This window comes from Bubalus kerabau, chromosome 2, assembly GCF_029407905.1.
Source record: "Bubalus kerabau isolate K-KA32 ecotype Philippines breed swamp buffalo chromosome 2, PCC_UOA_SB_1v2, whole genome shotgun sequence".
Classification (NCBI taxonomy): Eukaryota; Metazoa; Chordata; class Mammalia; order Artiodactyla; family Bovidae; genus Bubalus; species Bubalus kerabau.
Window position 1 is genome coordinate 187,463,008 of NC_073625.1, and position 72,089 is coordinate 187,535,096.

General features: G+C 42.1%; 1 long non-coding RNA gene across 1 annotated transcript; it reads left to right on the plus strand.

Moving 5' to 3' along the window:
* The first annotated feature begins 20,127 nt into the window (after positions 1-20,127).
* Positions 20,128-49,967, plus strand: LOC129645026 (uncharacterized). The gene is made up of 3 exons (XR_008711126.1): positions 20,128-20,248; positions 43,725-43,796; positions 49,766-49,967. It is a non-coding gene; the product is annotated as an uncharacterized LOC129645026 (long non-coding RNA).
* The last annotated feature ends 22,122 nt before the right edge of the window (positions 49,968-72,089 follow it).

Below are 72,089 nucleotides of genomic sequence, written 5' to 3' on the forward strand. Positions count from 1 at the left end.
GAAGCAGATTTTTAATCCACCAGTTTTGAGGGAAAATGCAACAGCTGTGAGGTGAAGGTGGGGACACTTGGCTGGGATGCAGGGCAGACTCTGGGAGGGGACTCTCAGGAAATGCAGGAGCTTCTGGGCAGGGTAGGCTGTGGAGGGGGAACCCAGCACCCACATGAGGAGGGTAAAGAGGAACATAGGTTGGAGGCACAAGAGCCCCGGAGGTGGGAAGCGACATCCCCCCCACAGTCTGCGCTGCCCATGCCTCCTGGGGCTGAGTCTCCAGTCTGCCTCTTCACCTTTAGTCCATTTTTCTGTTGTGCTGCTCCCTTTCTTCTTGTTATTTTTGACATTAAAGGTTTTATTTATCATCCCCATCGCAAATACATTTTCCAAAACTATGAATTTGTCTTTTTGTTTTGTCTATGGCATCTTCCTGGGCTTCCCCAGTGGCTCAATGGTAAAGAATCTGCCTGTAATGCAGTAGACACAAGGGACTTGGGTTCAATCCCTGGATCAGGAAGATCCCCCTGGAGAAGGAAAGGGCAGCCTATTCCAATATTCTTGTCTGGGAAATCCCATGGACAGATGAGACTGGTGGACTACAGTCTATGGGGTTGCAGAGAGTCAGGCACAACTTAGCAGCTGAACAACCACAGCATGACATCTTCCTACCATATGAGTATTTATATACATGTATATGTGTTATGTATTACTTTGTGACTTTTCCATTTTGTTAACAAAATCACCTTACCCTTAGGACCACTTTTACTGCTTCCAGTTTTCAAAAACATAATTCCTTAATCTATCTGCAATTTATTTAGGGATATGGCCTGACATAGGAGTTATTTTTTTCCAGACAGACAACCAGTACATTTGTGCCAGCATCACTTTTCAAGTAAGTTGACTTTTTCAAATAAATGTCAACCTTTACCATAAATTAAATTTTCCTATATAGTATTAGAATTGACTTTCAGATTCTCTAGTCTATTACATTAATTCATCTGTTGGTATGTTAAAACAATATTGATTTGATGACTCTAAAATGTAAATTTCTCTCACTAGCGTTCTAATTCTTTTCAGGCTATTTTTTCCCCTATATGATTATTTAATTCTAATCCCCCCAACTCCTCTTGAGATTCTCATTTGAAATAATCAGTATTTTTATAAGATTATGTCTTTCTATCCAAGAACACGATCTAACTTTCCATTTACTCAGGGCTTACTCAAAAAAATCATGGCAGACCCTGAGGCCTGTATCCCAGTGCCCTAAGGGCCCTTGGTTGAGTCTGGGAGATGGAGGTGAGTTACAGGTGGGGGTAAGAAAGAGCCTTTGCCCCTACCTTCTTCCAGAACACCTGCCACCCAGGCTTGCTCTTCCAGGGGGATATTGGGTACGTTTTGGAACCACCCACGAGGTCCATAAACCAGTTCCCGTGGTGAATCCAGGGAAAAGCCACCATGCACATCAGAGGCTAAGGAAAGGCCTGGTCTGCCACACCATTACCACCAAACACACACACACACACCCACGCATACCACACACACATACACAGAAGCTCCCAGATACCAAGCACACAGAAACATATACATACACACACACCACATACCCATACACATACTATTTGCACATACACAGAAACACATCACACATATACACACATACCACACACACACCACACACTCCAAACACACATACACCACATACCCACACACAGAAATACACATACACACACCACACGCACAGAAACAGACATACACACACACCATACACATACTACACACACACACTTAGAAACCACACACACCCTACATACACACCACATACACACACACAAAGAGACCACACACAACCACACCACACACTTATACACACACACACACACACACACAGAGGCTGAATCTAGGTATTAAAAATCAAATACCATTTCCTTTGTCTTAAAGTCATTATTCCCTATAAAGATGAAAAATTATCTGAATGAGTAACATTTCCTAGGGAGCTTTTTAATGTGAACTAACTCATGGACCCCTTCAGGGAGAGGAGCATCCAGAGAGGTAGAGAGAGAGACAGGATTACGGGTTCTACAGGAAGTTCTAGCAGAGTTTGTCTAAGGCACAAGTTGCCAGGACACGCAGGCCTACAGTGTCTGGGACAAGTCACGGTTGGATGGGCCTCATGTTATCTGCTGGGTACTTCCGCTCATTTATTGCAATGGTCCTTTTAGAAAAAGGGGTCTACGAACTTTTTCTTAAAAGTCGGATAGTAAATATTTGAGGCTTTGAGCATCGTGAGGCAAAATGGAGGATATTACGTAGGAACTTAGGCAACAATTTCAAATTTAATTATTTAAAATATAAAAACTGCTCTTAGATTGTGGGCCATGAAGAAACAGGAAGTTGTATGCATTCAGTCCACAGGCTGTGGTTTGATGAGCCTTGTTCTACAATCTTCCCCAAACTTGGTTGCAGAATTCCAGAATCCATTCTACTGTACAATAAAATGCTGAGAGTTAATTATGCACATAAAAATATGTCTGCAAAACAATTACATTCACACACTACACATGGAAGCTACAGATTGAAAAAGACACCATGTATTTGACAATACTGACCCAGAATGACCAAGATACACCCTAGTAAGACTACTGAACTTAAAGGAAATGAACAGGTATCTGGGCAAAAGAGCAAGATCACTGTAAAGGGGGAAGTAGAATCGATAACAGGAGATTTGGCAGGAATGGTTTATACCAAAAGAAATAGACTAACATTTAAAGAAAGAAGTAAGCCAGACAAAGATAAGTGTCTTATGATATGTCTTGTATGTGGAATCTAAAAAAAAAAGAAAAAAATAGGAACATATTTATGAAACAGAAATAGACTCACAGACATAGAAAAATCTATAGTTACCCAAGGGGAAGAGGCGGGTATATTAAGAGGTTGGAATTAACATATAGGCACAACTACATATAAAATGAGCTTTGCTGGTGGCTCAGAAGGTAAAGAGTCCACCTGAACTGCAAGAGACCCTAGATAACCAACAAGAATCTATTGTATAGCACAGGGAACTATATTTAATATCTTATAGTAATCTATAAGAGAAAATAACTCAAAAATAACTACAGTACAAAAATATGCAAGAAAATGTGAATCAAAGTTTAATAGTCAAACAAACTGACTTTCAAATATAAAAAAGCACAGAGAAACTGGTATCATCACTCATGAGCCCTCTTTTGGTACTTTCTAAGGAAATGACTTCAAAAAACCAAAAACGACTCTAAGATGCTGATATAAGCACTGTGGTGATCATATAGTTACTTCTATGATTAAGTCTCAATGTGAATGAAAAGCAAGAAGGTGGTATGAAGAGGCTACATGTTCTGACAACGGAGATCTAGTATCATAGAAAAATGGGGGCAGCCATGAAAACAAGATGTTTACAACATCCAGTAATCATATTGGTGATGATAGTATTAGTATTGCTCTTCTGAGAACTCTGTGTGTGAAAAGTGGGATGAATAAACATGCAATTATGGGCATTCTATGTCTGTCATTCTCTTTGTCATTGAGAGCCAGGATTCTTAGTTTGTGAGAAAGGAGAGACAGATGTAGTATAGGAGAGGTTAGGGCCTCTCCCTGTAGTTTGCTTATAATTTGTTGTTCTGTCAGTAAGTCATGTCCAGCTGTTTGTGACAACATGGACTGCAGCACACCAAGCTTCCCTGTCCTTCACTGTCTCTCAGAGTTTGCTCAAACTCATGACCACTGAGTTGGTGATACCATCCAACCATCTCATTCTGTCATCCCCTTCTCCTCCTGCTCTCAATCTTTCCCAGCATTAGAGTCTTTTCCAATGAGTTGACTCTTCACATCAAATGGCCAAAGTATTGGAGCTTCAGCTTCATCATCAGTCCTTCCAATGAATATTCAGGGTAGACTTCCTTTAGGATTGACTTGTTTGATCTCCTTGTAGACTCTCAAGAGTCTTCTCCAGCACCACAGTTCGAAAGCATTAATTCTTTGGTGCGCAACCTTCTTTCTGGTCCAACTCTCGCATCCATACATGACTACTGGAGAAACCATGCTGCTGCTGCTGCTAAGTAAGTCGCTTCAGTCATGTCCGACTCTGCGACCCCATAGACTGCAGCCTACCAGGCTCTGCTGTCTCTGGGATTCTCCAGGCAAGAATGCTGGAGTGGGTTGCCATTTCCTTCTCCAATGCATGAAAGGGAAAAGTGAAAGTGAAGTCACTTAGTCGTGTCTGACTCTTAGCGACCCCACGGACTATAGCCTACCACGCTCCTCCGTCCATGGGAGTTTCCAGGCAAGAGTACCAGAATGGGTTGTCATTGCCTTCTCTGGGAGAAACCATAGCTTTGACTATTTGGACCTTTGTGGACAAAGTGATGTTTCTGCTTTTTAATACGCTGTCTAGGTTTGTCATAGCTAGCCTTTCGAGGAGCAAGCATCTTTATGATTTGTTCATATTTTTATTAAGGTTTTGTTTTTAGAGCAGTTTTAGGTTCACAGAAAAAATGAGCGGAAAGTACAGAGATGCCCCCCAACATGCCCAGCCTCTCCCATCATCAGCATCCCCCACTATCAAGGTATGTTTTTTTACAATTGATAGGTCCACACTGACACATCATTATCTCCCAGAGTCCATAGTTTATAGTATGGCCCACTCTTGGTGTATGTTCTATAGATTTTGACAAATATATAATGACATGCATCTATCACTGTAGTATCATACAGAGTATTTCCCTGCCCAAAAAGTCCTCTGTGCTCTAGCTTTTCATCCCTCTTACTTCAGCCCCTAGCAACTATTAATCTTTTTACTGTCTCCATAGTTTTCCTTTTCTAGAGTGTCTCATTTAGTTGTAATCATACAGGATGTAGCCTTTTCAGATTGGCTTTGGTTACTTAGTAATATATGTTTAAGTTTTCTCCATGTCTTTTCATGACTTGATAGCACGTTTCTTTTTAGTGTATCCCTTAGTCCATTTCATAGTCTTATGTACTATTCACTGGTTGAAAGACATCTTGATTGATTCCAAGTTTTGGCAATTATGAACTGCTGCTGCTGCTGTGAAGACACTTTAGTCGTGTCTGACTCTATGCGACCCCATAAACGGCAGCCCACCAGGCTCCCCCGTCCGTGGGATTCTCCAGGCAAGAACACTGGAGTGGATTGCCATTTCCTTCTCCAATGCATGAAAGTGAAAAGTGAAAGTGAAGTAGCTCAGTCGTGTCTGACTCTTAGTGACCCCATGGACTATAGCCTACCAGGCTCCTCTGTCCATAGAATTTTCCAAGCAAGAGTACTGGAGTGGGGTGACATTGCCTTCTCCAAATTATGAACTAAGTTGCAATAAATGCCCAGTTGCAGGTTTTTGTGTGGGCATAAGTTCTCAACTCCTTTGGGTAAATACCAAAGAGGGAATTGCCAGATCATATGGTAAGAAAATAGGCTTGCCAGTTAGCACCAATGGCAAAGAACTCGCCTGCCAATGAAGGAGACAAATGAGACCTGGGTTTGATTCCTGGGTCAGGAAGATCCCCTGGAGAAGGAAATGGCAACCCTTTTCAGTATTCTTGCCTGAAGAATCCCAGGGACAGATGAGCCTGGTGGGCTATAGTAAACAGGGTCTCAAAGAGTCAGATGACTGAAACAACTTAGCAGGCAGAAGGCATGGGAAGAATATGCTGTAGTTTTATTTTTAATTGGAAGTATCAGTATGCACTCATAAAGACTGGACTTCTCTGGTGGTGCAGTGGATAAGAATCTGCCTGCCAATGCAGGGGACATGGGTTGGATCCCTGTCCTGGGAAGAGTCCACATACTTCGGAGCAACTAAGACTGTGCACCACAACTACTGAGCCTATGTGCTACAACTACTGAAACCCACATGCTCTAGAGCCAAACACTGCAACTACTGAGCCCGAGTGCTGCAACCCGCCCATCTAGAGCCTGTGCTCTGCAACAAGAGAAGCCACCACAATGAGAAGCCTGTGTACCAGAGCAAATATTAGCCCCTACTTGCCACAGCTAGATAAAGCTCACACAGCAATGAAGACCCAGTGCAAAAAACAATACGTAAATAAATTTTAAAAAAGAATATATGTGTGTGTGTCTATATGCACATTGCACATATGCTTTTATTAAAAACACTGAGAGTCTTTGAAAGAATGGCTGACTCCAATAGCATCAGCATGCCTCAAACCAGATTATTGCTTTGTTATTGGAAATAACATTATCCATTAAAATAAAATATTTCTTATAGAAATGGATGATTTCAAGTTTGGGAAAAGGAAATGCACTAGAAAAAGCTTAAAATATTTCTCACATCGTAAAGTTTGAGGGCTATAAAAATTACTAGAATGATATCAAATGAAAGACAAGTTGCAGAAGCTCCCATTAGCCAAAAACATGAAGCAATTTGAGCTTCAATAGCAGTACCATGGATTAAAACCTATCAAATATATTTATATCCCTTCTTTCATATAATTACATATTATTTTAAAAACTACTGATCACCTTTGGAAAATGATAGAAAATCAATTAATTATTTTAAAAACTGGAAAATAATGAGGAAAGGTAAAGCAAATATTGAAAGCTGTTTAAAAAGAACACACAATATTTATTGCTGTTTCTATATGAACAAAGCTACTGAGCATCAAGATAGTAGACATGAAGTCTCCCTTATAAAGATACTCTTTTTAACAAATGTAAAGGAAATCACCAACATACAAAATCACTCCCATCACAAAACAAACGTGAATTAACAGATTGAGGCAATGAGCATCAATGAGCATACATATATATGTATAAAGATAACCAGATATCATATACCTTCTGATGAAAGTGATAGAGATAAGATAGAATGTCAAATAGTTAGCTTAGATACCCCATTAGGGAATTGTAGATAGAGAGGGAACTTTAGGGGGATTTGGGAGACCACAGTAAGACTAATGATCACTCAAGAAAGTAATGGGAAAATTCTGCAACAATGTGGGCCTGCTTGACTCATAAAGCAATATAAGTCACTTAGCATCAAAGTCAGATTGGTTGCTTAACAATAAAATCAAGCTAATTTGCTTAGCAACAAAACCATGTAACAGAAGCAGGAGACATGCCCCCAAACAATAAAACAATGGTGGCAATGAGACCTGTGCCCTGCCCAGTGAGTTCAGTGAGTTAATAACCCCCAAAATATGTTATTTGGCTTTAAAGACATGTTGTTTGCACCATGCCCCAATAAAACAATAGTAGAAAATAAGGCCTACAACCTGCCCAGTGCAGTCTTCAAGTTAATAACCCTCAAAACAAACTCTGTGCACACAAAATCTTCCTCCAGTGCTCAAATCCAAGGATGCTCAAGTCCCCTACAGTTGGCCCTCAGGTTGATTCCACATTCTCAGAGGCAGAGGGCTGGCTATATTTCCATCAGGTGTGTGCTCAGTTGTTTAGTCATGTCCTACTCTTTTGCAACCCCATTGACTGTAGCCCAACAGGCTCTTCTGTCCGAGGAATTTTCCAAGAAAATTGGAGTGGGTTGCCATTTTCTCCTCCAAGGGATCTTCCCAACCCAGGGGTCAAACCCATGTCACTGTATCTTCTGTATTGGCAGTCAGATTCATTAGGAAGGTTGTAAATTAAAAGATATTTAAGAAACTATCAAATTAGGGGGAAAAATAGATGAAACTAAACAATTCTATTTAGGGAGCCAAAGTTGGAGATTAAACTTTAAAAAATTGGGAGGAAGTTGTCATAAAAGTCAGAATAGTGGACTACTTTTGGGGGGTTTGCTGCAATGGAAAAAGTACACATGGAGAAGAATCTGTGTGGATGAATGGTGCTACTTTTGATCTGGATATCAGCTACCAGTGTGTCCCATTGTTGAAAAATCTTTGGATAACATGAGAATTGGGAGTTAAGTTTTGCTTAGGGCAAAATGAGGACAGCAGCCCAGGAGGGAGTGTTTCAGATAGCTCTGAGGAAGTACTCCAAGGAAGTGAGGGAAAGATTCAAATTATATAGAAGTTTTGCAACAAAGGGTAGGTACTCAAAACATCAAAAGATTATTTTTAATTAAAGAAAACCAGATAACTCAAGTTAAGGAAGTGAGCTCTTTTCTGTGTTTGGGAAGATGCAAGAGTGTGGGCCCATTGAAATCCTTCCTTTGACATGCACCTCAGCTATCTGGGGCCAGAATTCTGTGTTTTCACAGCCTGAGTTCCTCGGGGCTCACTGCAGGGATTGGCTGCCGTCTGATGGCTACCAGATGGCAGGTGTTCTTCTTCCTGATTGTCTTCAGGCTCACCAGCTCACCAACCGTGGTAGCTGCATTTGCTGATGGCTGTGACATCTTTGTTTACTGAGATTGTTACTGAGTCCATGCTTGCCCAGCTTGCCACATGACAGGCCAATGAATTTGAGAGACAGACAAGGTGTTGAGGCAAGGGATGTGACTTTATCCAGAAAATGGGATGACCTAGAAGACGGCAGACTACTGTCTTAAAATAACCATCTTGTCGGGGTCTGAATGCCAGGTTCTTTTATGGATCAGAGATGGAGGGGAATGAGGAAGCAAAGTAAAAAGGCCATTTAATCTTGCAAATATCTCCTAGAATGGCAAGCTTAGGGCAGGGGGATGTGTTAACTTCTTCCTTGCTGCCATCTGCAGGTGGACAGGGTTCTGAACAAAGCTACTTTAGTTTAATAGACAGAGAGGCAGGATTCTCAGCCATTAGGTGTGATTATAATAACAAAATCAGCCAAAGAAACGTATCTAGCAAGGAAGAGTCAAAATTGACTCTTCTCTGTTATTCCCTGTTACAGTATGGCAGGAAATATTCTATTTCTCATTATTATGGTGACTAATTAAGCAATGTATGTGTTTTGTGTGGCTTTCTGGATTTCCTTTAAAGAAAGCTGAGTGCCAAAGAACTGATGCTTTTGAACTGTGCTGTTGGAGAAAACTCTTGAGAGTCCCTTGGACTGCAAGATCAAACCAGTCAATCCTAAAGGAAATCAGTCCTGAATATTCATTGGAAGGACTGATGCTGAAGCTGAAACTCTAATATTTTGACCACCTGACAGTTCTTTGCCAAGAACTGACTCATTGGAAAAGATCTTGATGCTGAGAAAGATTGAAGGCAGGAGGAGAAGGGGATGACAGAGGATGAGATAGCTGGAAGGCATCACCGACTCAATAGACATGAGTTTGAGCAAGCTCTGGGAGTTGGTGATGGACAGGGAATCCTGGTGTGCTGCAGTCCATGGGGTTGTAAAGAGTTGGACACGACTGAGCAACTGAACTGAACTGAACTGGATTTCCTATGTTTTACAATAGGATTTTAAAGTGAAAAAAAATTTAAAAACAATCATCTGGACGATCTTCTAAGTTGTCTTTCCCCTCAAAAAACCAATCTGTTTTCTTGTACAGGGCTAAGTCTCTAGAGAAAGAAAGAAAAGATAGGAGATCAGAATGTGGCTTGAGGTGAAGAATGTAAAGCAAAAATAATTAGTACTGTTCATGCAAGACCATGTTAAGAGAATTTCTTACAGAATCAATTACTTGATTTTGAGGACTACAATGTATGTATGGCTAATGAGAGGTGCAAACAGCCAAAGTAGTTAAATTAAGCAGAAAAAATAATAATGGGGAGACTAACTTTCTAACTATACAAAGGTCATGCATTCCAAGTATCAGAACACAGTACCACATTTTTTATCATACTAAGTAATTTTATTGTGCATTAATTAGATGAATGTTAAGAATGTGTATTGACCAAAACAGTTGAGTAACAAGACCATAGAGGGTAGCTTAGTCTTCTTGAATATAATTGCTGCATAACACCTTTTAAGGTCACAATTCTGGACTTTCTACCAGGATTGCTGATCGATTTGAAAATCCTTCACTGGAGACTTGAAAATTGGGCCTAGAGACTAGTCCAGCTAGACAACTGAATTAAGTTTGACCATTAGGTGCGGCAGAGACACAACTGTGTTTCAGTCTTAGCAATCAATATTTTTGTCTCCTATATTTAATTTTAAATATTTGCATGAAAAGTAATCTATAATAGTATTTTATTCTGAAGGCTCATACCCACAAACCTTTAAAATATATTTTTCTGTTAGCTGAGTAGGTGGTCTATTTATGGGTAAAGCCAAGGGTCTTGCATCATCTGCTGTGCTCTGAGGGAGGAGGCCAGCATAGCAGGAAGTGAGTTTAGCTCCTGGCAATCCAATTTACCCCATTGTCTCCTTGGATTAGGCATCGGCTCAGCTGGCCCAGGCACATCGCTGAATTGAATTAACAAGGTTATTCAAAGCCTGAAATCTCTGTCATAAAGGAATGTTATTCACAGGATAATTTTATTCCTGATTTTCAATTAGATTTTTTTTGTTATTTTCTCCAAAGTAAATTAAAATGCTTTATTAAAATTAATGCAACTCTCATAAGAAACTTCTCAGGTAGCAAACACAGCACCTATACAGTAGACCCATATTTCCTGACTATGTGTCCAAGGCCCAAATAGAAATATTCATGCATCCATGCAAAGTCCCTTCAGTTGTCTGACTCTTTGTGACACTATGGACCACTGCCCTCCAGGCACCTCTGTCCATAGGACTTTCCAGGCAAGAATACTGGAGTGGGTTGCCATGCCCTCCTGTAGGGAATCTTCCTGACCCAGAAATGGAATCACAGCTCTTAAATCTTCTGTATTGGCTGCTGCTGCTACTGCTGCTAAGTCACTTCAGTCGTGTCCAACTCTGTGCGACCCCATAGATGGCAGCCCACCAGGCTCCCCCGTCCCTGGGATTCTCCAGGCAAGAACACTGGAGTGGGTTGCCATTTCCTTGGCAGGCAGGTTCTTTACCACTAGCGATGCCTGAGAAAAATGGAAACATGGAGGCATGGATTTCTAGGGACTTCGCTGCTGAGAACAGTCTTGTTGCTCTGAGATTCCAGATCAACTGCATACAGTAGAATTTAAGAGTGGAAGCAAAGATTCAGAAATCTGAGAAGAAAAATGTAGAATCAGATCAGATGCAATTGAATCATACATTGCAAAGACCCTTCATAAATAAACCTTTCATAAATTCTAGCAAGAAAACAAAAAACAAAATGTGTTGGATGATGTAGTTTCAGGGATTAGCCTTTTATACTTGGATGGATCTGGCTGTAACAAAGCTTCTGAAGAGAAGTGGAAAAAGAAAACTCCAGCTGAAGTAACCCAGAAGTCAGAAGAATCTCAGAGGTCACCCTGCCAGGCACCAACTCACTACTCACTCAGCATATGTGAATTCTTTGCACAGCTTCTCTGACAAGCTGTCATCTAGCTGCTGAGCAAGGACACAGAGAGAGGGACTCGGAAGACTTGAGGATAAAGAACCCTTGAGCCCTGGGAAAAAATGATAAATGAAGTCTACCTTTGTGGCTTCCAAGATCCCTATTCCCTTTCTACTCTGCAGAAAAATCTCTATACTTTTTCATCCACCTAGTACCCATTTAATTTCCTGGCTGGGGACTTTGCAGTTAACTAGAGTCCAAAATGGGATGTAAAAATGCTTTCTGTGATAACAAGGTCCCTGTCATGGGAAGTAACCAAGTCAAAGCCACACAACCATGAGCCAGGAACCCTCTAGAAGTACACAGAGCAGGGAAGGAGGCTGATGGCCCCCATCAACACATAAACAATGACCTTTATGACATCAATTGCATATAGATATCAATTAAACAAATCTTTGACAATATACCGAACAGTCTATTGCATATTACCATGAAATTGCACATTGAATAGTAAGTACAGGGACTCCATGTTCACTTCAATGGTTAAGACTCTGCACTTACAGTGCAAGTGGTACAGAGTCCATCCCTGGTTAGAGAAGTAAGACCCCACATGCTGGATGACACATCCATAATTTTTTATAAAAAGAAAGGGAATAAAACACACACACACAAAGAATAAGCACAAGGACCATGTGTGCTTTCTTGCTTGGAGCAAAGTGATCAGTGTTTGCTGAATTAATGAATGAATCACTTACAAAGCTAAGTGATGGTTAGCTAAGTGATATCATCAATCAGGTCCATACAAACAAAGCTATGGTTTGGTATGCCCATCTCTTGAAGAATTTTCCACAGTTTGCTGTGGTCCACAGTCAGAGGCTTTAACATACTGAATGAAGCAGAAGTAGATGTTTTTCTGGAATTCTCTTGCTGTTTCTATGATCCAATGGAAGTTGGCCATTTGATCTCTGGTTCCTCTGCCCAAGTTCATGTCCATTGCATCAGTGATGCCATCTAGCCTGCTCATCCTATGACTCTCTCTTCGCCTTCTGCCCTCAATCTTTTCCAGCATCAGGGACTTTTCCAATGAGTTGGCTGTTCACATCAGATGACCAAAATACTAGAACTTCAGCTTCAGCATCAGTTTTTCCAACAAATATTCAGGGTGGATTTCCCTTAAGATTGGCTGGTTTGATCTCCTTGTTGTCCAAGGGACTTTCAGGAATCTTTTCCAGCATCACAATTCAAAGGTGTCAATTCATTGGTGCTCTGCCTTCTTTAGAATCCAGCTCTCGCAACTGTATATGACCACTGGGAAGACCATAGCCTTGACTGTATGGACCTTTGTTGGCAGAATAATGTCTCTGCTTTTCAACACACTGTCTAGATTTGTTGTAGCTTTCCTGTCAAGAAGCAATCGCCTTCTGATTTCATGGCTGCAGTCACCATCCAGTGATTTTAGAGCCCAAGAAGAGGAAATATGTCACTACTTCTGCATTTTCCCTTCCTATTTGTTGTGAAGTAATTGGGCCAGATGACATGATCTTAGTTTTTTTAATATTTACTTTTAAGTTGCCTCTTTCACTCTCCTCCTTCACCCTCATCAATAGCCTCTTTATTTCCTCTTTGCTTTCTGCCATTAGAGTGATATCCTCATATCTGAGGTTGTTGATGTTTCTCTCGCCTGTCTTGATTCCAGCTTGTAACTCATTCAGCCCATTTCTCATGATGTTCTCAGCATATGGGTTAAACAAAAAGGGTGACAACAGATAGCCCTGTGGTACTCCTTCCTCAGTCTTGAACCAATCAGTTTTCAGGGTTCCTACTGTTGCTTCTTGATCTGCATACAGGTTTCTCAGGAGACAGTTAAGATGGTCTGGTATTCCCATCCCTTTAAGAGCTTTCTACAGTTTGTTATGATCTACACAGTCAAAGGCTTTAGCTAAGTCGATGAAACAGTTCAGTTCAGTGCAGTCACTCAGTCGTGTCCGACTCTTTGCGACCCCATGAATCGCAGCATGCCAGGCCTCCCTGTCCATCACTAACTCCCGGAGTCCACCCAAACTCGTGTCCATTGAGTCAGTGATGCCATCCAGCCATCTCATCCTCTGTCGTCCCCTTCTCCTCCTGCCCCCAATCCCTCCCAGCATCAGAGTCTTTTCCAATGAGTCAACTCTTCGCATCAGGTGGCCAAAGTATTGGAGTTTCAGCTTCAGCATCAGTCCTTCCAATGAACACCCAGGACTGATCTCCTTTAGGATGGACTGGTTGGATCTCCTTGCAGTCCAAGGGACTCTCAAGAGTCTTCTCCAACACCACAATTCAAAAGCACCAATTCTTTGCTGCTCAGGTTTCTTTATTGTCTAACTCTCATATCCATACATGACTACTGGAAAAACCATAGCCTTGACTAGATGGACCTTTGTTGGCAAAGTAATGTCTCTTCTTTTTAATATGCTGTCTAGGTTGGTCACAACTTTCCTTCCAAGGAGCAAGCGCCTTTTAATTTCATGGCTGCAATCACCATCTGCAGTGATTTTGGAGCCCCCAAAAATAACGTCTGACACTGTTTCCACTGTTTCCCCATCTATTTCCCATGAAGTGATGTTTCATGAAACACAGGTAGATGTTTTTCTGGAATTCCTTTCCTTTCTTAATGGTGCAGTTTGATCTCTGGTTCTGCTGCCTTTTCTAATCCAGCTTGGACATCTGTAAGTTCTTGGTTTGTGTAATACTGAAGCCAGCATACAAGATTTTAAGCATGAACTTACTAGCATGGGAAATGAGTGCAATTGTCCTGATGGTTTGAAACATTCTTTAGTGCTACCCTTCTTCAGAATTGAGATGTGGATTTTTGGTAACCATAGGCTCAAAAATTTCCAGAGCTCACTCATGACTGGGAATTATTCAGGTATCCACCAGGCAATAGCTGCTCATTGCATACATAGGGCATTCCTTACAGACATCAGAAGGGCTTCATCTTAGTAGGGGGGATAAACCAGCTCTAAAAATGGGCTACTTTAACCCATGACATAATCTTTTTTAAAAGAACTTGAAAAGATCAAGCAGATTTACATGTAACTTAGCTGTTTACTAGAATAAATTTCAATATTCTCTTTTAAAAAACTCAGTGCTCAATAGCATAAAACACAACAATTAAAAGATTACTAACACATAGAAGAGCTGAAAAATGCAATCAAGAACCAAAATAAAGAATCTATCAATAGAAACAGATCAAGAAATAACAACATGAGCAGAAAATTCATTAAAAAGCTACTATAAATACTATAAATATGTTCAAGGATTTAAAGTAAAACATGAATATTGTGAGTAAAATAAAAATATAAATAAAAGACCAAGTGGAACTTTTAGAGATTTAAAAAATATAGTATCTGAAATTAAAATTTCACTAAATAAATAAAATAGTAAGATACTTCAGAACACAAGAAGCAAGGTCAATAAGCTTGAAGACAGCAATACAATCTACTCAAACTCTAGATGGGAAAAAAATCAGAAAAAAGCTTTAGTAGAGTGTGAGATTATATCAAGATATCATCAATAATCATATCATTCTAACATAAAGACCATTGGAGTTCTAGGAAAAATAAGAGAGGCCAGAAATATAATGAGGAAAAAATATTTTTAAAAATAATGGCTATATTTTTTTCAATATTTGAAGAAAATAAGAAAGTTATACATACACTTATCATGCAACCCACACTTTCAGTCCTAAGTGTTTATCGCAATGAAAATAGACATCCACATAAAAACTTGTACATGGATGCTCATACCAGCTTTATTATAGATAAAGCAGCCCAAGACAGGAAACAGCCCAACTGTTGAAAACAGGTGAACAGGTAAATCAACTATAACATATCCACAAAATAGATACAGCTCAGTAAAAAAAAAAGAAGAAGAAGAAGAAGAAAAAGAGGGAAGGAATGAATTATTGATACATGCAACTGCATGGATGACTCTCAAAAATATGCTAAGGAAAAGAATCAAACCCCCAAAGAATGCATAATGATGATTCCAGACCCATGATGTTCTAGAAAAGCAAAACTAACTTATGGTAACAGAAAGCAGATCATTGGCTGACTGTATTGCAAATAGATAAAAGAGGAATTTTTAGAGTGATGAAAATGTTCTATGACATGACTGTGGTTGTTATATAACTATAAATTCATAAAACCTCTTGTATTTCAAAAGGTTTTACTTTTACTGCATGTAAATTATACCTCAACAAAGTTAATTTTATTTTTTATTTCTATGTCATAGGGCATGTGGGATCTTACCTCCCAGATCAGGGGTTGAACTTACACCCCCTTCAATGGAAGCTCAGCATCTTAAGCACCAGAGCACCGGGGAAATTCCTTAACTTTTAAAATACATAAAGCACTAAGCCCTGCACCTGCCATGTAGCTAATGCTTAAGAAATGTTAGGAATGAGGAGGAGGGTCAGGTGAGAAAGGAGGAGGGCTGAGGAGGAAAATGGGGGGAAAAGAAAGGGAAGCTATTATTATTCCTAACTTCATTTAATAAAAATATTTAAGAAAAACTTATTCAATAGCAACTTGTTTGCTTTCAAAGAGTTCACAAACAACCAAGGGAAGGACATGTCTGATATTATGACACGGATAACAGTGCTACAAGCCAGGGATTCTTTCCTGGGCTTTCTTTGGTAATTTAAATTTCCATAAATCTTCAAGTGTGAGAAATGAATAGCCAAGAAGTCAGGTGGGAAAAGAGAGAACACTGCCAGAATTTTCCTTGGAAAATAGCTTAGCCATTAGCAGAAAGATGTGACTGTTTTGAGGAATCCTTTGACCTCACGTTGAAGGTGGGAATGGGAAGCCCTGCCACTGGAATGACAGGCTGAGGTGGACATTTCCTGGTACTGGGGCAGGAGAATTTAGGAAATAAATGGTCAAGTCCTGATCAATCCCTCTGGCCTGCACCTCTCACCATGTTTATAGCAGTGTGTTGTTCTGGTGGATAACAGCAAGGCATTCTTGAAAATAAAATCATTATGAATAAGTTAATCACACATTTACTTTACATAAATCTTATGAGTGATGTTCCAAAAATAATAAATTCTGAAAGCAAAGTAAAACCTTGCATGTGTGCTAAGTCTCTTCAGTCATGTCCAACACTGTGTGACCCTGTGGACTGCAGGTGCCAGGCTTCTCTGTCCACAGGATTCTACAGGCAAGAATACTGGAGTGGGTTGCCCTTCTCTTCTCCATGGGATCTTCCCAATCCAGAGATCGAACTTGCATCTCATGTCTCCTGCACTGGCAGGCAGGTTCTTTACTACTAGCGACACCTGGGAAGCCCAAAAGAAAAAAATTCACCCTTAAGCCGGCAATTTTGCATAGTGCTATCAACCCAGAGAGGAGATCCAAATTTTAATTTTCTCCAATCTTCACCAGCATTTCCCAGTGTTTGAATATCTACTATGGGTCAGACTCAGGGCTTCCTAGGTAATGTAGAGGTAAAGAATTCACCTGCTAATGGAGGGAATACAGGAGATGCAAATTCAATCCCTGGGTCAGGAAGATTCCCTGGAGTAGGGAATGACAACCCACTCCAGTATTCTTGCCTGGGAAATCCCATGGACAGAGGAGCCTGGTGTGCTACAGTCCACGGGGTTGCAAAAGAGTTGGACATGACTGAGCCTGCCCACACTAGCCTGGGTCAAACTCAGGCTTTAGCCTTTCCTTCCAGTTAAACACTGATTACATACCTGAGCCCTCTGTTTCCAGAGGTAATCAAACCTCTCTCACTGTTTGTTGAAAGCGACTTAAGCTCTGAGAAAGGAAAAAGCATACCAGAGCACAAAATCAATAGCCCTGCCCTCTGCTGGGACCAGTTCATGGAACTTTCAGATTCGATTTAGTTCAGATCAGTCGCTCAGTCATGTCCGACTCTTTGCGACCTCTCCATATCAGAAGTGGAATTCTGAAAGAAAAAAAAAAAAAGGCTGGGGAACCACCATCAGCTCCTTTTGAAGCAAGACAGCTAGCAGGTCATGCAAATATTTCCAAGAGCTGTAATTGGAAAAAACACACCTGTGAGAATCAGAGGTCTCGGGAGTGCTGGTTTTATTCATAAAGGTCTAGTTGCCTTTACCCATGAAAAGCCAGTGAAACAGAGCAGAACTCTCTGGTCCTTCCCCACCATGGCCTCCACTTGCCTTTCATCTGTAGAAAAATTTTTGCCAACAAGTTTAATCAGAGAAATGAGAAGATATAGAGTAAAAAGAAAGCAGTCAAACCAGACAAAATAATAATGATAATAGTTTCATCAGTAAGCATAGTCAATATGCCAGCAAATTTGGAAAACAGGACTGGAAAAGGTCAGTTTTCATTCCACAAAGAAAGGCAATGCCAAAGAATGCTCAAACTACTGCACAATTGCACTCATCTCACACGCTAGTAAAATAATGCTCAAAATTCTCCAAGCCAGGCTTCAGCAATACGTGAACCGTGAACTTCCATATATTCAAGCTGGTTTTAGAAAAGGCAGAGGAACCAGAGATCAAATTGCCAACATCCCCTGGATCATTGAAAAAGCAAGAGAGTTCCAGAAAAACATCTATTTCTGCTTTATTGACTATGCCAAAGCCTTTGACTGTGTGGATCACAATAAACTGTGGAAAATGCTCAAAGAGATGGGAATACCAGACCACCTGACCAGCCTCTTGAGAAACCTATATACAGGTCAGGAAGCAACAGTTAGAACTGGACATGGAACAACAGACTGGTTCCAAATAGGAAAAGGAGTACGTCAAGGCTGTATATTGTCACCCTGATTATTTAACTTATATGCAGAGTACATCATGAGAAACGCTTGACTGGAAGAAGCACAAACTGGAATCAAGATTGCTGGGAGAAATATCAATAACCTCAGACATGCAGATGACACCACCCTTATGGCAGAAAGTGAAGAGGAACTAAAAAGCCTCTTGATGAGAGTGAAAGAGGAGAGTGAAAAAGTTGGCTTAAAGCTCAACATTCAGAAAATGAAGATCATGGCATCTGGTCCCATCACTTCATGGCAAATAGATGGGGAAACAGTGGAAACAGTGTCAGACTTCATATTTGGGGCCTTCAAAATCACTGCAGATTGTGACTGCAGCCATGAAATTAAAAGATGCTTACTCCTTGGAAGGAAAGTTATGACCAACCTAGATAGCATATTCAAAAGCAGAGACATTACTTTGCCAACAAAGGTCCGTCTAGTCAAGGCTATGGTTTTTCCAGTGGTCATGTATGGATGTGAGAGTTGGACTGTGAAGAGAGCTGAGAGCCAAAGAATTGATGCTTTTGAATTGTGGTGTTGGAGAAGACTCTTGAGAGTCCCTTGGACTGCAAGGAGATCCAACCAGTCCATTCTGAAGGAGATCAGCCCTGGGATTTCTTTGGAAGGAATGATGCTAAAGCTGAAACTCCAGTACTTTGGCCATCTGATGCGAAGAGTTGACTCATTGGAAAAGACTCTGATGCTGGGAGGGATTGGGGGCAGGAGGAGAAGGGGACGACAGAGGATGAGATGGCTGGATGGTATCACTGACTCGATGGACGTGAGTCTGAGTGAACTCCGGGAGTTAGTGATGGACAGGGAGGCCTGGGGTGCTGCGATTCATGGGGTTGCAAAGAGTTGGACACGACTGAGCGACTGAACCGAACCGAACCGAAGCATAGTCAAGGACCTTTAGTTCCTCCTCAAGAGCTGTAGATAACATTCAGAGCCATCTCTGTGAGCTGTCTTAGAGATGCTGAAACCCCCACCAGGTACAAACAGTTAACTACATGATGACCAGGCTGTAGCCATGATATAAGCTGCCACAGTTCTGAGATTTGGCCTCAAAGAAATGGGAACAAACAGACCCTGGAACTGAAGACTACCTGTACTTAAAACAATCAAGATACTCTGCTCACACCACCAATGACCAATTTCCAGATGACGGTCAGAGCTGACTGTGAGGTTTCTGCATGGAGCCCCTCCCTCTGCCTGTACACCCTGAAATGCCCTCTTAAAAGCACCTGCCCACTGATTGACAGAGAGGAGTCAACTTACAGACACGAGTCTGCCCTCCTCTTGGGTTGCTTCCCTCTGTAATAATGCAAACATTCCTTTCCACCAACTTTGCCTCTCGAATACTGGCTTTTGAGCAGCAAACAGCTGGATCCCACGTTCTGTAACATTAGTACTTAGGATAGAGATTATTTACATTTTAATTGCAGAATCTATGCTCTTTACTCTCTTTGAAATATTGAAGGGTTTTACTATTGTTATATTTAAGGTGAAAATAGGTAAGCAGGGCAGGATTCAGACAGTAGCTCAATCCTAATGACACAGGACAAATCATCTCAGCCAGGTTCCCCAACCCTGCAGAGAGTTGGCTGCAGGGGCAGCTCCAGGCCCTCCATGTGGTACAGGGTAATGGCCCCTAAAGATGCTCATGTCCTACTTCTTGTGACTTGTTAATATGTTACCTCTCGGTTCAAAAAAAAGTTTGCAGATGTGTTAAGGTTCCTGAGATGGGGACTCTTTTCTGGGTTATCTGTGTGCCACGCTAAGTCACTTCAGTTTTGTGACTGGAGTTTGCGACCCCATGTACTGTAGTCCCCAGGCTCCTCTGTCCATGGGATTCTCCAGGCAAGAATCCTGGAGTGGGTTGCCATGCCCTCCTCCAGGGGATCTTCATGACCCAGGAATTGAACTCGAGTATCTTACATCTCCTGCGTTGGCAGGTGGATTCTTTACTGCTAGTGCCACCTGGGAAGCCAGGTTATCTGAGTTGGGCTCAATATAATCACGATGATACTTATAAGGAGGAGGCAGGAGGATCAGAGATCCAGAGAGATGTGCTGGTGGAAGCAGAGGTCCACGTCAGCGATGGGAGAGAGCCTGGATGATGCTATGCTGTTGTCCTTAAGGATGGAGGAAAGGCCCGTGAGGTAAGAAATGCAGAAGGCTTCTGGAAGCTGGAAAAGGCAAAGTCTGCCTTTGAGACTTTGGAAGGAATCAGACCTAGATTTTAACCATATTTACAGGGTTCCTAAGTCAGAATTGCTTGTTTGATTGTTTGCTTCAGCTGTCTGCTTCTCATCTCTGCTCCTAGAGAAGATGGGGACTGGTATGGAGGCAAAACACTCCTCATTTTGTACCCTGGTGTCTATTCTCTGAGTGTGAAATATTCCCTTCCTTTGTCAACATCCCTGAGGAGTTATTGTTTTCTTTTAGAATAAAAACAAACCCTACCTTTGTCCCTAAAAATACCACTTAATTTCAGGACTTCTGACCTCCAAAACTGTAAATATTGTGTTATTTCAAGCAACTAGGAGTTGTCATAACAGCAATAAGGACCTAATGTCCCAGGTAATCCAGGGGAAAAGTGTACAAAGGACCCTCCTTTGCTCTCTGCATTGGAGCCTCATTCATGGGAGCTCACTGTCACCCCATTTAGACACACAAGAAATGTCCGTTCCTCCATCCACCTTCAGGGTTGATTATACCTCTCTACACTCTCAATTTTTCATCCCAAACCAGATACTTTTGAATTGCAGTTAGTATTCATTAGGTCCATGCTCCATTTTTGGCAGAAGTATAACTAAATAGAAATGAAATTTGAGGATAGTTTTAAGCTTCTAACAGACTGTATCCTAGAAGTCACATGTAAGTCTGGGTAGGTGTCTGGCCCTGTCTTCCAGGCCCTGTCTTTCCCTGACTGTGAAAATGGGAAGCAGACTTTTAAAAAATATTTATTTATTTATTTGACTATGTTGGGTCTTAGTTGTGGCACACAGAATGTTGTTGAGTCATGGGGGATCTTTTGCTCTGGTGCTGAGGTTCAGTAGATAAGGCATGTGGCATCTTAGTTCCCTCACCAGGGATTGAACCCATGTTCCTTGCACTGGCAGGTGGATTCTTAACTGCTGGAAGTCCTGAGTAGTAAACTTTGAAGAGGACAGAGGCCATTATCATGAAGCCATTCATTCCTCCAAAGCAAGAGGACACTACTTTTCAAGTTGTAGAAGGTGCTTTCTTGAGACTTCAGGGGATAATCGAGATGATCAGAAATAAGAAAAAGCCATCTTTTTCAGACCCACATATCCATGTAGATGTGAGTCATGGAGACAACTGCAACTTGGAGAGTCATAGAGTCCTGGAGACAACTATGAACAAAAAAGTTTGTTCTTTTTTCTTCACCATCTGATTCATCAATTTTCCCCAGGGTGAGCTTCTCCACTGACTCAACCGTAAGACTCCACCTGCAATGTAGGAAACACAGCATGTGTAGGTTAGATCCCTGGGTCAGGAAGATCCCCTGGGGGAGGGCATGGTAACCCACTCCAGTATTCTTACTTAGGAAATTCCGGGACAGAGGCGCCTAGTAGACTACAGTCCATGAGGTCACCAAGAGTCAAACATGACTAAGGGACTGAGCACTCATGCGAGAGAAGAGTTTTTAAACTGGTGTGCAAACAAGGATGCTTACATGCAGAGAGCTCACAGAGCCCCTCAACTGTTGTTGATTTCTGTTTGTGTGTTGTTGCTACTCCACAGCCTCCCTGCTATCTGATATTTGCAGTTGGATGAAAGGCAGGTCAGCATGTGCTGGGCTTGCCCATCACCAGCTCCCTTCCCACCCACCGGGCAGGCACCACTGGTTGGTCACAGTGCCATCCGTCTCAGCTCATCATTCTCAACCTAGTCTCTAACCATCAAGGCTAGATGGGAACTCCCAAGGAATTACAGTTATTGGCCAATTCTGGATAACACAGCCTGTCTATGGAAATCACCTAGTTATGCAAAATATTGTCAAGAATATCTCATCAGTGGATAATTGCCCTCCACCGCCCTCAGTGTAGTAGTACTTCCAGGTCAGCCTCAGTCCTTACTGGAGGAGTAGAGAAATAACCTGCACCATTGAAAGTGGAATGGACGGGGTTTGTCCATGGGATGCTTCCTAGCTGAGGACACCAGGTGGAATTCATGAGAAGCCCCAACAGCATGGGGGTGAGAAATAAAGTGAGGAGAAAGGGAGTCAGGAAGGTGCTAATGCTAGCCCACCTGTAGTATGGGGAAAGGCAGGAAAAGTGGTCTCCTGGGGGGTCTCCCACCCATTTTCCCGATCACATCCATTATTCTCTCCGGTTCATGGGTCTGTGCATGACACTTCGTTCTGAGGAACTGCTTATCACTTCAGTTGCCTTGGAAACCTCTGGCTTCATCTAGAGATATCATTAGGGTGTTAGTGAGCTCCACCGTACAACTGCGGTCCATCGGTTGTGAAGGTTAGGGGACCAGTGCTGAGAGTCTCCACTGAGGTTGTGGTTTTTCATGAAGGCATGCCTGCTTCATTCTAGGTTGGAAAGCACTGGGATTTCAGCTGAAGGGCAAAGAGTGTATTCAACTGCATCATGTAGAGAAAAACCTGACCATAGGTTTCTAGAATATGAACATCACAATACAGTCCGAAAGGCACCTCCCTGTGGCACCCCCTCCAACTCCCAGAGAACACAAGGCTGCCAGGTAACTGGTAATTAGACCTGGTGAAAATGGAAAGTAAATAAGGATGCAGACTTCCCCCCGGGCACATGCATGCATGCTGCACCAACTATCTTATTTTTCTCTCACTCATTATTTTGATATTTAAAGTCAAAGCAGAATTTACAGCTGGATGATTCATAGTTTTACTGCAGTGTACAGTAATACTTATTAATTCATTTCTCACATTGACAAACTAAATATCAAACTAGAGACCTTCGATTCTGCTATCAAAAGAAATTTACAGAATACTCCTAAGATGAGTGCAGATACCAACAATTCAGGGACATCAGTGTTCCAAATTTAAGTGAAAAAGCAGTTGAAAAAGTTCTACAATATGATGCGATTCTTAGTGATTTCTGTGTATGTAAAAGGACTTCCCGATGGCTCAGCAGTAGAGAATCTGCCTGCAATTCAGGAGCCGCAGGAGCCTCAGGTTTTCTCCCTGGGTTGGGAAGGTTCACTGGAGGAGAGCAAGGCAACCCATTCCAGTATACTTGCCTTGAGAATTTCATGGCCAGAGGAGCCTGGTTGGGCTACAGTTCTAAGAGGTCACAAAGAGTCGGACACAACTGAAGTGACTAAGTATGCACACACGTGTGTGCATAAAAGCTGAAAATTACATAAACTAGAGGGGCTGAGAACGGGGGGGGGGTAATGAGTGTTCTTTTACTTTGTCTTCACTTTTCTGATTTTTTTCACTTAAAAAGCATTGCTTTTATAAAAAGGAAAAATTTAAACTCTTTAATGTTCAAAAAAATTAGTGGCTCTAATGAGCCTTTTTACAATAACAAGCCTTTAAACTATAATAATAGGTAAGAGAAAAGAGACATGTTTTTGGCTTCCCTTTATTACACTGATGGGCACTGCCAGAAGCAGGAGAGAAACCTGTTCCTAACAAATTCAGAAAGGCTGCGTCCTTAACTCCGTTCTTAGACACCAGCTGGGTCACCGTCATCATCACCATCATCACCATCTGACCTCCAACCACAATGATTAATTCTTTTAATAACAGGACTCACCAAGCATCAGCCCTCCAACTAAAATCTCATGTAGTCAATCTCATCAGTTGGAGAAAGCAATTTTTTTCTTCCTTCTTTACCAAAAGCTGGTAAAGATCCTATTGTTTGGCCCAGATCTGCTGTACCCCCAAGTAGAAGACAAACAGTTCTATAGCCTCCCTATTTCTCCCGCCATGTACTGTTGGTACAAAGAGGAGACGATATAAAAATAAGAACTGCGGCTCCACGTAAATGATCGTGCTCTGACAGTGAGGTAGAGACAGACAGCCTCAGCCCTGTGACTAGAAAAGATTCAGACACTGTAGGGAAGAGAAATAACATGTAGGGATTCTAGGAAGGATCAGTGTATTTTGGAAATCAGCTGAGCATTTTGCTTGAGTGTAATGTATTCTGTTTGCACCCTGCCTTGTCTGAGATCTGGGTATTTAGGGAGCTGAAGTCTTTTCTGGGGAGCTTGTGTGATGCTTCTTTGTGTGTGTGTGTGTGTGTGTGTGTGTGTGTGAGATTCTATTTTAAATGTTTCCAAACTCATTATAAGCACATACATGCAGTCACACACCCACAGGTGGCTTCCATTAAGAAAGCTGAGTCAAGGAATGACTCAGTGTGGTTTGGCTTCTGGGCAGCGGGACAGTGAGGCACCCACAGAGAGGTAAGCAAATATCCTCTCTGGGCATAGCCCTGCATGCTGCTGACCTTGGAGAATGGTCAGGATCCCAGCCAGAGCCCCAGAGCTTCAGAAATGAGAGCTGAGATGCCAAGCAGGTTGCTGGCAGAGGTGGCTGAGAAGAGAGAAGTTTTATAGGCAAGCATGGGGGAGAATGCAGGGAGCAGCCCGCCTTAGAGTCAGACGTGCTGCCATGGCAGAAATGCTTCTGAAGGTGGGGGTAGGAAATTTCAGAACAAGAGGAGAAAAACGCCCAGGGGATACATACCCGACACAGAGGAGAGCTGCTTTTCCTGCAGGGCAACTGGCTGTACTTCTGAAGTGTTTTTCTTTCTGCAATGAACATGCATATTTTGCAAATTAAATGTAAAAAACAAAAGCAAAAACATGCAGTAGAATTGTGTGCACCCATCTTCATTTCTTTTCTCAAACCTGCTCTGTTGCTCTTTCCATTTATGTCAGGGCCCCTGCTACATGTTTAAGTCACCTGCTTCCCTTTCCCTTACTCCCAATGTCCAGACCCCATCCAAGTCCCCTGGGTGCCGCCTCAACAGCCCCTCACACCTCTTCCTTCCTCACCTGCCTGATGTCAATGGCCACTCAGCTTCCTCCATCTCTTCCTAAGTCCAGCGGACTTCATCGACCATGTTAGACTCATCTTAGGGAAGCCCAGCTCTGACCATGTACTCCCTGCATGCACCATATCTCCTCTGCTAGACTGTCACCTCCTCTGGGGCAAGACCTGTGTCCGAGTCGTCTTTGTACCTCTCATAGCACTGATCAATAAATATATCTTTAAAGAATGTCAACAATGACAATAGTGTAATGCATGCATCTCAGGGGGCACAGGCCACACCCTGCCCACCCTCCCCCCCACCCAGTCTTTACCTCCTCTTCTCAACATCCTCATCCCTTGTTCACCCCATGCTGGTGCCTGTGCCCAGATGCCAGGGAGACACAGGGGAGTGCTACTCCAGGTTCTGAGCCCTCCCAGCTTTGTGGAGCACTAACCAGGCTGACCCAGCCTTTCCTGTTGGAGGAAGGGGAGATACCTGCATCACTGAGAGGAGATAGCCCTTTCTCCCCAGGGTCAAAGTGTCCCTTGGTTCTCATCAGGTTTTTGACGCCACAACTTCCCCCACACTGTTACCATCATCATGTCCTGTTGCAGGAGGTTGAACAAGCCAAGACAGGTCCCCTCTAGGGGATCTGCATGGAGGAATTTAGAGAGGCCCATTTTTACTCCCTTTAAAAAATAGACACTACGGGCTTTGTGCTATAGGCATTTATAGCTGTTTAATCAAAGCAAAAACTAGTCTCAGATATCAAGAAAGGGCACTTAATAAGGCAGACAAATAAAATATGGAGGCAGGCAAATTCAGGGACCTCTACCCACTTCCAATATCCAACTGCAGGAATACAACAGTTCAGTTCAGTTGCTCAGTCGTGTCTGACTCTTTGCGACCCTATGAATATCAGCATGCCAGGCCTCCCTGTCCATCACCAACTCCCGGAGTTCACTCAGACTCACGTCCATCGAGTCAGTGATGCCATCCAGCCATCTCATCCTCTGTTGTCCCCTTCTTCTCATGCCCCTTATCCCTCCCAGCATCAGAGTCTTTTCCAATGAGGCAACTCTTCACATGAGGTGGCCAAAGTACTGGAGTTTCAGCTTTAGCATCATTCCTTCCAAAGAAATCCCAGGGCTGATCTCCTTCAGAATGGACTGGTTGGATCTCCTTGCAGTCCAAGGGACTCTCAAGAGTCTTCTCCAACACCACAGTTCAAAAGCATCAATTCTTTGGCACTCAGCTCTCTTCACAGTCCAACTCTCACATCCATACATGACCACTGGGAAAACCATAGCCTTGACTAGACAAACCTTTGTTGGCAAAGTAATGTCTCTGCTTTTGAATATGCTATTGTATCCATCAGCAAAGACAGCTGGATCATCATCTCCATTGGTTTCCATTCTGAATGTAACAGTCTCCCAAAAGAAAGTCAGGCCAGCATGAATAAATACAGCACAGCATCAGTGACACTCTAAGGCTAAAGCCAAATGTAGGGGCTGAGTGCTTCCTAGGGCCCGTGTCTTTCCACTAAGTTTGGGGCCAGTTCTGTACCGTGGATATGAAGCCATCACCACACAGGTGCACAGGGAATGCAGCACTCAGCAGAAGTAGAGCCACAGGCAAGAAAGGCTGCATGGGTAGAAAACAGTTAAGATGAAAAGGAAACAGACAAGCCAGACTGATCCCTGAAGATAGTCACCTTGGACATGATCTGAGGGTGGCAGGGCAGGACATGTGCCAAATGGAAGCCTGTTCATTATTTCCCAACTAGAACTGAAGCTCTTGGGAAGTGGGAAAGTTCTGGACATGTGTCCTTGATACTGGTATGCCGTGGAAGCATCCAAGAAAATGCAGTGGACAGAATACACTGAGCTCCTTACTCAAGATTATTAAGGAGGAAAGCCAAGAAATAGGAGATTAATTTTAAATCCAGGTTTAAACCCTTTCCAGACTGCTAAAAACTTTTGTTTTTTCAATGTCGGTGTTAATAATACATGTGTTTTGTTCAGTAACTACTATTGTGATTAGTCTCCAGTTCTAAAAGGTAACAGTCAATAATCTCTCTCTAGTTTTGTTGCAGAACTGCCATCTTGGTAAAAATCTATTCTTCCTGGACCCTAAATCTTCCTCTTCTGGTTTACTTCCTTCTTTTGCTGCAACATATCCTTGAGTAGCCTTGTCACAAAGGTTGTCTTGGAAATAAAATTTCTAGATTCTTTCATAATCTGCCTTCATACTTAGTTGGTAATTTTACTACACATAGAATTCTAGGATGTATATCACTTATCTCCGAACTTAGAAGACATTCCTCCTTGTCTTGTGACATTAAGCTTGTAAGAATTCCACAGGGAGACTGACTTGAATCTTTGTAAGTGAACAGTTCCTACTCTCTGGAGGATTTCAGAATCTTCTATTAATTGGCATATTTTGACCCTTCATAAAAATGCATTTCAATGTCATTTTTCTCCTGTTTTATGGTAGGATCAGAGGATCATTTCATTCCAAGGACCTACCTTCTTCAGCTCTAGGAAATTATCTTCTAATATTCCTTCAACACCTGATTCCCTTGTTCTTTCTTTAGTTTCTCTCATCTGTTGGCCTTTTGTCTTTGTTGGTCTCTTGTCACTTAGGTGCTTATACATATTTCTTTGTTTTTAATTTTAATTTTTTAACACCTAAAACATGTTGCATTGGGGTATGGCCAATTAACAAGATTGTGATATTTTCAAGTGAAAAGTGAAGGGACTCAGTCATACATATACATGTATCAATTCTCCCCCAAACCCCCTTCCCATCCAGGCTACCCCATAACATTGAGCAGAGTTCCCTGTGCTATACATTAGGTCCTTGCTGGTTATCCATTTTAAATACAGCGGTGTGTACATGTCCATCCCACAGTCCGTAAGTATCTCTTCTCCTTGGCAACCATAAGTTCATTTTCTCCTGTCACTTAGGTGCTTGCACACATTTCTGTATCTGCTTCATTCTGTTTTTGTTCCACTTTATAAACTTTATAACCTCTCTTGTAAGAGAGTTCCTTGATTTCATTGTTAAACCTTCTGTTGAATGTTGCAGTTTGAAGACTTTTTTTTTTTTTGCTCAACAAGGGACCATTCTTGTTCTCTAGACATCTTTTTAAAATCCTGTTTATGTATTATGGATTTCATACCGTCTCAAATCTCTCTGAGGACGCCCATTAGGATTTTTCAAAGTACACTTTTATTTCTTGAATTATTTGCTTTCTTTTGGGTCATTTTCTTTTGCTTGCTTCTCTTTGCCTTTCTTAGTTAATCCTCTCAAGTGCCCTTGAGCCCCTGTTGTCCACTCATATTTTAAAACACTGCAATGGCAGTTATCTCCGGGTCTGTAAACGAGGCCCCTCCTCTGGGAGGTTCCGCTCCAGGTAGAGTAAGATGGAAACAAGCCAGACCGGGATGCATTGCTTTGGGGCAGCAGCCCTCACTGGCAGCTCTGCTTTTTCACAGACAATTTGTTCAACTGCTTTAGGGAAGAATCCTTTGCTTTTTTGCCTGAGGGGTAAACATCTGCCTATTGGCTGTTCTCTCCTCAAAGTCTAGGAAGGGGCTTGCCTGCGCGCAAGTCCTGATTGATCCTCCCAGGTCTCACTCCCACCCTCAAAAGCATCTGGGAGTTCAAAAGCTCCGTGGATCCCACTAGGCATGTGAACAGATGGGCCTTTGGGGTCTCTCCCAGTTACAGTCCCCTCTGGACCTTCCTCCCCTGACTTCTCCATCACTATTACTTCACCTGCCTTTGTCTTCGGAAAACTTATGGAAAGCTGTCCGTCAATGACAGTTTCCCTCCCATCTTCTTTATGGTTATAAGCTAAATCATTTATCATTCCCCAATTATCATTTAAATAGGATTTTGAGAAGAGAAAAGAAACACAGGTGCTCAGCCTCTCATTCTGGAGTGGAAGCCACTTTTTGAAGTCACTAACTCCCCCAAAATGAATGTGATTTATGTAATTATTCAAAAACTCAAATACAATCAGAAGATTCCACTCAGCAACATTTTCTTGGGTTACCACTTGGGTCAAGCATGGTGTTGGACTACGGGGTGGGGGTGATGGGGTGGCAGGTAGCTTACAAAATAGTAAGACTGGGGATTTTGTCCTTGTTCAAGGGAATTCACCTTCTGCTGCTAGTGAGAGAGAGTCATCAACATGCTCTAACCATATATTTGACTGTATGCTGCTTTTAGGAAATGACTAAACATACCTGAATGCACCTAGGTATGATTTCTAATGTAATATTCTAAATTGGCTACAAATGTGAGTTGCTGGGGGGAAAAAAAGAATAGAAAAGGGCAGAGAAGGAAGAGAAGGTGGGATTCCAGAGGTAGAGACCTTGAATCACACGCTGGGTAAACATGGCTTTTACATTAGTCAAAGGCAATCTGATGGAGGCGGTGTGTCTACCATTAGCTGTGATTTCGGCAGCCATGTGGTACTGAGACTTCCCTGGTGGTCCAGTGGCTAAGGCTTCACCTTCCAGTGAAGGAGGTGTGGGTTCAATCCCTGGTCAGGGAGCTAAGATTCCACACTACTTGCAGCCAAAAAACAAAACATAAAATGGAAGTTATATTGTAACAAATTCAATAAAGACTTAAAAAAATTAAAAATATATATACTTTTAAAAAACTATTTTTTAATAAAGAATATATCTAAAACCATACCTAGGTGCATCAGGATCTATGTAGTCATTTAAAAAAAAATCAATATACAGTCAAATGTACTTTGTAATCCTCTTTTGTGAATAGTATAATTGTATTTATAAAGGTCAAAATCAAAAAAAAAAAAAAAGAACCATCATCTACAGTATTATTTAGGGGCAGTAATGATTCAGTTCAGTTCAGTCACTCAGTCATGTCCGACTCTTTGCAACCCCACGAACCCCTGCACGCCAGGCCTCCCTGTCTATCACCAACTCCCAGAGTTTACCCAAACTCATGTCCATTGAGTCAGTGATGCCATCCAACCATCTCATCCTCTGTCGTCCCCGTCTCCTCCCACCCTCAATCTTTCCCAGCATCTGGGTCTTTTCAAATGAGTCAGATCTTTGCATCAGTTGGCCAAAGTAATGTTTGGGAGTAATGATTGGGGTGGGGGCAAAAATAAGGGTTTTGGGGTGGATGACATGCTTCACTTCTTGATCTGGGTGTTGTTTTCAGGAGTGGGTTTAATTCAGGAAATTTCCTCCAGCCATATTCACAGGGTTTCTAATATGCATTTCAATATGCGTTTCTTTTAAAAAGAAGAAATAAAAATTAAAGTGGGGCCAAATAGTTCAGGTAACCCTCTATTTAGAATTTATTCCAAGGGGAAAGTCTAGAGCACAGGCCATGAGTTACTAAGAAACGGGCTGTTAACATCGTGTTGCTGGCACCTAGCAGGATGTCTGCCCTATGGTGAGTGCTTCATATGTGTTTGTACAAAAAGAAAAAAAGAGAGAAAGAGAGAGTGAGGGAAGAAAGAGTGAGGGAGAGAAGGGAGAGGGAGGGAGGGAGGGAGGAAGGAGAGAAACCCTGATGTGTCAGCCGCTGAGATGCAGATGTTTTTTATTGTGTTTTTTTAATTTTTTTTGTTAGTCTTTCCTGGTGGTTCAGATGGTAAAGAGTCCGCCTGCAATGTGGGAGACCCGGGTTCAATCCCTGGGTCGGGAAGATCCCCTGGAGAAGGGAATGGCTATCCACTCCAGTATTCTTGCCTAAAGAATCCCATAATCATTTGTGGGGCCATGTGCCCACATCCACTGACAGAATACATCCCTCCTTCCCCCAGAATATTCACTTCTTGAGATTGGGGCTGTTTCTTTACACTTTGAACAGTTCTTGACCTATGGTGGTGGTTTAGTCACCAAGTCGTGTCCGACTCTTGGCAACCCCATGGACTGTAAGCCCACCAGACTCCTCTGTCCATGGGATTTCCCAGGCAAGAATACTGGAGTGGGTTGTCGTTTCCTTCTCCAGGGGATCTTTCCGACCCCGGGTCTGAACCCAGGTCTCCTGCACTGCAGGCAGTCTCCTGCATTACAGGTGAATTCTTTAGTGACTGAGCCACCACAGAAGCGCTGCTTGGCCCGGGTTTGTGCATGCTATGTCGCTTCAGTCGTGTCCAACTCTTTGCAGCCCTACAGACTGTAGCCTGCCAGTCTCCTCTGTCCATGGGATTCTTCAGGCAAGAATACTGGAGTGGGTTACCATGCCCTCCTCTAGGGGATCTTCCTGATGCAGGGATCGAATCCCTGTCTCTTATGTCTCCTGCATTGGCAGGCGGGGTCTTTACCACTAGCGCCACCGTGACAGGTGTTTTATGAGAAGTTTGTTGAATGAAATCATCATTCACCCTCAAGAGCCAGTCACAGTGGTTTGTGTGTGACTGGCCCCAAACCAACATAATGATTGACTGGAGGCTACATGAAGTGATTTCCAAGAGATTGTAAACAGGGAAGACAAATATCAGTGGATGTTCTTAGAAATTAGCTGAAATCTCACTAAAAACATCAGCTCATCTGCTGCCCTTGCCCTCTGCGTCTGGGTGAATGCTCCCAGAATCCCCTTTAATATTTGGTCTGCTTTTTCCTCTTCCAGCCCTCCCTGTAGTACAGGTTACCCTGCAGAAATGCAATCTGAGGTGGGGGCAAGGCACTAGGAATGACTTATCATTTCAGTATAATGATGACTTTCCTCAAGGCTTCCTGAAAGGAATACAAATTCCATTCCTCCTGGGCTGGCCAAACCATAGTGACCTCTCCAGCCTGCCACAGCCTCTGCTTCAAAGAGCTGACCAGCCTGGAGCCCGCCCTCCTGCCCGTTCACAGGGAAACCATGAAGGTTACTCAGAGAATGAGCAGCTGTAATGGTCTCCCTGAGGGGGTAGCATTCTTGGGCCTGTGGAGAATTTTGCAGCTTTTCTTTATGCATTTTTAATCAATTCTAAGCTACTAACAAATATGTGCAATTACTTTCTGCACTTGGCTTTGTAATAAGATTTAATGACTCTGCTTCAATCCTCTGGGTGAACATTGATAATCTGACTCTGATTTAAAATTTAACTTTGTGGGTGTAAACTGAGATGAAGGCTTTTTAAGTTTTAGTTTTGCTTTTTTTTTTTTTTAAAGGAAATAAGAAGTTGAAGTGATTTTAGCTTTCCAAGTATCGCCAGTACAAGAGAATAGAACATCTCATGTATTTGCCACATAGCATCTGATTAAAATGCAGTCAGGTGCTCAGTCATATCTGACTCTTTGTGACCCCATGGACTCCAGCCTGCCAAGCTCCACTGTCCATGTGATTCTCCAGGCAAAAGTACTGGAGTGGGTTGCCATTTCCTTCTCCAGGAATCTTCCTGACCCAGGGATGAAACCTGTGTCTCTTAATGTCTCCTGCATTGTCAGGTGGCTTTTTTCCACTAGAGCTACCTGGGAAGCCCATATGATAAAAAAATATGGGGGGAGGGGAAGCTCTGAACATAATCCTTCTTTCTATAAAAGGGTTTACAGATTATTATTTTTAATTGGAGCATAATTGCTTTATAATATTGTGTTGGCTTCTGCCATACAACAATGTGAATCAGCCATAAGTATACATATGTCCCCTGCCTGTTGAACCTCCTGCCCCACACCTCACCCCATCCCACAGCTCTGGGTAGTCACAGAGCACATGGTTGACCTTCCTGTGTTATACAGCAACTTCTGATTAGCTATCTCTTCTACATATGGTAGTGTATATGTTTGAATGCTACTCTCTCAATTTGCCCCCATTCCTTCCCCCCCCACGCCTCCAAAATCTGTTCTCGATGTCTTTGTATCTCTTCAGTTTAGTTCAGTTCAGTCGCTCAATCGTGTCCGACTTTTTGCAACCCCATGAATCGCAGCATGCCAGGCCTCCCTGTCCATCACCAGCTCCCGGAGCCCACCCAAAACCATGTCCATCGACTCGGTGATGCCATCCAGCCATCTCATCCTCTGTCGTCCCCTTCTCCTCCTGCCCCCAATCCCTCCCAGCATCAGAATCTTTTCCAATGAGTCAACTCTTCGCATGAGGTGGCCAAAGTACCGGAGTTTCAGCTTTAGCATCGGTCCTTCCAATGAACACCCAGGACTGATCTCCTTTAGGATGGACTGGTTGGATCTCCTTACAGTCCAAGGGACTCTCAAGAGTCTTCTCCAACACCACAGTTCAAAAGCATCAATACTTCGGCACTCAGCTTTCTTTATAGTCCAACTCTCACATCCATACGTGACTACTGGAAAAACTATAGCCTTGACCAGATGGAGCTTTGTCGGCAAAGTAATGTCTCTGCTTTTCAATATGCTATCTAGGTTGATCATAACTTTCCTTCCAAGGAGTAAGCGTCTTTTAATTTCATGGCTGCAGTCACCATCTGCAGTGATGTTGGGGCCCCCAAAAATAAAGTCTGACACTGTTTCCACTGTTTCCCCATCTATTTGCCATGAAGTGATGGGACCAGATGCCATGATCTTCGTTTTCTGAATGTTGAGCTTTAAGCCAACTTTTTCACTCTCCTCTTTCACTTTCATCAAGAGGCTTTTGAGTTCCTCTTCACTTTCTGCCATAAGGATGGTGTTATCTGCATATCTGAGGCTATTGACATTTACCTGGCAATCTTGATTCCAGCTTGTGCATCATCCAGCCCAGCGTTTCTCATGATGTACTCTGCATATAAGTTAAATAAGCAGAGTGACAATATACAGCCTTGACGTACTCCTTTTCCTATTTGGAACCAGTCTGTTGTGCCATGTCCAGTTCTAACTATTGCTTCCTGACCTGCATATAGGTTTCTCAAAAGGCAGGTCAGGTGGTCTGGTATTCCCATTTCTTTCAGAATTTTCCACAGTTTATTGTGATCCACACAGTCAAAGGCTTTGGCATAGTCAATAAAGCAGAAATAGATGTTTTTCTGGAACTCTCTTGCTTTTTCCATGATCCAGCGTAGGTCTTCATAGAACCGTTCAATTTCAGCTTCTTCAGCATTACTGGTAGGTGCATAGAGGTGGATTACTGTGATATCAAATTATTTGCCTTGGAAATATATAGAGATCATTCTGTCATTTTTTACCAAGTAATTCATTTTGGACTCTTTTGTTGACTATGATGGCTACTCCATTTATTCTAAGAGATTTTTGCCCACAATCGTAGATATAATGGTTCTGAGTTAAATTCACCCATTCCAGTCCATTTTAGTTCATTGATTCCTAAAATGTCAATGTTCACTCTTGTCATCTCCTGTTTGACCACTTCCAATTTGCCTTGATTCATCGACCTAACATTCCAGGTTCCTATGCAATATTGCTCTTTACAGCATCGGACCTTGTTTCCATTACCAGTCACATCCACAACTGGGTGTTCTTTTTTGCTTTGGCTCTGTCTCTTCATTCTTCTGGAGTTATTTCTCCACTGATCTCCAGCAGCGTATTGGGCACCTACTGACCTAGGGAGTTCCTCTTTCAATGTCTTATACTTTTACCTTTTTATACTGTTCATGGGGTTCTCAAGGCAAGAATACTGAAGTGGTTTGCCATTCCCTTCTCTGGTGGACCACATTTTGTCAGAACTCTCCACCATGACCTGTCCATCTTGAGTGGCACTACACGGCATGGCTCATAGTTTCATTGAGTTAGACAAGTCTGTGGTCCCTGTGGTTAGATTGGTTAGTTTTCTGTGATTGTGGTTTTCAGTCTGTCTGCCCTCTGATGGAGAAGGATAAGAGGCTTATGGAAGCCTCCTGATGGGAGAGACTGACTGAGGGGGAAAGTGGGTCTTATTCTGATGGGTGGGGCCGTGCTCACTAAATCTTTAATCCAATTTTCTGTTGATGGTTAGAGCTGTGTTCCCTCCCTGCTACTTACCTGGGGCCAAACTATGGTGGAGGTAGTGAAGATAATGGTGACCTCTTTCAAAAGATCCCATGAATGTACTGTTACACTCAGGGCCTCCAACCCTGCAGCAGGCCACCACCAACCTACACCTCTTCTGGAGACTCCTGGACACTCACAGACAAGTCTGGGTCAGTTTCTTCAGTTCAGTTCAGTTCAGTTCAGTCGCTCAGTTGTGTCTGACTCTTTGCGACCCCATGAATCGCAGCATGCCAGGCCTCCCTGTCCATCACCAACTCCCAGAGTTCACTCAAACTCACGTCCATCGAGTCGGTGATGCCATCCAGCCATCTCATCCTCTGTCATCCCCTTTTTCTCCTGCCCCCAATCTCTCCCAGCATCAGAGTCTTTTCCAATGAGTCAACTCTTCGCATGAGGTGGCCAAAGTACTGGAGTTTCAGCTTTAGAATCATTCCTTCCAAAGAATACCCAGGGCTGATCTCCTTTAGAATGGATTGGTTGGATCTCCTTACAGTCCAAGGGACTCTCAAGAGTCTTCTCCAACGCCACAGTTCAAAATATACGGTATTTGATTTTCTCTTTCTGACTTACTTCACTCTATATAATGGACTCTAAGTTCATTCGCCTCACTAGAACTGAAATGTGTTCCTTTTTATGAGCTTCCCTTGTGACTCAGCTGGTAAGGAATCCACCTGGAATGTGGGAGACCTGGGTTCCATCTTTGGGTTGGGAAGATCTCCTGGAGAAGGGAAAGGCTACCCACTCCAGTATTCTGACCTGGAGAATTCCATGGACTGTATAGTGCATGGAGTTGCAAAGAGTCAGACACAACAGAGTGTCTTTCACTTTCACTTTCAAGTTCATCCTCCTCACTAGAAATGACTGAAATGTGTTCCTTTTTATGGCTGAGTAATATTCCATTGTATATATGTACCACAATTTCTTCCTCCATTCATCTGTCGATAGGCATCTAGGTTGCCTCCATGTCCTATCTATTATAAATAGTGTGGCAGTGAGCATTGGGATGCATGTGTCTTTTTCAATTAAGGTTTTCTCAGGGTATATGCCCAGTAGTGGGATTGCTGGTCATATGGTAAACAGAGAGGGCCAAACATACCCAAAGAGGTTACATTTGTAAGCATTTCGATATGGCAATCTGTCGTTTTTGAGATTGTATCCAACTACTGCATTTCAGAACATTCTGTTAACAATAAGGACTACTCCATTTCTTCTAAGGAATTCTTGCCCACAGTAGTAGACATAATGGTCATCTGAATTAAATTTGTTCATTCCTGTCCATTTTAGTTCACTGATTTCTAAAATCTCGATGTTTGCTCTTGCTATCTCCTGCTTGACCATGTCCAGTTTACCTTGATTCATGCACCTAGCATTCCAGCTTCCTATGCAATGTTGTTCTTTCAAGCTGGGATTCAACAGTACATGAACCAAGAACTTTCAGATGTACATGCTGGATTTAGAAAAGGCAAAGGAACTAGAGATCAAATTACCAATATCAGTTGGATCATAGAAAAAGCAGGGAATTCCAGAAAAACATCTACTTCTGCTTCATTGGTTGTGCTAAAGCCTTTGACTGGTGGATCATAACAAACTCTGGAAAATTCTTCAATAGATAGGAATACCAGACCACCTTCCCTGTGTTCTGAGAAACCAATATGCAGGTCAAGAAGCAACAGATAGAACTGGACATGGAGCAATGATCTGTTTCAAAATTGAGAAAGGAGTACACCAAGGCTGTATATTGTCACATTGCTTATCTAACTTATATGCAGAGTACATCATGTGAAATGCCAGGCTGGATGAATCACAAGCTGAAATCAAGACTACCAGGAGAAATAGCAACAACCTCAGATATGAAGAAGATACGACTCTATTCACAGAAACCAAAGAGAAACTAAAGAACCGCTTGATGAAAGTGAAAGAGGAGAGTGACAAAGCTGGCTTAAAACTCAACATTCAAAAAATTAAGATCATGGCATCCAGTCCCATGACTTCATGGCAAATAGATGGGGGGAAAGTGGAAGTAGTTACAGATTTTCTTTTTTTGAGCTCCAAAATTACTGAAGATGGTGACTGCAGCCATGAAATTAAAAAACACTTTCTCCTTGGAAGAAAAGCTATGACAAACCTAGAGAGTATATTAAAAAGCAGAGACATTTTTTTGCCAACAGAGGTCCATTTAGTCAAAGCTATGGTTTTTCAAGCAGTCAATTACAGATATGAGTTGGACCATGAAGAAGGTGGAGCACTGAAAAATTGTTGCTTTCAAACATTGGTGCTGGAGAAGACTCTTGAGAGTCTCTTGGACTGCAAGGAGATCAAACCAGTCAATCCTAAAGAAAATCAACCTTGGTTATTCATTGGAAGGACTGATGCTGAAGCTGAAGCTCCAATACTTCAGCCACCTGATACAAAGAGCCCACTCATTAGAAAAACCTAATGCTGGGAAAGACTGAAGGCAGGAGGAGAAGGGAACAACAGAGGAGAAGATGGTTAGATGGCATCACTGACTCAATGGACATGACTTTGAGCGAACTCCAGGAGACAGTGAAGGACAGGGAAGCCTGGTGTGCTGCAGTCCATGGGGTTGCAAAGATTGGGACACAACTGAACAACAACGAAAGATATAGAATGTCCTCCAAGTATCCTTGACAAAGAGCTTCTCCCAACTCTCTGATCATCTGGAGGATGACTGTTTCCACTATCATGGTATATGCTGACCAAGTTGATCTGCAATGAACAATAATAAACATGGCTAATACCTTCTGATCATGTGCTCTGTGCCAGCCATGGATGACAATGCAAACATGTTTATGAAATCCAATGAGTGAGATGTTATGATCACTCCCCTACATCACAGAGGAAGAAATGGAGGCTCACATAAGATGAAGAAACATTCTTCAGAGCACTGCAGCACTCACATTGATTGAGAAAGGACTAAGAATACTCAGGATCCTGTGGATGTTGCTATAAACCATTTGGCTCTAACTCTGCAGACAGCAGAGTCCCCCCAACACAGATCTGGTGCAGGCAGGCCCTCCTCATGCTCTTCATGGAAAGCAAGTGTGCACAGAAGTCACCCAAGACATGAGACTCACCCTGAGCCACCCCATCAAGTGGATTACATGTGGCCTAACTGGGAAGGGAAAACCCAGCAGAATACCAGGGACTCATTGCTATCATCCGGTTGCTAGGCAATCAGGTAACCAATCTGGTACTCATGTTCTTTATGAACTAAGAGGGGTGACATAGATCTCTTCAAAGGCCCCTATCAGCTCCACTATACATGAATTTATTTCACAGTCTTTTACTGAGAGTCAACTACATGATGGTAATTAAAGATAAATAAGGTTTTTCTATGCCTGAGAAGGCTAAGTTTCTATGTGCACTGGTAACCATGTGACCAAGGATCAGGCCTAGATTTCTATTTCAGGGTTCCCTGAAAGAAGGCAGGTTTCTTACTTCCCTGTTATACAGCAGAGCACCCTATGGCCAGAGGCACCTTCCTCCTCTTCCCACAAAGTGTTCCTACTCTGGGAGAAAAATGGGAGCTACGGTACTTTTCACTAAAGGCCAGATAAGCCATGGAATCCAAAGCAAGTGAAATCTGCCTGGGGTTTGTGAGCCACTGGCGTGTACAACTTCCCCGACCTTGTTCTTTGGTTTCACCCATTGAGTCCCTGTATGTGACTTTACAACCTACTTGTCACCATTGCTCTTTTAAAGAAGGACTCACAAAAAATTGCTTCCCTGGTAGCTCAGCTGGTAAAGAATCCACCTGCAATGCAGGACACCCCCGTTCGATTCCTGTATCAGGAAGATTCTCTGGAGAAGGGATAGGCTACCCACTCCAGTATTCTTGGGCTTCCATGGTGGCTCAGCTGGTTAAGAATCCACCTGCAATGCAGGAGACCTGGGTTCAATCTCTGGGTTGGGAAGATCCCCTGGAGAAGGGAAAGGCTATCCACTCCAGTGATCTAGCCTGGAGAATTCCATGGACTGTATAGCCCATGGGGTTGCAAAGAGTTGGACACAACTGAGTGACTTTCACTTTAACTTTCTTTTGCTAAACATTATGAGAACTGCCTTTAGGTTCCAAACTGGAAATGCCAAGGAAATTTGCCTTACTCCCAAGCAGCCCCAAACATCTCCAAGCACCCTGTGTGAAAGTGTTAGTCTCTCAGTTGTGTCCAACTCTTTGCAACCCCATGGACTGTAGCCCACCAGGCTCCTCTGTCTATGAGATTTCCCAGGCAAGAATACTGGAGTGAGTAGCCATTCCCTTCTCCAGGGGATCTTTCTGAACATCTGTAAAAAGAAGCCCAATTTGAATTTTTTTTTTAATAATCAGGAATATTTTCTAAATATTTTTTTCCTATAAGGACAATTTAATGTAATTAATTTTGTTTCTATTTAGACATGGAACACTGGTATTTATATCCAGAATGTACTTTTAATTTACTTTATTGAAGTATAGCTGATTTACAATATTGCATTAATTTCCACTGTAGAGCAAACTGACTCAGCCATATATTCAGTTCAGTTCTATTCAGTCACTCAGTCACGTCCAACTCGTTGCGACCCCATGGACTGCAGCATGCCAGGCTTCCCTGTCCATCACCAACTCTCGGAGCTTGCTCAGACTCATGTCTGTTGAGTTGATAATGCCATCCAGCCATTTCATCCTCTGTCTCCCCTTCTCCTCCTGCCTTCAATCTTTTCCAGCATCAGAGTCTTTTCCAATGGGTCAGTCCTTCACATCAGGTGGCCAAAGTATTGGAGCTTCAGCTTCAGCAGCAGTCCTTCCAATGAATATTCACACTGATTTCCTTTAGGATTGACTGGTTGGATCTCCTTGCAGTCCAAGGGACTCTCAAGAGTCTTCTCCAACACCACAGTTCAAAAGCATCAAATACACACATACACACGTGCATGCATGTGCACGCGCGCACACACACACACACACACACACACACACACACACAGAGCTTCCCAGGTGGTGCAGTTGTAAAGAATACACCTACCAAAGCAGGAGACACAGGAGACAAGGGTTTCATCCCTGGATGGGGATGATCCCCTGGAGAAGGAAATGGCAACTCACTCCAGTATTCTTGCCTGGAAAAGTGCATGGGCAGAGGAACCCGGTGGGCTACAGTCATGGGGTTGCAAAAGAGTTGGACATGACTAAGCATGTATGCCATATATATATGTTCTTTTTCATATTCTTTTCCATTATGGTTTATTGCAGGATATTGAATATAGTTCCCTATACAATAGGACCTAGCTGTTTATCCATTGTATATGTAATAGTGTACATCTGCTAGTCCCAAACTCCCAATCCCTCTCTCACCTCCCTCCCACTTGGTCACCCCACGTCTGTTCTCTATGTCTGTGAGTCTGTTTCTGTTTTGTAAATAGATTCATTTGTGTCATATTTTAGATTCCACATGTAAGTTATATCACAGGCTATTTGCCTTTCTCTTTCTGACTTACTTCACTTAGTATTGATATGATGATGTCTAGATCTAGAATGGTTTTAATAAAAGGTGTATGTATATGTATGGATGAAATGGGAAGATTCTGATTCTTAATCTCATAACAGGAGGGGCAGTAAGTAAGGCAGAGAGGCACTGCAGGCCAAAAGGGGAGAAGAGAACATGAAAACAGGAAGAGGAGATGCCAAGTGCAGGTGTCCCTCATCTGGCAGTGCCCACCCTGATTGGCACAGGCTGTCTTCCCCAGCCGTGAGGATGGGTACTTTCGTGGGAATGCAGGTGTGCATGTGAACAGGGAAAGGACACTTCTGGGAGATGGAAAGGTAGATTTTAGTCCACCATCCCCTCAATGGACTGACTCCCCCAAATGATCCACACAAGTGAAAGCCTAAAAGACGTTTAAAGATGGGGGATGGGGAAGCAAGGACCTCCATCAGACTTAAAAATATGGGAAATGGGCCATCAAAGTGGCCAGCTAAGCACTGAGCAGATGCATGTGTTTGCAGGAAGCTGATTTTCCATAATCAAAGACTTACCAGAAAGAACAGCCTCTCAGACAATTTCCCTGGCTCTGTGGGTCACTGTCGACCAAACTCACATGTTCTAGTCCCCTTCAGGGGGTTGGAGTTTCAATTACTATGATGAAAAGGAAACAATGTACTTAGAAAATAACACATGCAGAACACTGGCCTGGTACATTTGGGGACTAAGTGGTCCTAAATGGTGGTCATGAGGCAGAAGGCTTCTGCAAAAGGCCTCCGTTGAGCTCTCACAATGGTGTCCTCACTAGGAATTGCAAAAATACAAAATGGAAAAGCGCTTGCCCCCTCCAAATTGTGAACACTTTGACAACAGTATAGATCCACTCATCTTGCAGGAATTCTCCCACTTTAAAGATCTGATGGTTTGTTTCTCTTGCAGAAATTAAAAAAAAAAACAAAAAAACAAAAAAACTGGCTTTACAAGAGAATATGTGGAAAGAGGGCTTCACAGACGGCACTAGTGGTAAAGAACCCACCTGCCAGTACAGGAGACATAAGAAACGAGAGGTTCAACACCTGGATCAGGAAGATCCCCTGGAGGAGGGCATGGCAACTCACTCCAGTATTCTTGCCTGGAGATTCCCATGGATAGAGGAGCCTGACGGACTATACTCCATGAGGTCACAAAGAGTAGGACATGACTGAAGTGGCTTGCATGAATGCACATCTAGAAAGACGCTAATACTTACTGAATTTTCCCAAAACTTTGAACCCCTAAAAGGCCTACAACCAACTTACCCAAGGTAGTACATCTTCCAGGCAGCGCTGGAGAATATCTTAGTCTGGCACTCCCTTGTAGGTGATTTGCTCAATAATATGGTAATGGAGGAACTGTTACAACTCCAGTTATAGATGAGGAAACTGAGGCAGGTAAGGGCAAGTGTCCCCAGACACACAGCTCGTAAATGGGAGAGTCTGAACTCAAGCTGAGGCTTCTAAAGTAAAAGTGTTAGTCCTTCAGTTGTGTCCAACTCTTTGTAACCCCATAAACTGTAGTCTGCCAGGCTCCCCTTTCCATGGAATTCTCCAGGGAGGAATACTGGAGTGGGTTGCCATTCCCTGCTCCAGGGGATCTTCTTGACACAGGGATCGAACTCAGGTCTCCTGGATTGCAAGCAGATTCTTTACCATCTAAGCCATCAGGGAAGCCACCAGAGAGGCTTATAAAGTGACACATAATCTTAAAATAAATTTAAAAAATACTTTTTACAATAGCATCCAAAAAATAAATACCTAGGAATAATTCTAGCAAAGTGTGTGCGTGATCACCATCATGAAAGTAAAAATATATTACTAAGAAATGAAAGAAGACAACTTAATGGAAAAATAGATTGTGATCACAAATAGGGAAGCTTATTATATGACAGCTCTTCTCTACCCCCTAAGCTGATCTATGAAGTCAACATAATACCAACCAAAATTCCAACAGCTTTTTTGGTGGAATTTAACAATGTGATTCTAAAACAAACATAGGAGTGTGTAGGACCTAGAAGAGTCAAGACCATATGGAAACATGAATTGGGAGGACTTACGCACTACATTTCAAGGTTTACTATAGAAGTGCATTAATTGGGACACTTCAGTAATGGCTCAAATACAAATAGACCAGAAGTATAGGCTTGATGCTTTCAAATTGTGGTACTGGAGAAGACTCTTGAGAATCCCTTGGACAGCAAGGAGATCAAATCAGTCAATCCTAAAGGAAATCAACCCTGAATATTCATTGGGAAGGCTGTGGCTGAAGCTCCAATACTTCGGCCACCTGATGTGAAGAGTCAACTCTTTGGAGAAAACCCTGATGCTGGGAAAGATTGAAGGCAAAAGGAGAAGGAGGAGGCAGAGGATGAAATGGTTAGATGGCATCACCAACTCAATGGACATGAATCTTAGCACACTCTTAGAGATAGTGGAGGACAGAGGAGCCTGGCATGCTAGAGTCTACAGGGTCGCAGACAGTTGGACATGACTTATCAACTGAACAACAGCAGAACAGTCTCACATATATACACATAAAATGTGACTTATGATGTTTTCACCTCCTTTTCCCAGGGGTGGCTGAGGACTGCCAGCTGAAATGTAGTTTCCACATCTCACAAAGCTCACCTCTCTCCCAATTTGCCCAGCACAAAGCTCTGAAAACAGTAGCTGCCTCATAAATACATGTGAAATTACATATCTTGTTTTCTTTCCTACTTCAGCAGTGAACTTTGAACCTAGAAATACCCTCCTCCACCTCTGGTCTCTGAACTCCTCCCTGTAACCCTTCATTTATTCATTTTGAATAAATACCACAGTCTTTTTAAAAAGTATCCATTACATACCAGGAACTTTGTTAGATGCACATGATGTGATTGGACATTCCTGGTGGTTCAGATGATGAAGAATCCACCTGCAATGTGGGACACCTGGGTTCGATCCTTGGGTCTGAAAGATGCCCTGGAGAAGGAAATGGCAACCCACTCCAGTATTCTTGCATGGAGAATCCCATGGACAGAGGAGCCTGGAGGGCTACAGTCCGGGGGATCACAGAGAGTCGGACATGACATGCAGACTAAACCACTGCCATGATGTGATTGTGACTTCTCATGGGTTGATACCCTGTTCAGTTCCTCTGCTTCCCATCCTCCACTTGATACTATGATAACCCTGTTGGGTGAGGTGTCTTCTCCCATTATTTATTTTGCAGATGAGGGAGCTGAACCCCAGAGAGAAGATGTGCTTCATCCATCATCACACGGCCGCTACTTCTCAGAGCAGAGTGAGAAAAGATCATTATCCCCCGAGACCCCTGCCCATGCCCCTGAAGCTCCACCAGGCATCTAAGGGGACAGCCCTTGTCACACCTTCTCCTCCCTATGAAACATCTGCACACCTGTGGCTGACCACCCCCACATTGTCACATCACTTCATTTATGCTTCTGGCTGTGTGTGTGTGTGTCCTAAGTCACTTTGGTTGTGTCTGGCTCCTTGTGACCCCATGAACTGTAGACTACCAGCTCCTCTGTTCATGGCCAGAATTCTGCAGTGGGTTGCCATTTCCCTCTTCAGGGTATCTTCCCAACCCAGGGACTGAACCCACTTTTCTCTTGTCTCCTGCATTGGCAGGAGGGTTCTTTACCACTAGCCTGGGAAGCCCTGGATGCTTTTGGCTGGTCATGTCTAAGTTTTACACCTGGTGATAAAACTTGGGGGAAAAAGAAAAATCAGAAAGGGAAGTGTTCACGCTCCAGCTTGGATATGGCATGTTGTGAGCAGATGTGGGTCTATGTGAGTGCCTTGGATTCCAGCCCTGAAAAGTCTCAGGACTTGGGTTGAAGGAAGGAGCTGCAAGCTCTAGCATTTCTCTTTCCACACCACCTCCAGTCCTAGGTAGGAATGAACGTTTCTAAGCACACAGCACCATGGGTTCCAAGGTGATCCTTGTGCTAAGAAGGATCTGTAAGGAGACACTTGAAATGTCCTTATTTTGTTTACAGAGCTACCAATAACCAACCCAAATCCCCAACATGGGTTGACGTTCCATAAATTGTAGCAAGCAGTACAGTAGGTCCCCTACATACAAACCTGAAATTATAAACTGTTAAAGATCTGAACGTGTGTTCCATCAATGTCAGGCATGAGTAAAACGGCAGTTTGCCCTCTGTCTCCTATTGCTGATGACCCTTCAGCTCTATCATCTCCCACTTTCTCTCCCTCCTCCAGTCAGTAATTCTTCTTGTCTGTTCATTTGATGCAGCCTCTGTATTTCTGTACTGTACTTTTGATGGTACTGTGCTATAAGATTGAAAATGTTTTCTTTATTTTTTTGTGTTCATTTACTTTTTATGTATTATTTGTGTGCTGAGTATTATAAACCTATTATTACAGTATAGTACTATATAGCTGATTGTGTTAGTTGGGTACCCCGGCTAACTTTCTTGGATTTATGAACAAATTGGACTCTTGGAATGGAACTCGTTTGTATATAGGGTACTGCTGCTGCTTCTGCTGCTAAGTCACTTCAGTTGTGTCCAACTCTGTGTGACCCCATAGATGGCAGCCCACCAGGCTCCCCCGTCCCTGGGATTCTCCAGGCAACAACATTGGAGTGGGTTTCCATTTCCTTCTCCAATGCATGAAAGTGAAAAGTGAAAGAGAAGTCATTCAGTTGTGTCCGACTCTTCATGACCCCATGGACTGCAGCCTACCAGGCTCCTCCGTCCATGGGATTTTCCAGGCAAGAGTACTGGAGTAGGGTGCCATTTCCTTCTCCAATATAGGGTACTACTGTAGTCTAAACATCTGATAGCTACCTATTTGTATAAACATCCCTTTGTATCCACAGGGAACTGGATCCAGGATTGGCACCCTTGGGGTGCCAAAATTCATAGATGCTCAAGTTCCTTATGTAAATGCTATTATGTTTGCACATAACCTATGCACATCCTCCCACATAGTCATGTATGGATGTGAGACTTGGACCATAAAGGTTGAGCACCAAAGAATTGATACCTTTGAAATGTGGTGTAGGAAAAGACTCTTGAGAGTCCCTTGGATTGCTAGGAGATCAAACCAGTCATTCCTAAGGGAAATCAGTCCTGAATATTCTTTGGAAAGACTGATGCTGAAACTGAAGCTCCAATACTTTCACCCCCTGATTCAAAGAGTCAACTCATTAGAAAATGCCCTGATGCTGGGAAAGATTGAAGGTGGGAGGAGAAGGGGACGACAGAGGATGAGATGGTGGATGGCATCAACATCTCAATGAACCTGAGTTTGAGCAGCTCTGGGAGATGATGAAGGACAGGGAAACCTGATATGCTGCAGTCCATGGGGTTGCAAAGAGTTCGACAGGACTAAGTGACTGAACAACAACAACAACAGATTGCTTATAATACTTAATTCAATGTAAATGCTAAGTAAATAGTTGTAAATACAATGTAAATGCCATGTAAATAGTTCCCAAGGAGGAGCCAATTCAAGTTTTGCTTTCTGGAACTTGATTTTTCTCGGTAGTTTTCAATCTGAGCTTGGTTGAAACTGAAGTCTGCTCCCATGAATACAGAAGGTTTACTGTCTACTTTACTGAAAATTTCCAATGAATTGATAAAAATGAGGAGTGGTCTTGACAAGTTTAATAATGAGCAAAAGCTGTGAAAGAGAAAATATCTTATTTATGATACCATGGAAACTCAGTTAATACAATAGACCTGTTTTCATATTTTGGTAAAATGAGGAAAAGCAAAATCATAGTCCTAGAAACTACCCTTTATTCAAAATAATAATACCTTACAGGGTCATCCTGTCTGTATACCCCTTAGGATGCATCAGAGATGAACTACTTCATTCTTATCTTCCATCTAAAGCACCAAGAAGCTTGGTAACCCCATTTATTTTTATCCTTGACCCTTGCAATCAGCACAGCAGAACTCTGCAGATGCTGCCAAATGAAGGATGTGCAGTTTTCAAACCTGATTCCATCATACACCTGTATTTTGAATTATTGAAAACTTTCCAACACTTACCTTTAGGCAATACATTTTTAAGATCTGGTACTTATCCTAAAGGAAATGTTTCCAAAGAAAATTTAGACAAGAAAAAAAGAAAACTTAATAAAGTTGATCTAACCACATCTTATTCTTAAGTTAATCACCCAGATTTTGTATAGATCTGAGTATATTTGTACCAAAAGAGGTGAACTCTGTATTCATTGCTCATAGCTTTTCATAATTTCTCCAGGATGTGTTTGTTCATTCCAGCTATTAAGGGACAGGAGATATCTTAAAAACAGTGTGAACAGGGTCTATGAGACGTAGTACCTCTTGTCAGGATGGGTTGACACAGAAGGATGGAGTTCAAATTAAAACAGATCTGACAAGCTTCATTCCTTGGTTCACAATTAGGAAAATTATGGCTTCCTAGTTTGGAGAATTCTTACTCCACTCCCTAAATTTTCCTCTTAGGACAGCTCCAACTCTTAAATATTTTTTTTTTAAGTTTTCCTAAATTGGATTATTAATTTTTAAGATAATTTAAATTTTTTATTTTATATTGTAGCATGGTTGATTAGTAATGTTACTTTAGTTTTAGGTGTACAGCAAAGTGTACAGCTATATATATATATACATATATATATAATATTATTTTTCAAATTCTTTTCCCATTTAGGGGCTTCCCTGGTGGCTCAGAGGTTAAAGCCTTTGCTTGCAATGTGGGAGACCTGGGTTCGATCCCTGGGTCGGGAAGCAGAGTTCCCTGTGCTATACAGGAAATTCTTTTTGGTTATCTATTTTAAATACAGCAGTGTATACATGTCAATCCCAAGCTAAACAGTTTTTAAAATAGTAAGTGTACAGGGAAGAATTTCGATGTCACACATGTGGGGCTTTTTTGTTGAGGGCTGTATCTGGGGGAAACTGTGAAACAGACGAAGATAAAATGACAGGCAAGGTGTTGGTGGTCATCACTTGTACTATGTGTACAAGTAATCCCAGGAGTGTCCCAGGAAACCAAAAAGGAACCTACAACTCCCATGCCTTTTCCCAGAAATCTGGCTCCATGACCCTTGGCACTGTGGCTTCAAACCACACAGCCGTCAGTGCCTTCTGCGACATCCTTCTGTCCAGTCTCCTCCAACAGGAAATCCTAACTCAAGGAGAAAGTGCCCATTAGTGTGTACAGTGGGCAGAATTGCATCATCCCAAAGACTTGAAGTCCTAACCCCCTGGTCCTTGTGAATGTGACCTTACTTGGAAATAGGCTCTTTGCAGATGTAATCAAGTCAAGACAAGATCATTCTGGTTTGGGGTGAGCCCTAAATTCAGTGACTGGTGTCCTTATAAGAAGATGCAGATTTGAGCCCAGATACAGAGGGAGAATAAGGTGCAGACACACAGGGAGACCACCACATGGTTAAGGTGATGCACCTACACGCCAGGGAATGCCGGCACACTGGCCACAACGTAGGAAGAAGCAGAAACGGCCCTTTCCCTGGAGCCTTCAGAGAGAATGTGGCCCTGCTGACACCTTCATTTTGGAGCTCTGGCCTGAACTGTAAGAGAATACCCGTTGTCTTAAAAAATCCAATTAATGGTAATTTGTTATGCCAGCCCTAGGAAACTAAAACAATATGTGGATCATAATATAGCTGCAAGTGAACTTTGCTTTATAAAGACAATAAGTCCTTCTTCCAAAATTCTTAGTTTCTAATGGCAAATTAGAAAGCTGAAACTCCAGTACTTTGGCCACCTCATGCGAAGAGTTGACTCATTGGAAAAGACTCTGATGCTGGGAGGGATTGGGGGCAGGAGGAGAAGGGGACAACAGAGGATGAGATGGCTGGATGGCATCACTGACTCGATGGACGTGAGTCTGAGTGAACTCCAGGAGCTGGTGATGTACAGGGAGGCCTGGCGTGCTGCAATTCATGGGGTTGCGAAGAGTCGGACACGACTGAGCGACTGAACTGAACTGAATGGTAAATTTCCAGATGCCATCTGCCTCATCCTGTCCTCTTCACAGATCACTGTTCATGTGGGCTTGGGTGAGTTCCTTCACCTCTCTGAGCATCAGCTTCCTCCTTGATATACTGGAAATAATATTTCTCACCGCACAAGTTGATTGGCAGCATTCAGTAAGCAAACACAAGAAAGTTCTAAATATAGTCGAATGTCTCTCCTCCTACTGTCTCCAAACTCTCATAGAAGTTTGATCAAGATTTTAAACATTTGTCAATGATTCTGAAACCTGCTGGGGGTTTTTTTTCTTAATTTGGTAGCTGCAATGGTTAATTTTCTGTGTCAGTATGACTGGATTGTGGTATGCCCAGTTGTCTGCTCAAACAATATTCTGGATGTGTCTGTAAGTGTTTCTGGATGAGATCAACATTTGAATCAGCAGATGGAGTAAAGCAGATTGCCCTCCCCAGGGTGGGTGGGCCTTGTTCAATCTGTTGGAAGCCAAAATAGAACAAAAGCTAACCTTTCCCTGAGAAAGCAGATTCTCCTGCCTCACTGTTTCCAGGCTCTTCCTGGTTCTACAGCAGCTCCCAGCCTTCACTCACACTGGGATATTGGGCCTACAGATTTTGGACTTGCCAGCCTCCATAATCACATGAACAGAGCCCTTGTAATAACTCTGTGATAGAAGGAGAAAGATACGTAGATAGATAGATGGATAGACCTAGAGCTACAAATACATACATAGATTCATAGATACATAGATAGAAAGTAGATACATAGGTAGATAGATACATATATAGGTAGATAAATAGATACATCAGTAGACAGATAGATACACAGGTACGTGCATGCTCGGTCACTTCAGTCGTGTCTGACTCTTTGCGACCCTACGGACAGTAGCCTGCCAGGCTCCTCTGTTCATGGGATTATCCTGGCAAGAACACTGGAGTGGGTTGCCATTTCCTCCTTCAGGGGATCTTCCCAGCCCAGGGGTCAAACCCATGTCCTACATTGCAAGCGGATTCTTTCCTGCTGAGCCACAGGGGAAGCCCAGATACATATGTAGATAGATGTATAGGTAGACAGGTAGATACACAGGTAGGTAGATACATAGAAACATACAGAAATACATAGGTAGATACACTGATACATACATAGAGGGATACAGCTATGTATCTCCTGGAGAACACTGACTAGTGCCGTACTGACCACACAGCTAACCTCTAAAGTCTGAGCACACATTTGTACTTTCCACTAACATCACTGATGAAACGTCTCCTTGTCACAGGTGCCCAGGAGGCAAGACCAAGGCCCCACCTTCACAATGCTCTCACCTCCTCCTGTGCTTGGAGCCCCTCTATAGCCCTGAGCACTCACCTTGACAACAGTGGGTTAAAACTGGATAAAGCTCAAAACCGCAGGTGCCTCCAACCCACTATTCTAAAGTGAGGGGCTAGTACCTATGGGGCCTTGAAAAAGACGCTGCAAAATAAATGCATTTTGCACACAAAACCAGAAGCTCTGCTCTGAAGAGATTTATTCAGGAGAGATTTTGCAATGCTGTGGTTTTTTTCTATCTCACCCTGTATGAGGAAGGGGTGGGAGACTGTGCCATCATATGATTCAGCGTCCTGTGAAGGGTCCCAGGGCACCTCTCAGAGATCTTATCAGGAGTCCTTTGGAACTGAAGGATCCAGAAGACCCAGTGGCTGGGAAGAGTGGGAATGAGAGGCTATGGCTGGGCTTGGCAGCTAAACAAACAGCAGTGGCCATGGTGGGGGCCAATTACACATCCATCAAAGGGGGTGTAGCTGTGCTTCCTCTCAGGTATCCTCCTGGTGACCTCCCCCTGGACACAGATCTGAGAGCAGGTGTCTACACAGGAGGTGACTGCAGAGGGTCCTTATAAGAAAGTGAGGAAGTTATCCAGGAAAGGGAAGGCAGCCAAAGAGCCGGAAGTAGTGAACAGCTTACTTTTGTAAGCATCTGTGGCTCACACCTGCTAAGGAGCCACAGAGACACTGCCCACCTGAGGCACAATGAAGCTGGGACATGTATCATCTGGCCCCGGTGGGACAGTCACAGGTAGTACCAAGTTGCTGAGGGTCCAAGAGTAGAGTCAGGGCACTGAGTAGCATCTTTTAAAGTGACTGAAATTGATTAGCACTGAAGAATTGATGCCTTCAAACTGGTGCTGGAGAACTCTTGAGAGCCCTTGGACTACAAGGAGATCAAACCAGTCAATCCTAAAGGAAATCAACCCTGAATATTCATTGGAAGGACTGATGCTGAAGCTGAACCTCCAATACTTTGGCCACCTAATGCAAAGAGCCTACTCACTGGAAAAGACTCCGAGGCTGGGAAAGATTGAGGGCAGGAGAAAGGACTGATAGAGGGTGAGATGGTTGGATGGCATCACCAACTCAATGGACATGAGTTTAAGCAAACTCTGGGAGATAGTGAAAGATAAGGAGACCTGACATGCTGCAGTCCATGGGGCTACAAAGAGTTGGACATGATTGAGGGACTAAACAACAACACCCAGAAGTGCCTCTGGTCAGGGGTGAGACAAGCTCAGCAGAAGGAGGGTGGGGGGACTCCATGGGGTGCAGAAGCTGAGGGGAAGCTCCTGAGTGACAGCCAGTGCCCACAATATAGGATCCACACGTGGATATTTCCAGTGGAAAGGAACACCTTCAGGGGGAAGCATCAGCAGTCACCATACGTGAAGCCAAGAAACACCCAAACCACATCACAACCACTGTGGTCATTTTTTAATATTAATTAATTGGTGAATAATTACAATATTGTGATGGTTTTTACCGATTCAACAAAATCGGCCACAGGTATACATACGTCTCCCCCATCCCAAACCTCCTCCCACCTCCCTCCCCACCCCATTCCCCTGGGTTGTCCCAGAGCACTTCCTTTGGGCGCCCTGCTTCATGAATCTAACTTGCACTGGTCATCTGTTTTACATATGGTAATGTACATGTTTCAGTGCTATTCTCTCAAATTATCCCACCCTCACCTTCTCCCACTGAGTTCAAAAGTCTGTTCTTTACATCTGTGTCTCCTTTGCTAACCTGCATCATCAGTACCATCTTGCTAAATTCCATTATATGCATTAATATACAGTATGTATCTTTCTCTTTCTGACTTACTTCACTCTGTATAATAGGCTCCAGGTTCATCCAGAACTGACTCAAATATGCTCCTTTTTATAGCTGAGTAATATTCCATTGTGTATATGTACCACAACTTCCTTATCCATTCATCTGTCAATGGACACCTAGGTTGTTTCCATCTCCTCAGTTCAGCTCACTTCTGTCACTCAGTCATGTCAGGGTCTATGGCACCCCATGGAATGAAGGGGTTTCTGTCCTACACCAACTCCCGGAGCTGGCTCAAACTCATGTACATTGAGTCAGTAATGCTATCCAGCCATTTCATCCTCTGTTGTCCCCTTCTCCCACCTTCAATCTTTCCCAGCATCATGGTCTTTTCCAGGGAGTCAGTTCTTCACATCAGGTGGCCAAAGTACTGGAGTTTCAGCTTCAGCATCAGTCCTTCCAATGAACACCCAGGACTGATCTCCTTTAGGATGGACTGGTTGGATCTTCTTGCAGTCCAAGGGACTCTCAAGAGTCTTCTCCAACACCACAATTCAAAACCATCAATTCTTCAGCGCTCAGCTTTCTTTATAGTCGAACTCTCACATTCATACATGTCTACTGGAAAAATCATAGCTTTGACTAGATGGACCTTTGTTGGCAAAGTAATGTCTCTGCTTTTTAATATGCTGTCTACCTCATGAGAAGAGTTGACTCATTGGAAAAGACTCTGATGCTGGGAGGGATTGGGGGCAGGAGGAGAAGGGGACGACAGAGGATGAGATGGCTGGATGGCATCACTGACTCGATGGACTTGAGTCTGAGTGAACTCCGGGAGTTGGTGATGGACAGGGAGGCCTGGCGTGCCGTGATTCATGGGGTCGCAAAGAGACGGCCACGACTGAGCGACTGAACTGAACTGAACTGAGGTTGATCATAGCTTTTCTCCCAAGGAGCAAGCGTCTTTTAATTTCATGGCTGCAGTCACCATCTGTAGTGATTTTGGAGCCCCCCAAAATAAAGTCTCTGTTTCCATTGTTTCCCCATCTATTTGCCATGAAGTAATGGGACCAGATGCTATGATATTCATTTTTTGAATGTTGAGTTTTAAGCCAGCTTTTCCACTCTCCTCTTTCACTTTCATCAAGACATTCTTTAGTTCTTCTTTGCTTTCTGCCATAAGGCTGGTATCATCAGCATATCTGAGATTATTGATATTTCTCCCAGCAATCTTGATTTTAGCTTGTGCTTCATCCAGCCCAGCATTTCACATTATATACTCTGCATAGAAGTTAAATAAGCAGAGTGCTATTGTAAATAGTGCTGCAATGAACACTGGGGTACATATAATCTTCAATTCTGGTTTCCTTGGGATATATGCCCAGCAGTGGGATTGCTGGGTGATATGGCAGTTCTATACCCAGTTGTTGTTTTTTAATTGAAGGATAATTGCTTTACAAAATTTTGTTGTTTTATATCAAACCTCAACATGAATCAGCCATAGGTATACATATATCCCCTCCCTTTTGAACCTCCCTCCCATATCTTGCCCCATCCCACCTCTCTAGACTAATACAGAGGCCCTGTTTGAGTTTCCTGGGCCATACAGCAAATTCCCATTGGCTATCTATTTTACATATGGTAATATAAGTTTCCATGTTACTCTTTCCATACATCTCACCCTGTCCTCTCCTTTCCCCACATCCATAAGTCTATTCTCTGTGTCTGTTTCTCCACTGTTGCCCTGTAAATAAATTCTTCAGTACCATTCTTCTAGATTCCATATATATGCATTGCTGCTGCTGCTAAGTCACTTCAGTTGTGTCCGACTCTATGCAACCTCATGGACAGCAGCCCACCAGGCTCCTCTGTCCACAGGATTCTGCAGGCAAGAATGCTGGAGTGGGTTGCCATTTCCTTCTCCATATATGCATTAGAATACAATATTTATCCCTCTCTTTCTGACTCACTTCACTCTGTATAACAGGTTCTAGGTTCATCCACCTCATCAGAACTGACTCAAATATGTTCCTTTTTAGGGCTGAGTAATATTCTGTTTTGTATATGTACCACAACTTCTTTATCCATTCATCTGTCAATGGACATCTAGGTTACTTCCATGTTCTAGCTATTGTAAATAGTGCTGCAATGAACAGTAAGAAACATGTGTCTTTTTCAATTTTGGTTTTCTCAGGGTATACACCTAGAAGTGGGATTGCTGGGTCATATGATGGTTTTATTCCTAGTTTTTAAAAGAATCTCCATACTGTCTTCCATGGTGGCTGTATCCATTTACATTCCCACCAACAGTGAAAGAGCATTCCCTTTTCTCCACACCCTCTCCAGCATTTATTGTTTGTAGACTTTTTGATGATGGCCAGTGTGGGGTGACATCTCATTGTAGTTTTGATTTGCATTTCTCTAATAATGAACGATGTTGAACATCTTTTCATGTGTTTGTTAGCCATCTTTATATCTTCGTTGTAGAAATGACTTTTTAGGTCTTTTTTCCAATTTTGGGGGTTTGTTTGTTTTTCTGGTATTGAGTTGTATGAGCTGCTTGTATATTTTGGAAATTAGTCCTTTGTCAGTTGTATTATTTGTTATTATTTTCTCCCATTCTGAGGGTTGTCTTTTCACCTTGCTTATAGTTTCCTTTGCTGTGCAAAAGCTTTTAAGTTTAATCACGTCCCACTTGTTTACTTTTGTTTTTATTTCCATAACTCTAGGAGGTGTGTCATAGAGGATCTTGCTTTAATTTATATCATTGACTGTTCTGCCTATGTTTTCCTCTAAGAATTTTATAGTCTTGTCTTATATTTAGGTCTTTAATCCATGTTGAGTTCATCTTTGTGTATGGTGTTAGGAAATGTTCTAATTTCATTCTTTTACATGTCGCTGTTCAGTTTTCCTGGAACCATTTATTGAAGAGGCTGTATTTGCCCCATTGTATATTCTTGCCTCCTTTGTCAAAAATAAGGTACCCATAGGGGCATGGGTTTATTTCTGGGCTTTCTCTCTTGTTCCATTGGTCTATATTTCTGTTTGGGGGCTAGTACCATACTGTCTTGGTGACTGCAATTTGTAGTATAATCTGAAGTCAGGAAGGTTGATTCCTCCAGCTCCATTCTTCTTTCTCAAGACTGTTTTGGCTATTCAGGGTCTTTCGTGTTTCCATATGAATTGCGAAATTTTTTGTTCTATTTCTGTGAAAAATGCCATTGGTAATTTGACAGGGATCACATTGAATCTGTAGATTGTGTTTGGTAGTATAGTCATTTTCACAATACTGATTCTTTCTACCCAGGAACATGGAATATCTCTCCATCTGTTTATGTCATCTTTGATTTCTTTCATTAGTGTCTTATAATTTTCTGTGTACAGTTCTTTTGTCTCCTTAGGTAGGTTTATTCCTAGATATTTAATTATTTTTGTTGCAATGATGAATGGGATTCATTCCTTAATTTTTCTTTCTGATTTTTCATTGTTAGTATATGGAAATGCAAATGATTTATGTGCATTGATTTTGTATCCTGCAACTTTGCTAAATTCACTGATTAGCTCTAGCAATTTTCTGATACTATCTTTAGGGTTTTCTATGTACAGTATCATGTCATCTGCAAACAATGAGAGCTTTACTTCTTCTTTTCCAATCTGCATTCCTTTAATTTTCTTTTTTTTTTTCTTCTCTGGTTGCTATAGCTAGGACTTTCAGAACTATGTTGGATAATAGTGGTGCATGTGGACACCCTTGTCTTGTTCCTGATCTTAGGGGGAATTCTTTCAGTTTTTCACCATTGAGAATAATGTTTGCTGTAGGCTTATCATATATGACCTTTACTATGTTGAGGTAGAGTCCTTCTATGCTCATTTTTTGAAGAGTCTTAATCATAAATAGATGCTGAATTTTGTCAAAGGCCTTTTCTGCATTTATTGAGATTATCATTTGATTTTTATCTTTCAATTTATTAATATGGTATATCACATTGATTGATTTGCATATATTGAAGAATACTTGCATCCTCGGAATAAACCAAGGTTGATAATGGTGTATGAGCTTTTTGATGTGTTGCTGAATTCTGTTTGCTAAAATTTCATTGAGGATTTTTGCATCTATGTTCTTCAGTGATATTGGCCTGTAGTTTTCTTCTTTGTGTGTTGTCTTTGTCTGGCTTTGGTATTAGAGTGATGGTGGCCATGTAGAATGAGTTTGGAAGTGTTCCTTCCTCTGAAATTTTTTGAAAGAGTTTTAGAAGGATAGGCATTAGTTCTTCTCTAAATGCTTGATAGAATTCACCTGTGAAGCCATCTGGTCCTGGGCTTTTGTTTTTTGGGGGATTTTTGACCACAGCTTCAATTTCAGTGCTTAAAACTGGGTTATTCATAATTTCTATTTTTTCCTGATTCAGTCTTGGAAGATTGAACTTTTCTAAGAATCTGTCCATTTCTTCCAGGTTATCCATTTTAATGTGATATAGTTGTTCATAATAGTCTCATAATACTTTGTATTTCTGCAGTATCTGTTGTAACCTCTCCTTTTTCATTTATAATTTTCTTGATTTGATTCTTCTTTCTTTTTTTCTTGATGAGTCTGGCTAAAGCTTTATCAATTTTGTTTATCTTCTCAAAGAATCAGCTTTTAGTTTTATTAATTACTATTAATTCTTTAATTTCTTTTTCATTTATTTCTGCTCAGATGTTTATGATATCTTTCCTCCTACTAATTTTGGAGGGTTTTTGTTCTTCTTTTTCCAATTGTTTTAGGTGTAAACTTAGGTTATCTATTCCATGTGTTTATTGTTTCTTAAGGTAGGGTTGTATTGCTATAAACTTACCTCTTAGAACTGCTTTTGCTGCATCCCATAGGTTTTGAGTTGTTGTGTTTTCATTGTCATTTGTTTCTAGAAATGTTTTAATTTCCCTTTTGATTTCTTCAGTAACCTGTTGGTTATTTAGAAACGTGTAGCTTAATCTCCACGTTTGTGTTTCTTACAGTTTTTTATTTTAATTGATATCTAGTTTCACAATATTGTGGTCAGAGAAGATGCTTGATATGGTTTCAATTTTCCTAAATTTACTGAGGTTTGATTTGTGACCCAAGATGTGGTCTATTCTGGAGAATGTTCCATGTGCACTTGAGAAGAAGGATTCTTCTGCATTTCGATAGAATGTCCTGAAGATATCAATGAGATCCATCTCATCTAATGTATCATTTAAAACATGTGTTTTCCTTCTTAATTTTCTGTTTTGATGACCTGTCCTTGGCGTGGGTGAGGTGTTAAAGTCTCCCACTATTATTGTGTTACTGTCCATTTCCCCTTGTATGTTTGTTAGTGTTTGTCTTTTGTATCGAGGTGCTCCTATGTTGGGTGCATAGATATTTACAATTGTTATGTCTTCCTCTTGGACTGAGCATTTGGTCACTATGTAGTATCCTCCCTTATCTCTTGTAACCTTCTTTATTTTAATGTCTGTTTTGTCTGATATGAGGATTGCTACTCCAGCTTTCTTTTGCTTCCCATTTGCATGGAACATATTTTTCCATCCTCTCACTTTCAGTCTATATGTGTCTTGAGGTCTGAAGAGGGTTTCTTGTAGATAGCATATATATAGGTCTTGTTTTTGTATCCATTCAGCCAGTCTGTGTCTTTTGGTTAGAGCATTTAATCCATTTACATTTAAAGTAATTATTAATATATATGTTCCTATTGCCATTTTCTTAATTGTTTGGGGTTGATTTTGTAGATCTTTTTTCTTCTCTTGTATTTCTTGACTATATAAGTCCGTTTAACATTTGTTGAAAAGCTGGTTTGGTGGTACTGAATTCTCTTCACTTTTGCTTGTCTGAAAAGCTTTCTATTTCTCTGTCAATTTTGAATGAGATCGTTGCCAGGTACAGTAATCTTGGTTGTTGATTTTTCCCTTTCAGTACTTTAAATATATCCTGCCATTCCCTTCTGGCCTGCAGAGTTTCTGCTGAGAGATTAGCTTTTAAGCATATGGGGTTTCCATTATGTGTCACTTGTTGCTTCTCCCTTGCTGCTTTTAATATTTTTTCTTTGTGTTAAGTCTTTGTTAGTTTGATTAGTATGTGTCTTGGTGTGTTTCTCCCTGGGTTTATCCTGTATGGGACTCTTTGTGCCTCTTGGACTTGATTATTTCCTTTTCCACGTTGGGGAAATTTTCAACTATGTCTTCAAAAATTTCGCATACCCTTTCTTTTTCTCTTCTTCTTCTGGAATCCCTATAATTTAAATGTTGGTATGTTTGGTTGTTCTGATTCAGATATTCTGCTATTGATTCCTTTTAGAGTATTTTTAATTTCAGTAATTGTGTTGTCTCTGTATGTTTATTCTTTAATTCTTTGAGGTGTTTGTTAATTGATTCTTGCATTTTTTCCATTTTGTTTTCAAGGTTTTTGATCATCTTTACCATCATTATTCTGAATTCTCTTTCAGGGAGTTTGCCTATTTCTTCTTCATTTATTTGGACTTCTGTGTCTCTAGTTTGTTCCTTCATTTGTGTAGTATTTCTCTGCCTTTCATTAATTTTTTAACTTATTGTGTTTGAGTTCTCCTTTTCCCAGGCTTCAAGGTTGAATTCTTTCTTCCTTTTGGTTTCTGCCCTCTGAAGGTTGGTCCAGTGGTTTGTGTAAACTTCATAGAGGGTGAGATTTGTGCTGAGTTTTTGTTTGTTTGTTTGTCTTTCCTCTGATGGGAAAAACTGAGTGATGTGGTAACCCTGTCTGCTGATTATGAAGTTTGCATTTTTGTTTTGTTTGTTGTTTAGATGAAGCATCCTGCACAGGGTGCTACTGATGGTTGGGTGGTCTTGTATTTAGGTGGTTTTCTCTGTGTGAGTTCTCACTATCTGATATTCCCTATGGTTAGTTCTCTGGTAGTCTAGGGTCTTGGAGTCAGTGCTCCCACCCCAAAGGCTCAGGGCTTGATCTATGGTCAGGAACAAAGACTTCACAAGGGGTTTTTATGGCACTAAGTGAGATTAAAATAAATATCCAAAAATAAGAAGCTAAAGATGAACCCCTAACAAATGGCAGTTACAAAATTAGGCAAATAATTAAAATAATGAAATATATACTTATACACCCATGAGCAAAGTCAAAACAGTCCAACAAAAAAAACAGTAGATTGACCCAGTGAACAAAGGAAATCAAAAATTATATTCACCAGTTAACAACAAAACTAACTAAAGCACAAACTGGAAAACAAAACTAAAGCAAGATGCCAAGTGGGGAATAAAGCAATGAAAACTAACAAATATGTTGAGAGGAAAGGAAAGAAAGAATAGATATGCAAAGTTAAATAGAGATAGATGAAGAAGATTTATATACATTAAAGATTAACTGCAAGGGGAAAAGAACAGTACGGAAGGCAAACAAAGGAATAAGTGTAGAAAAAGTATAATAGGTTTAAAAAAATTAAAAATTAAAGTTATAAAATAGAAAAGAAAAAGATGGAAGAATATAGGGGAAAAAAAGGGAAACTCCATAAAACTGCAAAAGCTCAACATAGAGGCAGAGGTTTATAACAGCAATAAAAAGTGTGACTTTTTATTCATATTCACATACACCCATAAGCAAAACCAAAACAGTCCAACAAAAATAAAGTACAATAGGTTGATCTGGCAAACAAAGAAAACCAAAAATTATATCTGCCAGAACAAGGCTAACTAAAGTACAAACTGGACAACAAAACTAAAGCAAGGTGCCAATTGGGGAATAAAGCAATGAAAATAAAACTAACAAATATGTTGAAAGAAAAGGAAAGAAAGAAAGGATAGATATGCAAAGTTCAGTAGAGGTAAATGAATAAGATTTATATGTGTTTAAGATTAAGCAGGGGGAAAATAATAGTAGGAAAAGCAAGTAAAGGAATAAATGTAGAAAAACTAATAATAGGTTTAAAAAATTAAAAAGAGAGAGAGAGAGAGAGAAAATAAAGGAAAACTCCACAGAACTGCAAAAGCCCAACGTAGAGGCAGAGGTTTATGCTGCTGCTAAGTCGCCTCAGTCGTGTCCGACTCTGTGCAACCCCATAGACGGCAGCCCACCAGGCTCCCCGGTCCCTGGAATTCTCCAGGCAAGAACACTGGAGTGGGTTGCCATTTCCTTCTCCAGTGCATCAAAGTGGAAAGTGAAAGTGAAGTCACTCAGTCGTGTCTGACTCTTAGCGACCCCATGGACTGCAGCCTACCAGGCTCCTCCATCCATGGGATTTTCCAGGCAAGAGTACTGGAGTGGGGTGCCATTGCCTTCTCTGAGATGTTTATAACAACAATAAAAAATGTGCTTGGGGGGGGGGGGGGAAGCTCAAAAGCGTAATTAGATTTCATAGTGCCAATAAAATCAACAACTGCAACAGAGGCGAAAACAAAAGGAAACAACAAAAAAAGAAAAAAGTCCAAAAGAATCTACAGAACAAGTCAAAACATAAGAATAATAAATGGGGGTGGTGGTCTTAAGATGGGGGAGGAATAGGACAGTGAGACCACTTTCTCCCTCACAAATTCATCAAAAGATCATTTGAATGCTGAGAACTTCCACAAAACAACCTCTGAACGCTGGCAGAGGACACCAGGCACCCAGAAAGGCAGTCCATTCTCTTTGAAAGGAGGTAGGACAAAATATAAAAGATAAAAAGAGAGACAAAAGAGTTAGGGATGGAAACCGGCCTGGGGAGGGAGCCGTGAAGAAGTTTCCGAACACCAGGAAACCCTCTCACCAGCGGGTCTGTGGGGAGTTTTGGAATCTCAGAGGGCAACATAACCAGGAGGGGGAAAAAAAAAAACAAAAAAACAAAACAAAAAAAAAACGAATCCCACAGAATACATGCCTTAACCACAACTTTCAGCGGAGAAATAGCTCACACACTCACGACTGCCACCAGCGAGCGGGGGAGGTGCGGATTGCTTGTTTAGGGTAAGGGCCGGGTCTGAATGCCCTGAGGACAATCTGAAGGACTAACGTTAGATAGCAGACCAAACTGTGGGATAGCCAGAGAGAGAGAAGTGGGAGAGAGAGAGAGAGAGAGAGAGAGAGAGAGAGAGAGAGAGAACTTTCCTGCGAAAAGCTCTAACTTAAGGCACAGCCTGGCAGGCTCACAGAACAAAGGATTGAGTGAATACCAAATGAGAGCTAGCTGGCTTCGGGCAGGCCCCTCCTGCCACCAGAGGCAGAGAGGCAGGCGGGCGACAGCCAGAGCCAGAAGGTGAGAAGCAATCTTGGCCCCAGAGACAGCATCCTCTACCAAACTGTGAACAGGCTCCCAAGACTGCTAACCAAGTCTTCCTAGGATCCTGGATGGTTGACATCTTCCAGGAGGGTTGCAATCTGAGATCAGGCCCCTAGAGGAGACACATGGAACACCTGAGATGGCACTCATGCGGCGCACCCAGGAAACTGAGTAGTCGGGACCAGGGAGGTGACAAGATGCACCATACACCTGGGACTGTGTGCTTGCCGAGCACCTGGTCGCCTGAGCTCCTCAGACCTGAGAAGGGCACAAAACGCAGGCCCAACTGAGTCTGTGCCTTTGTGGAGTACACTAGAACCTGAACCTGAGCAGCTTAGACCTGGGAAGTGCATGCAACCCAGGGCCCGCTTCCGACAGTTCCCCTGCAGAGCAACCAGGAGCCTGAGCAGTGTAGACCAGGAAAGGACACACACCGTGAGTGGGGGCAAACCCATCGTGGACCAAACACTGCAAGCACTCCCCACACACGTCAGTGATATTTGTTTGCAGTGTTCCTGCCTCCCCACAGCACAAATGAACAAGTGAGCCTAAATAAGTGACTACCTTCATCCCCTGTATCAGGGCGGAAATTAGACACTGAAAAGACTTGCAAACAGAGGGAGCCAAAATAAAAAAGAAGACGGAGCCACTCTGGAAGTGACAGGTGCAACAGATTAAAGCCCTGTGGTTAGCATTGACTAAGCATTGGAAGGGGCCTATAGATCTTGAGAAGAAGTATAAGCTGGAACAGGGAACTATCTGAAACTGAACTGATCCCACACTGCTCTCAACAGCTCCAGAGAAATTACTAGATATATTTTTACTATTATCATTTTTTAATTTTCCAAAATCTTCAAAACAAAATGGACTTACAGATAAATAGACTAGAGACAAGGATTGAGAAGAGGCAAGAAATGTTTAACAAGGTCCTAGAAGAAATAAAAAAGAGTTAATCAATAACAGATAATGAAATAACTGAGATCAAAAGCACTCTGGCGGGAACCAACAGTAGAATAACTGAGGCAGAAGATAGGACAAGTGAGGTGGAAGATAGAATGGTGGAAATAAATGAAGCAAAGAGGAAAAAAGAATTAAAAGAAATGAGGACAACCTCAGAGACCTCTGGAACAATGTTAAACGCCCCCCAACATTTGAATCATAGGAGTCCCAGAAGAAGAAGACAAAAAGAAAGGTCATGAGAAAATACTTGAGATAATAGTTGAAAACTTCCCTAAAATGTGGAAAGAAATAACCACCCAAGACCAAGAAACCCAGAGGGTCCCAAACAGGATAAACTCAAGGCGCAACACCCCAAGACACATATTAATCAAATTAATGAAGATCAAACACAAAGAGCAAATATTAAAAGCAGTAAGGGAAAAGCAACAAATAACACACAAGGGGATTCCCATAAGGATAACAGCTGATCTTTCAATAGAAACTCTTCAGGCCAGAAGGGAATGCAGGACATACTTAAAGTGATGAAAGAGAAAAACCTACAACCCAGATTACTGTACCCAGCAAGGATCTCATTCAAATATGAAGGAGAAATCAAAAGATTTACAGAAAAGTAAAAGCTGAGAGAATTCAGCACCACCAAACCAGGTCTTCAACAAATGCTAAAGGATCTTCTCTAGACAGGAAACACAGAAAAGGTGTATAAACTCGAACCCAAAACAACAAAGTAAATGGCAACAGGATCATACTGATCAATAATTGCCTTAAATATAAATGGGTTGAATGCCTGAACCAAAATACAAAGACTGGCTGAATGGATACAAAAACAAGACCTATATATATGCTGTCTACAAGAGACCCATCTCAAAACAAGGGACACATACAGACTGAAAGTGAAGGGCTGGGAAAAGATATTTCATGCAAATGGAGACCAAAAGAAAGCAAGAGTAGTAATACTCATATCAGATAAAATAGACTTTGAAATAAAGGCCATGAAGAGACAAAGAAGGACACTACATAATAATCAAAGGATTAATCAAACAAGAAGATATAACAATTATAAATATATATGCACCCAACATAGGAGCGCTGCAATATGTAGGCAAATGCTAACAAGTATGAAAGGGGAAATAAACAGTAACACAGTAATAGTGGGACACTTTAATACTCCACTCACACCTATGGATAGATCAACTAAACAAAATTAGCAAGGAAACACAAACTTTAAATGATACAATGAACCAGTTAGACCTAATTGATATCTATAGGACATTTCTCCCCAAAACAATCAATTTCACCTTTTTCTCAAGTGCACACAGAACCTTCTCCAGGATAGATAACATTCTGGGCCATAAATCTAGCCTTGGTAAATTCAAAAAAATTGAAATCAGTTCAAGCATCTTTTCTGATCATGGTAAGACTGTGGTAAGATTAGATATCAACTACAGGAAAAAAAAGTATTAAAAATACAAACATATAGAGGCTAAAAAACATGCTTCTGAATTAACAACAAATCACAGAAGAAATAAAAAATGAAATCAAAATATTCATAGAAATGAACGAAAATGAAAACACGACAACCCCAAACCTATGGGATTCAGTAAAAGCAGTACTAAGGGGAAGGTTCATAGCAATACAAGCTTACCTTAAGAAACAAGAGAAAAATCAAATAAATAACCTAACTTTACACCTAAAGCAACTAGAAAAAGAAGAAAGGAAGCACCCCAGGGTTAGTAGAAGGAAAGAAATCATAAAAATTAGGGCAGAAATAAATGAAAAAGAAACAAAGGAGACTATATCAAAAATCAACAAAACTAAAAGCTGGTTCTTTGAGAAGATAAATAAAATAGACAAACCATTAGCCAGACTCATCAAGAAAAAAAGGGAAAAGAATCAAATCAACAAAATTAGAAATGAAAATGGAGAAATCACAACAGACAACACACAAATACAAAGGATCATAAGAGACTACTATCAGTAACTATATGCCAATAAAACAGACAACTTGGAAGAAATGGACGAATTCTTAGAAAAGTATAACTTTCCAAAACTGAACCAGGAAGAAATAGAAAATCTTAAAAGACCCATCACAAGCACAGAAATCAAAACTGTAATCAAAAGTCTTCCAACAAATAAAAGACCAGGACCAGATGGCTTCACAGGTGAATTCTACCAAAAATTTAGAGAAGAACTAACACCCATCCTACTCAAACTTTTCCAGAAAATTGCAGCAGAAAGTAAACTGCCAAACTCATTCAATGAGGCCTCCATGACCCTAATACCAATACCAGACAAAGATGCCACAAAAAAAGAAAACCACAGGCCAATATCACTGATGAACATAGATGCAAAAATCCTTAACAAAATTTTAGCAAACAGAATCCAATAACATATTAAAAAGATCATACATCATGACCAAGTGGATTATATCCCAGGGATGCAAGGATTCTTCAATATCTGCAAATCAATCAATGTGATACACCACATTAACAAATTGAAAGATAAAAACCATATGATTATCTCAACAGATGCAGAGAAAGCCTTTGACAAAATTCAACATCCATTTATGATAAAAACCCTTCAGAAAACAGACATAGAAGGAACATACCTCAACATAATAAAAGCCATATATAATAAACCCAGAGCAAACATTATCCTCAATGGTGAAAAATTGAAAGCATTTCCCCTAAAGTCAGAAACAAGACAGGGGTGCCCACTCTCACCACTGCTACTCAACATAGTTTTGAAAGTTTTAGCCACAGCAATCAGAAAAGAATAAGAAATAAAAGGAATCCAGATTGGAAACGAAGTAAAACTCTGTTTGCAGATGACATGATCCTCTACATAGAAAACCCTAACAACACCACCAGAAAATTACTAGAGCTAATCAATGAATATAGTAAAGTTGCAGGATATAAAATAAACACATAGAAATCCCTTGCATTCCTATGCACTAACAATGAGAAAACAGAAAGAGAAATTAAGGAAACAATTCCATTCATCATTGTGACAAAAAGAATAAAATACTTAAGAATAAATCTACCTAAAGAAACAAAAGACCTATATATAGAAAACTATAAAATGCTGATGAAAGAAATAAAAGATAACACAAATAGATAGAGAAATATACCATGTTTAAGGATTGGAAGAATCAATATAGTAAAAATGAATATACTACCCAAAGCAATCTACAGATTCAATGCAATCCCTATCAAGCTACCAATGATATTTTTCAGAGAACTAGAACAAATAATTTTACAATTTGTATGGAAATACAAAAAAACCTCTAATAGCCAAAGCAATCTTGAGAAAGAAGAATGGAACTGGAGGAATCAATCTACCTGACTTCAGACTTTACTACAAAGCTACAGTCATCAAGACAGTATGGTACTGGCACAAAGACAGAAATATAGATCAATGGAACAAAATAGAAAGCCCAGAGATAAATCCATACACCTATGGACACCTTATCTTTGACAAAGGAGGCAAGAATATACAATGGGGGAAAGACAATCTCTTTAACAAATGGTGCTGGGAAAACTGGTCAACCACTTGTAAAAGAATGAAACTAGAATACTTTCTAACACCATACACAAACATACATTCAAAATGGATTAAAGATCTAAATGTAAGAACAGAAATTATAAAATTCCTAGAGGAAAATATAGGCAAAACACTCTCTGACATAAATCACAGCAGGATCCTCTATGACCCACCTCCCAGAGTAATGGAAATAAAAGCAAAAATAAACAAATGGGACCTAATTAAACTTAAAAGCTTTTGCACGATGAAGGAAACTATAAGCAAGGTGAGAAGACAGCCTTCAGAGTGGAAGAAAATAGTATCAAACAAAACAACTGACAAAGAATTAGTCTCAAAAATATACATGCAGCTCAATACCAGAAAAATAAATGATCCATTCAAAAAATGGGCCAAAGAACTAAACAGACATTTCTCCAAAGAAGACATACAGATGGCTAACAAACACATGAAAAGATGCTCAACATCACTCATTATCAGAGAAATGCAAAATAAAGCCACATCTCATGCCAGTCAGAATGGCTGCTATCAAAAAGTCTACAAACAATAAATGCTGGAGAGGGTGCAGAGAAAAGGGAACCCTCTTACACTGTTGGTGGGAATGCAAACTAGTACAGCCACTATGGAGAACAGTGTGGAGACTCCTTAAAAAACTGGAAATAGAACTGCCATATGACCCAGTAATCCCACTGCTGGGCATATACACCGAGGAAACCAGAATTGAAAGACACATGTACCTCAATGTTCATCACAGCACTGTTTACAATAGCTGGGACATGGAAGCATCCTAGATGTCCATCAGCAGACGAATGGATGAGAAAGCTGTGGTACATATACACAATGGAATATTACTCAGCTCTTAAAAAGAATGCATTTGAATCAGTTCTAATGAGGTGGATGAAACCGGAGCCTATTGTACAGAGTGAAGTAAGTCAGAAAGAAAAACACCAATACAGTATATTAACATATATATATATATATATATATATATATATATATATGGAATTTAGAAAAATGGTAACAATGACCCTATATGTGAGACAGCAAAAGAGACACAGATGTAAAGAACAGACTTTTGGACTCTGTGGGAGAAGGTGAGGGTGGGATGATTTGAGAGAATAGCTATGAAACACGTATATTACCATATGTGAAATAGTCCAGTTTCGATGCATAAGACAGGGAGCTCGGGGCTGGTACACCGTGCTGATCTCTGGACCTGCTGTGGTGGCAGCTCAGAGTCTAATCTGGTCCTACTCCTGTGTGTTCTTGTCTCCAGTGTCCACAGCTATCAAAACTAGGGTGTTTTCTTTTGTTGGAGCTCTCAATGACCTTTTATATATTCCATAGATACAGAGTCTGCCTAGTTGATTGTGTGGATTTAATCTGCAGCTTGTATAGCTGGTGGGAAGGTTTTAGGTCTTCCTTAGCCACACTGCCACTAGGTTTCAATTGTGGTTTTATTTCCACCTCTGCATGTGGGTTGTCCACTGGGGTTTGCTCCTGAGGCTGCCCTGGAGGACTTGGGTTTGCCCCTGTGAGGGCCAGGTGTAGAGGGGGTACAGCTGCTTGGGTTGCAGGGGTTCTGGCAAGCACCAGGTACTCAGGGGAGTTGGCTGCTAGGGCAGCAGGAAATACAGTGCTCTGGAAGGTATGGCAACCAGTATTAGCCAATACATCCCAGTATTCTTGCCTGGAGAACCCCACTCCCTGACAGAGAAGCCTGGCAGGCCACAGTCTATGGGGCCGCAAAGAGTCGGGCACTACCAAAGTGACCCTGCGCACATAGATGCAAGATTTTTTTGCCTGTGGCAGCTCTGCCCCAGTGAGAGTTGAGCATGAAGGTGGCACAGCTGCTTGGCTTGAGACGACCCTGGTGGCACCAAGCGTGCAGGCACATGGACTGCCTCCACTGCAGGAGTTATGGCCCTTTCAGAGTCTTTTTGCCAGCCTCTTATAGCTGGTGATCAGAAGGCCTCTTCCGCCAGTCCTTCTCTATAGATTCACCCATTCAGGCACTTAGAGGGCTTCCTTGCCTGGGGTCCTTCTTTGTTTTTCAGCATATGAGGCACATAGAGAGGCCCCCCTAGCTGGGGTCCTACTCTGCAGATCAGCTCATCAGGCACTTAAAGGAGCACCCTGGGTGGGTTCCTGCTCTGTGGTTCAGTGCATCAGGCATTTGATGGGCCAGCCTCTCTATTGTTCAGCTGCCAGTGCTGGCGTGGAGGGGGGAGAGGCTATGGTGATGGCTCCACCCCCTAGCGTGACTCAGCAGTATCGCCTTGCTTCCATGGCTGCCCGGCTTTCCTCCACAGGCATTTCCCACCACAATCTCCTCCTCACATCCCCTTGATCCATCTCTCTGCAGTCAACAGCAGCCGTTGCCCTGGAATTTCTCCACAATCCCTAAACTCCAGATCCCAGATGCTGCACCTTCCAGGGGACCAGCATCCCTGTCTGGGGTATGTATGGCTGAAGCAAGGACTGTCTGATTCTCATTCCATTTAAGCTGCCACAGATCAGCTGTTTCACTCTCAGCCTTAAATGTTTCTCCTCTGACTCAGACAATTGCCCTGATGTGGGGATCGGAACCCTGCTTCAGTTCCCCCACCTGCCAAGGGCAGGTCCAGTCCTACTAACACTCCTGTTTTCCCCCCTAGTTCCTTCATCCTACCGAGTTTTGCGTGGTTCTATATATTCTTTTCCCCTCAGTCAGGTACTCCTGTCCACTCTCAGCTGGTGTTCTGCATGCACTTCTGTGTCTGAAGGTGTATTTCTGATGTATCTGTGGAAAGAGATGTACTCCACGTCCACCTACTCCTCTGCCATCTTGTTTTCATGTCTATTACCAGTTTTTTAAGGAATCTCCACACTATTCTCCACAGTGGCTATACCAGTTTAACCACAGAAGTCATTGACTCTCATGTCCTCCCTTTACCCCCTCTGTCTCAGCCCTAACCCTGAAGGGGCCAGGGAGGTGGGACTGGGAAGGCTACAGAAGACCAGAGGCAGAGAGACTTTCCTGGTGGTCCAGTGGTTAAGAATTCACCTTCCATTACAGAGCACCCAGCTGAGCTCCCTGTGTTATCAAGAAGATTCCCAAGAGCTATTTACACACGGTAGTATACACAGATCAATCCTACTCTCTCAATTCGCCCCACTCTCATGAACTAGAGGGGTGGGATGCGGGTGGGGTGGTAGGGAGACTCAAAAGGGAGGGGATATATGTATACTTACAGTTGACTCACGTTGTTGTACAACAGAAACTAACATAACATTGTAAAGCATTTATCCTCCAATTTAAAAAAAAAAGAATATACTTCAAGGCTGTATATGGTCATCCTGCTTATTTAACATATATGCAGAGTACATCATGAGAAATGCTGGACTGGATGAAGCACAAGCTGGAATCAAGATTGCTGGGAGAAATATCAATAACTTCAGATATGCCAATGACACCACACTTACAGCAGAACATGAAGAACTAAAGAGCCTCTTGATGAAAGTGAAAGAGGAGAGTGAAAAAGCTGGCTTAAAACTCAACATTCAGAAAACTTAAGATCATGGCATCTGGTCCCATCACTTCGTGGCAAATAGTTGGAGAAACAGTGAAAGACTTAATTTGGGGGGCTCCAAAAACACTACTTCCCTGGTGGCTCAGAGGATAAAGCGTCTGCCTGCAATGCAGGAGACCCGGGTTCGATCCCTGGGTTGGGAAGATCCCCTGGAGAAGGAAATGGCAACCCACTCCAGTATTCTTGCCTGGAAAATCCCATGGACAGAGGAGCCTGGCGTACTTCAGTCCATGGGGTCACAAAGAGTTGGACACGACTGAGCGACTGAACTGAACTGAACTGAACTGAGCTTTCCAGGTGGAGCTAGTGGTAAAGAACCTGCTGCCAATGCAGGAGACATGAGACATTTGGGTTTGATCCCTGGGTTGGGAAGATCCCCTGGAGGAGGGCATGGCAACTCACTCCAGTATTCTTACCTGGAGAATCCCATGGACAGAGGAGCCGGGTGGGCTAGAGTCCATAGGGTTGCAAAGAGCTGCCCATGACTGAAGGAAATAACTTAGCACAGCAGACAGAATCTACCTTCCAATTCAGGGGACATATGGCATCCCACTCCAATACTGTTGCCTGGAAAATCCCATGGACAGAGGAGCCTGGTAGGCTGCAGTCCATGGGGTCGCGAAGAGTCGGACACGGCTGAGCGACTTCACTTTCACTTTTTACTTTCATGCATTGGAGAAGGAAATGGCAACCCACTCCAGTGTTCTTGCCTGGAGAATCCCAGGGACAGGGGAGCCTGGTGGGCTGCCGTCTATGGGGTCGCACAGAGTCGGACACGACTGAAGTGACTTAGCAGCTTAGCAGCAAATTTGATCCCTGGTCAGGGAACTAAGATCCCACATGCCTTGCAACAACTAAACCCACCTACAAGCTGCAACAAAAGATCCCACATGCTGCAACTAGGACCTGATGCAGGCAAATAAATAAATAAAAGAATAGATATTTTAAATAAATAAATTGTTAGGTGCCTTTTTACATAATGACCAGAGTGGGGAATTGGAAAAATTGTCTGAACCCTCTATCCTCGCAGGGCTTCCATCTTAAGGTATCCCAATCAGTAACAGGAGAAACTTCAGCTTTCAATACCGTGTGGAGTTTTGGCTACTGAACTATATTGGACATTTTAAATACTGAGTCAAGACTATTTGGGGGTCTAAAATTGTCTAGAACTCCTTTCTACTATACAACAGAGATTTTTAAGGAGTTACTGAGCCGCTCAAGATTTCAGCCAAGAGGAGGGATAAGGGGAATGGCATATCAGACAGTAGAAGGAAAGAATAAAGTCTCTTCAGGAGCTTGTCTTGTTCAAAGTTAAAGTTACACATATCTGGGCAGGTCTGGGAAGATGAAAACTCTGCCTTCTCCAAGCCAAGCAGGCACTGATTAAAAACCAAGTAGCCATGATTCTAGAATTACTGTCAATAAAAGAAATGGAGCAATAAAAAATATTGGTTCCACCTAACATTCTTATAGTCTTAAAAATAATAACTATTCGGCCTATCTAATTACAAACAAAATATCTTCCTCTAATAAATGTCTTCTGCCACATTCCTTCCTTCAGGGTTATTACCCAGAATTTAAACATTCGATTTTCCACTTCATTTGGTACTCTGCCATTCATTTTTCACTGAATGAAAGCCATCTCTCTGCAGGAGGTCCTGTAGTTAAATAATGTCACAAATAAGATAGAATGGCCATTCCTTGCAAATGACTTGGGGCTGTGTTTCTCCCTGGGGGCAGCAAGCAGCACACAGTGGGAAAGGTTGGTGTGTTTACTTGGACCAGGTGGTTCACGTTCATACATAGGTGTTTTGCACATGTGTTCATGGCAACAGCTACTGTGGAAGCCGTAGGTCTCCCTTTCTGGATCAGGATGCTACTATCTCCCCTCGGTTCTCTACTGCTCTGATGTTTTGTTGCTGCTGTTTAGTCACTAAGTCATGTCCTTGTGACCCCATAGACTGTAGCCCTCCAGGCTCCTCTGTTCATAGGATTTCCTAGGTGAGAATACTGGAGTGAGTTGCCATTTCCTTCTCCAGAGGATCTTCCTGATTCAGGGACCGCAGGGAAGTCTCCTGCATTGGCAGGCGGGCTTTTTACTTCTGAGCCACAAGGAAAACCCTTGTTCTCTGTTGCTGTTCCCCAAAATAACTCCTTTCCCTCTTTCTACCCTTCAGAATTGGTTGGTCCCACTCATCTGTCAGTGGCCACTCCCTTGCTCCCTCTGCCTGCTCTCACTGAGTTTTAACCACGTCATCAACCTCCACCTCTGTCCTAAGCTTCATTCAGTTTCATTCATTTATCTAATCCATTGCTTTTCAACCATGACCGCACAGAAGAAAGACCCACGCTGATTTCCACAAGTACTAACACCTGGGTTTCTTTCTCATCTGCCTGGATCTGAGCCTGAGATCAGTACCTTCTTATTGCCCTCACAGATGTCAGCACACCAGCAACCCACGCCTCTCCTTTCTCCTGCTGGGTTTGTGTATTTCCACAAGATGCCAGTCTCATCACCATGGTTCAGTAGTAACATCCTTGAGGATATACACACATGACCCCGAGGCCCCCAAGTGGATGATGATCACCCCAGAGGGACTCCGTGGGAAGACAAATGGCCAAGAATCAATAGCTGAAGCTTCTGGATGAGACATATGCCAATGAGCATGGTGCCCTGGGCACTCTCCACTGACCCTTCTCTTCCCCTGCCAAAGAGAAGCCTGCCTCAGGTGGAGGGCATTTTTATGCTTCGTGAACCCAGGTTCTTATTAATTTGCTGTTGTTCAATCCCTAAGTCATGTCCAACTCTTTGTGACCCATGGACTGCAGCACACCAGGCTTCCCTGTCCTTCACCATCTTCCAGAGTTTGCTCAAACTCATGTCCATTGAGTTGGTGATGCCATCCAATCATCTTATCCTGTCATCCCCTTCTCCTCCTGCCCGCAATCTTTCCCAGAATCAGGGTCTTTTCCAATGAGTTGGCTCTTCCCATCTGGTGGCCAAAGTATTGGAGCTTCAGCATCAGTCCTTCCAATGAATATTCAAGGTTGATTTCCTTTAGGATTGACTGGTTTGATCTCCTTTCAGTCCAAGAGTCTTCTCTAGCACCACAATTCAAAAGCACCAATTCTTCTATGCTCAGCCTTCTTTATGGTCCAACTCTCACATCTGTACATGA